The following is a 70,874-nucleotide window of genomic DNA, read 5'->3' as shown; positions in this document are numbered from 1 at the left end:
AAATGTTTAACTTCACCTATCTACAGTTCACAGGCATGCCACTTAACGGAAATAAACAAATATATCAACTAAACATTATAAGCTTAAGAATCCCAACTGGTGGGAGACAGACCAGTTGACTCTTTTCAAGCATGACTGAGGAGTTGAACTCGGGTCTACCAAGAAACAACTCTAGCTAAGTGGTCAGAGCGGGAATTGAACCCACAACCTCCAGATTTCAAGTCCGGCACTCTAACCACTTGGTCATGCTGCCTCCCAAATAAGCAATGTTGTTAATTTATATTTCAATCTTTAGATTTAGAGTCTGGACACAAGGACAAAAAGCTATTTACACCTGGACCTCTGGGAGTGAGCTTTGAAACAAAGAAAGCCATGCTTCGGGACCTTGGCTCACGTGACACTGAGTTTATTAATGTTGTGAAAACAATTCGTTCAAGGCTCTTGGGAATTGCTGGTGTCTCTCCAGAAGAATACACTGCTGTTCTTCTTCAAGGCAGTGGAACATATGCTGTAGAGGCTGTACTTACTACAACAACACCGAAAGAAGGTGGAAAAGTTTTCATTATTGAAAATGGCTCTTATGGCAAGAGAATGATGAAGATCTGTGAAGTTGCTGGAATAGAAACAGTATGTCTTTTTACTTAACAATTTATTAACTTAAGACAAGATTAAATGCATAGTGAACTCTTTAAAAAAGTGGGTGATATTTTGCAACCCATACAGTCAACCAAATAATTTTCTGCATACATATTTCAAAAGTTATTAACTGATACTAGACTGAACAGCCAAGGTTCCAGGGCTGGCTGGTTGATGGATTCTCTCCTTGAACAAGAACTTTTAATACACAAGTTTACTCTCCCAGTGTCACTCTCCACCCAGGAGATCAAATGGGCACTGGTAAACTAACTGGAAGTGTAGCAGATTACCAGGGGTAACCATGCAGTGGATTGGCATCCCATCCGGGGGGAGCAGCAATTCTATTGGTTGCCTCATGTTATGGAAACTCTCAGGATGGGACTGAACTTGTGATCCATTAGACCCCTGATGACTATACCTTCTGGGAATTTGATGAAAACAAAGCCTAACAACAAAACATGCACGCTGCTTAAAAGCTTTGAGGGCTATGAATTCTTATTGGCACCTTTTCCTGTTCAGGTTGTATTGAGTGGAGAAGAGAATTCAAAAGCAGATGTGAAGAAAATTGAAGAAATCCTGAAAAGTGACAAATCCATCACCAATGTTGCCATGGTGCACTGCGAGACCTCGACAGGTGTCATTCACCCAGTTGCTGAAGTAGGCAAGCTTGTGAAAGAACATGCCCAAGGAGTGTCATTTTTCGTTGATGCCATGAGTAGCTTCGGTGCAGTTCCGCTCAATCTAGATCTTGCCAACGTTGATTTCATGGTCAGCTCTGCAAACAAGTGTATAGAAGGCGTCCCTGGATTCTCATTTGTGATTGGTCACATTGATTCCTTGAAGAAGTGTAAAGGATGGGCACGCAGTCTTTCGCTTGACATCGTAGACCAGTATGAAGGATTGGAGAAGAGTGGACAGTTTAGGTTTACCCCAGCAACTCATGCGATGCTTGCCTTTCGATATGCTTTGTCAGAGTTCAAGGCTGAAGGGGGAGTTGATGGAAGAGCAAACAGGTAAGGGATAAGCAAATAAATAGCACAAGAAGATGTGTATTTGTTACAATGTAATGTAACCCCAGTATGACAAACTCGTGATAAAAAAATTGTTATTAGTACAGTTTCTCAATGTGCTTGCAAAATATGAATAAAGGTAACAAATTAAATGATGGCTCACTCACTCTTTTTCTTGCTTTCTCACTCTTGCCAACTCATTAACTCACTGATGTTTTCATTTTCCAAGTGAGCAAGCAAAACGGAACAAAGTGCCATCTTCATGTTTTATTCACCTGTCAACCATAGCTCTCTACCAGTGAACAACAGAGAGTTGTCCTAATTGTTACAATTGTAAAACAAAAACATGCACAGTGCACTGAAGTACATCATTTCTTCATAGATACATGGAGAACTGCCACATCCTACAGGATGGAATGAGAAAACTTGGCTTCAAGAAGTTCCTAGATGACACCCATGAAGGGTACATTATCACCTCATACTACAACCCCAAACACCCTAACTACAATTTTGAAGAGTTTTACAGTCGGCTTAACAGTAAAGACCAAGTTATCTACCCTGGGAAAGTAAGCACTGCTGATTGCTTTAGGATTGGTAACATTGGAAAGTTGTATCCGGCTGATATGGAGCACTTGCTTATGTGTATCAAAGAGGTGTTAGGTGATATGGGAGTACCTGTCCCATTACATGACAGTTAGAGCTAATTAGAACACAGTATAGTGGTGATAATGAAATAAGTGTAGAAGTTTGCTGTTGGTAAGTTTAGCATGTTGCAAAAAACAGTTTACTGCAGCCATATGGGATCATTGTAAAGAATCATAATTATGCTTGTTTCTAATTTTGTGATGTTGAAAGTAATTTTTGAATAAGTGGCGCAATACCAAAACCAGAGATATCACATCTCTTCAAGCACAAGAAATGTAGGTACATGTAGAAGACAATGAACCAAGCTAAATTTTGCCGATCTTAGTAAATTATCATTAATATAATTTATAATTTACAATATTAGGCTTCAGGAAAGTATGAAGCTAAAGCTATAGTACTAATAAATTATAAGGTGGAATTCTGAGATCAGTTGGGGTGGTTGGGGGGGGGGGCCTTCAAACTAAGAGAATCTTCCATTGGAGGATTATGGATATGTTTTTTATTTTGGTTCCCTCTTTATTGGTTCAAACACAGCATGACTGTGTTCAAAGTGATTTATAAAATTCATGAACACACATTACACAAGATTTGTTAACCAATTTGATAGTTCAGCAGCTACTAATTTTGAAAGAGTAATTGATAACCAGTCTTTTTAATAGTAGCACTTTGCGGTCATTTTATGTTATCACTTGCATGTCTGCAGTAATAAACCACAACAAATTTGTACTTAAAAGAATTGAGGCTGGTCAACATAGTGTTTAACTCTCATGATTGAACTGGTGAACTCAACAGTTCCTCTTTGCTGACTATTATTCACTCAGCAGAAATGTAGGTTTTGTTAAGATAGTTAAGTTGATGAAGACTGAAAATGAATGAAAGTGAAACAATAAATATTGTCTCAGTTCAAGATGTAGTGCTAGATGTATGAAGCCTGGAATGTGAGGATAAATTTGAAGCTAAAATAACAGGTGAATTTAATCGACTAAATTTGAGAAGACTTGGGGATGTGATTTTGCTTAACTGGTCAATCCTGGGTTAAAATATGCAATCATAAAAAACTGCATTCATTTGCAGACATAGAACATGAAACTCTGTACAGCTCTTTTCCCTAAAATTGTGTGATCTTGATCAAAAATTACTGGGATTGCAACAGTGAATTGCACGTAATCCAATAGACGAGTGTTTGTGTCTGCCCTCCTGCAATTTGTAGAAATCAGTCATTAGATGCTGTCCAGTATAAAGTGTCTCTCACAGTCTGCTTTTTTGGTTTTGTTCTTTTTTTGCAGTCTAACTTGGCTGCTTTAGATTCTCAGCCATCTTATCAGGTTGATCCAATTTTTGATCCTCGTGTTGGTGTCAAAATAACTGTGAATTATTCAATGCTTCCAGACAAAGGCTTAAAAATTATTTTTGATTATCCAAAATTCACACACAAACTGTAGCAGTTTCTTTGCACCTCCCACTTCTTGTATGCTCTTCTGATCATTTGGGAATTAGTGAGTTGGCACGTTAGACACATGTTTCTCATAAGCTGATTGATCTTTTGCAAAAATTGAATTATTTTAATGGAATACATTCGTGTATGCATTATAAGGAATGTAGCATGATTTGTCCAAAAGTGCAGTGTAGGTTAGTGAGATTGATAACATGTAATGCATTTGTATGTGTAATAAAATACTTGGAAAATTTGTAAATGTATGTTCAAATATCTCTGTCAAATTGCCTTATTTGGGTGAAGTTTGTAATTCTTTTCAACAATTATTTGCTTTGCTTTAATTGAACTGTTTTGATCAAAGACAGCTTGATCTTGAATGAGGTTCAAACTCATACCCTCAGTGAAGCAAACTGCACGAAGTTATCCGCTCCCCCCAACCCCTGCCTCTCTGATAGGTTGTAGTCCCACTACATCATAGAATTGTCACTTAAGCCCTCGCTTCCACCCTCATCCACCCTCAACTTGGCTCTCCCTTTGCAACTTTGATTCCTTTCCGTAATCCCCTAACGACCAAGAATTCTTTTTAAATTTCTAATGCTGAAACATTTGGGTATAAAACGTGCCTACTGCTACTCGGTCACATTTCAAGAATGCCATTCCTTTCCTGTTACCCCTCCAGGTCATTCCGACCCATAAGCCGCACCCAACACCAGGGCGAATCCACAACCTCAGGGATAGACTTTCAGGCACCTTAGCATTTTCACCACTACAGTAGTAGTAGCCCATAGTCGTGTGAAGGTCTTAGCGAGGTACTAAGCGTCAACAACCTCCCCTCCCCTCCCCTAACCTGGACTTCCTAATAATCCTCTTGTCGCGTCGACATCATGTCAGCTCTGAGACACCCTACCATTCTGTTGAGTTTTGTTCTCATTCTGTTAAATCTTCATCCGGTATGGGGAATATGTCCAAAGGTCAGTGGAATATGTGGAACACATTCTTGATTATAATGAAACCGTTTATGTGGGTAATCTGAAATTAACTGGTCATCGACACTCCATGAAATGTTTGCGACAATCAACATTGCATGCTCAGCAGCTGACATGTGTGTTTATTTTAGCACGAAGTTTTGCTCCACAACCTCAAGTCAAGGTACTTCCTAGACAAGGGAGAAAAACTGGAGGTAGGGAATCTCATTTACGTCGATTGAATTTCTGCAAACATTTCACTTGGAGCACTGAATATCGGGAAGCAAGTTGCGCTCGTGTACAGGCATAATGCTGAAACCTTGATGGCCTGCGAAGCTTGTGGACATTATCTGATCCTTTGCCGTTTTCTTTCCATTGCAGGCATGGGCTAAACTCATTCCTGAACCTTGGGGAGATAATCGAATGATTGTGAGTAATATTTTACTTACAGAGAATCCAAAGATGCAGAAATACGATTATAATATTCTTGCTTAATGGCAAACTGGAAAGAACTAGCAAAGCAGCAAAGCGCGTTTTCCAATCTGAACTTGCAAGGATCTGAAAATAGGCTTGTTGGTTTGTCTTACTAAAGAGCGACTCTGAGAGATGTACTCAATTGTTGGCAAGATTAACTTAAAGACAGATATTTTTTCTTTGTGTGACTGATGAAGCAAAAGAAAAAGAGAAAGGGAATCTCACTGTTATAATCGAGTGTAAATGTCGCTCAAAAATCAGTCTTTCAGTCTGTTGCTAAATGGTTCATGTGGAATCAGAGTTTTGACATATTTTAGCATTTATTCCAGGGAAGTCTCTCAAATACAGAGCACTTGACATTTAATTTAACAAGCTCAGAAATATCTGCAGAACGGCAAGCTATTGGAGTTATATCCAGAAATGTTGTAAGTATTGCTAGACAATGGCCAATTTGTTTTGGTATTTGTAATTCAGGTATCTGGTTTAATAGCTCAGGAGAAGTTTATTTATATAGAATAGGGACTCCACAGGTCAAATGTGTGAAGTCTTACCTCACTGCCATTGTTTAAACTTTCTGTTGTATTTTGCTTTAATAAGACAGTTTCCATTGGAGAAAAGGATAAACAAAGAAGAAACCAGGGTTACAACTACTCTAGGTAACATTCTTTTTAAAACAACAAATTTAGTTATTGATGACTGTGGATGAAGTGTTTTCGCTTTATTGTTGTAAGAGTGATTTCTGAAAGCAATAGGCCATTTCCAAGTTACTTTGTGCCTGTGTTTGAAAATAAGTCTTCATGCAAAACCTTTCATGTGAAAATGAGTTTGATTTGCATGAAAATTAACATGTAGGTGGAATACATTTTCATATGATTGGTTTCATAGGAAGACTCGTTTTGGCACAGAGGCAAATGGTAACTTGGAAATGGCCTATTATATCTCAATCACAATGAACTGATAAACAAAACAATAAAGCAATAAAAGCTCCTAAAACTTAGAGCAAACACAAATTAACCACCACCAAGCCTGAGGTTGTGCCGTGGCAATGTCAGAACTGTTTTTTGTTCCATCTCTGATTGTTTGAGTTGGTTAAACCAATCATAGATTTTAGCAGTGTAAAATCAATTTTTGAGCCATTCCAGATCAGTTAACATAACAATGTTGTGGTTCTTTTAGGGATGTTGTGTTTAGGATTGAGGCGTTTTCTGAAGATCAGTCTTGTATCACATTAAAAGCTGTAAGTAGCACTGTAACAGGGAAGCCCGGTGGGGGGAGACCCCCATGTGAAAAGATTGGGGATGCTCATCGGAAAATTTGAATTAAGCCTCTAAACGAGACCAATTTGGGCGTGGCTCAGGTTTAATTTGACCAGCTGATGAGTGGCAAAAATCAAACCTTAAAACAGACATGAGAGCATTTTTTATTATTGTGCAGCACCAGAAAATATCTATACTCCCCCCCCCCCCCCCACAGAAGGGATTGGAATTTCCTGGGGGGTGGGGGTTTCTCTAAGACCAAAATATTTAAAGAAATGTATCAAGTTTAATTGAAATTTCCAGAGGGGAGGGGAGGGGAGGGGGGCTTGGAAAAAAATCCCTTTGATGGGGGAGGTATGGATATTCTCTGGAACTGCACATTATTTCTTTGAGTGCAACCTAAAAGATACTTCGACAGCTAAAACTAGTGGTGTTTGATCGTGAACACACTAAGTGTGATTTACACCCCCAAGCAAGATGATGAGCATTCCTGACCTTTTCATGTTTAAAAGATTGTAAATTCGGGAGAAACACTGAAAGCTTAACTTCTCTGTCTCTCTCCAACAGGGTGAATAGCTTACTGGGTAGTGTGTTCAGAGAATTTATTACAAGCTAAATGTTAAAACTTTTCTTGAGCTTTGTATGTCAATTTATGATTTTTTTTAAATATACTTATAGGAAACAAATGTAGCTATCGGATGTCGACTTAGCCGACATATTATTCCCCGGGGGTGAGTAGGGCTGCATTTGCCACATTATAGGATATGTTATTTCTCACAATTCTGCTCTTCATAGACATCACTGAGGCTGTACTATATGATTGGTGTAATTTTTCACCAGGAAACCTACCAGTTGTGCTGGCTTTCGAAACTACTCCTATCTAGTGCAAAGGTAAGAGAGTTGAACAAGTTTAATACAAATTAGTTCGAAATACATAACTGATAAAGCATTTTTGCTTTGAGTGAAGGATGGAACAGAGTACAGGGTTTTTTATCATTATTATTATTATTATTATTATTATTATTATTATTATTGTAAGTCCTTAAAGTCTTGCCGCTTTTAACTTATGGTGCCGAGTTCAATCCATGAGCCTAGGGCAGTCATAAGTCTGCAGGATTACTTGATGGATAGAGTCCTCCTAAGTATGTGAGCAGTTCCAAGGAGGACGGTCTTCTGTAGCTCTGTTATTCTAATATTGAGTGGGATCTTGCCGATGTAGTTTTCTGTTCCCTTCTTGACAAACCCGAAAGCTCCAATGATCACTGGGACAGTTGTTGTTTTCATTCCCCACGTTTTCTCGATTTCAATCTCAAGATCTTTGTACTTTGTGATTATTATTATTATTATTATTATTATTATTATTATTATTATTATTATTATTATTACAACATGAAGCACAATAGGACAATAAAAGGAGATACAAAAGATTATACAGAAGGTAATGATGTGTGTTACAAAAATACAAACAGAAAAAGAATTGCAAACTATTACAAAGTACAACATTTTGAGTAGGTACGTTACAAAAGTACAGGGTGCTTTACTGAAGCAATTTTGTACACATATCATCAGCATACTGAACAATTGTTGAATTAAGTCGTGAAAGATATTCTAACTTAGGCTGTATTCACACTTGGTACCCGAGCACTGGTGTCTGGGCACTGGCACAAGATAGTGTTGCATTCAGACACTGGGTACTCCAAGTACTCGGGTACCATTTAGGAAGCAAACTGCCCGAATGCTGGTGTGTGTACTTGGTGTGTGTACTTGGAGAAAAGGTGTGTTCACATTAGTACTCAGCGAGATTCGAACTCAGGCACCCTTCTCGGGCTGACCAAGTGTGAACATAGTGTATTTGTAACTTTGGATCAGTTGAAGTTTAGTCGTTATTAATCGCTTTCTAACTATCTTATAAAGGCGCATTCATGTTAGGCATCGCCTCTCTTTTGCAGTTATCAACAGAAACGTTATTCATTTGCAAATCGTCAAGTTTCAGATAAGGTAAAACTTTTCCCTCGTTTCTGCACAATTTAAGTGTATCAAAGGTGTAAACCGTGTAGTAATAAAAACGTATTCAGGCTGAAAACTTCAAACATGTTTAAAGGTACATTTTTGTGTAGCTGGCCAAGACGAACGGCACGCGAGCATGTCTGATGACATCACTCAATAATACTTGATTACTGTCTTAACCAGTTACCTTTTCGTTGTTCTAGTCTCTGTGATCATTTAGTTTTGATAATTGCCTGTGTTGGACGCAATTTTATATTAACCGACCTTTTGTTTTTGTCTAGACTGTTGAATATAACCTTGTCAAGCTGGGATGTCCATTTACAGTACAGAATAATGAGCCGTTCAAACCAGTCATTCACTTGTAAGCTATATAAGCAATAGCCTTCATTTGGCGCCAAAACATGCTCGGATATTTGTCCTGGACATTATCTGTTCTGAGAAGTGAACAGTTTTCAACGAGCATAGCTCGGGCAGTTTTGTATTTTGGGGAATATCACTCAAATATTCTCCAGTTTTAGCCGGGGCACATTCATTCAAGTGATGAGTTTAGACCAATCGCGTGCGAGCGAAAATATTTGATGGATTAAAAAGTGCATTACCGTCGTAGAATCCGTCGTTACCGAGAGTGTTTAAAGGATCAGTACAAGCAATCTTCAGTCCCTTCAAAAACGTCCCAATATAACCAAAGTATCTTTCAAAATACCCAAGATGTGGAGAACGTGGTAACCGCGTCGCACAAAATTATAAGCAAACAACAACATAAAGTCACATGTTAGCGTAAAAATACCGCATAAACCCAGTTTTAACTTTAAGGCATACCCTTTAACGAAATCATCCAGTAAAATACATAGATGATTTTTTCAGATATGACGGAGAAACTTTTGTAAAAGAAGTAGATGTGAACTATGTCATGTGGGAACAGCACGGACGAGCAGGCTACAAGTACAGTGCAACAATGGAAGAGGTGTGTCACTGGGGCAAGCGAGTAGCTGTAGGCAACTTAAGTGTCTACTTTTAGATCTGTTAACGTTGGTAGAAATAATGTAGGTGAGATATTTATATATATATTACAATAAGATGGTTTTACAGCTTTGGAATCCTGGAAAGAAAGAGCAAAGCGAATTTACTACGCCGACGTGATCTCACCTTAAATTTATTTGCTTTTTTTTTTACCTTGGTTTCAGTGCTCTAACACTACCTTGTTCTAATATTGTTCCTTATAAAAAGCCACTTATACTTCGGCCAGACTTTGAAAAACGTACAACCAGGGAAAAGTGTGGGAAGACGCGTAACCGGACGAAAGAGCGGCAAAACATGTAACCGATGGCAAGCGCGGGAAATCATGAGGCAGAGAGCACGGGAAACCGTGTAACGGACGAAAAACGCGAGAATAGTCGGGTAGGGCAATTCTTTTTTACATTCGATTGGCCAAACACAACACATCTCCCTGATTGATTTGTTTTGGGAGTTTTTTTAATGATCACGGAGCCGAAGTGCTGTTTTTGTTTAAGTTTACATCAGTATAATGAAAATAAAAGTGCTTTGTTGTTGAAAGACTTGAAAGTCAGTGAAGGCTTACGAAAGCGCTATTTTCATTTCTACGCATCAGGCTGGGTGTATTAGCGAGGCGCAGAGTTGGGAAAAGATGATACGCGGGTCTACTCAGGAAGAAACCATGGAATCAGCGTGGTCTAAAGAGGTATGACTACTATGCAAGTTTCGACTGGTGCCAAGCCGAGAAGTGTTATTTAAAGAAAATAACGCAATGAGCGAAAAAACCTCAACTCAGTTATTCTGGTTCTTACTTGATTAATGTGCACCGTTCAAAAGAAAGGTATGTACAGGAGCATAACATTCATACATGGTGCAGCTGGTTGCCCTTAATAACATGGCCCTTGAAACCTTAGAGTGTGACCAGCATTCAAATAAAAAGCTGCAAATGAGATTGTAACGTTGGGCCACGTGGCACTTGTAAAAGTAGTAAGTAAGCAAAGATTTAAGGTAGTAACACTGGAATTGTACGGAATCCTTAGAAAAGAAACGTGAAATTCTTTGTCCCCGGTGGGATTTTCACCGATTGAGTTACAAACCAGACGGGAGTTGGTCATGGGTAATTTAATACGGCTTGTAAACGTTCCAATTATAATAGAACCAATCTTCTTCTCCACTTAATTCAACAGAATTACCAGAGCTGTTTTCAACAGAATTCTCCCTTGTCTCTAGCTAATCTTGATCAGCCATATGAAATCCTTAACAGCTCTGAAGCCTCCTCGCATATTGTGTGGAGTGATGTCGGCACGTTTGTCTTCACGCTGAAAGTTATCGATCCTGACTTCAGGTATTAACAAGAAATAAGTAAACATGATCAAAGATGATTGTGGCACCCAAAATCGTTCCATGGCCCATATCGTATTTGTACCACAGTTGTATTGTATTCGCGTCTCTATGAACAGCTTCAGGCTCTTCAAACTCAAGATATAGCTTCTGCTGACTTAATAAATGTAGATGTAGATATAACAAAACAAGAGCGTGATTCCAGCCTACCAGCGGTATTTCTTTTCCAAAACTTCAAGAATCGTTTTGAGCTTTGAACCGGCGGTGCTCGCAAGAAATTCTACAAAGAACCTCTAATAAGTACCAAGGAGCCAAGATCCTGTATTGTGGGCGTGGCTTGACATTTTTTTCACCCCTAAGAGGTACCATTTCTAAAACAACACCTTATCTCTAGTTCAAACCGGGCCCAGAATCAACCGTTAAATCTAGCCTGTGATTGACGTCTACAGCCAGGTGTCTTAATCTTTGTGTGTCTGTCATTTTTTCCATCACAGCTTCTGTAACCTGACGATGGAGTTTGGTGTTCAAGTGTACGGCGCAGGGAGCGCCATGGAAGAGATTCCTACTTTTGTTGTCCTTGGTTCTTCTTGTCTGGCCACCGTAATCCTGCTTTTTTCCAGTTACTACACGGCTGTGCTTTGTTCAAACTAACCATGTCCTTCAGTTGATAACTTGTTTTGAAATAAGCCTTATTTCAAAAACTCTTTAAGAGTCAGAAGACTTTATTGTTGAAAGACGTTTTAAACGCCGCATTAACCACGCACCCCCGGAGGACAACTCTTGACGGAGTTGAACTCAATACTCTTGAGAGCAGATTTAAAAGAATCGTTGCCTTGCGGTTATCTTTGTTGCTATTAAAATTTTAGCATTTGATAACATGTTTGTTGTTGTTATTTTATTATCCTGAAGCCGTAGTTGTTCAAAGGGTTAATAACGCTATCAGCCGGGAGAATAACAACCCAGAACAGGGGTGGATACAGGACAGGGTTCCAAATTCATTTAAACTGTCTTCGGTAATATCTTCAACTTCTCGTCACGGTTTCGTATTATGATAGAAACCGTTAATTGGAGTACATTTGCGCATTGCAATGTATATCATAACGGAAGGCTTCTCCTATGTTCCGTGATAGCCATTGTGCAGATGACAACAGTGTCGACATGCAAGTTCACACGGTACTCAAACTCAGATGCCTTGTCTACTCTCTTAATGTCTGTAATGCATATGCTTCGGTTCCCGCCGTCAATAATTATGTGCGCCTCGTTTTAGCGCGTGTTTACGGTACCGCCAATTTTTTAATGTTGTAGTTTTGAGATATGCTACAGAATAGTAAAGAATAAATCATATTAAATTGAAAGAATACTTTATTTAAGAAATAGAAAACATGTACCGTGTTTCTATCGAGTTATAGAAACACGAGTGGAAGTTTGGGAGAACGAGAAATGCTGTGGGAACACGAGACGCGGGCGATTGTTTCCACAGCTTTTTCGAGTTCTCCCAAACTTTCATGAGTGTTTCTATAACTCGATAGAAACACGGAGAACAAGGTTTCTATTTCTTTTAGAAAACTCCGCGACGAAAAAAAGGAAAACAGCTTGTTAACTTTGATTATCAAAATGTAAATTCTCTTTCCTCGCGCCATCATCACGTCAACAGCTCGTGCAAGTTCTATGTTTCTATCGAGTTATAGAAACATGGTTTTTAACCAATCAGCGGGCGTATTTTCCTGGGACTGTTTTCTAAATATCCAGTGATATCAAGTCACTGTAGGTAGGTGCTGTTGGTTAAGCTATTGCTTAGTTCCCGTACGGCTTTATCCCTGGCCTTCACGGTCAATTGATTTTCAGCGCGATTGACCGCGGCGAAATATTGAGGCCTACGAACTAGGCAAGGTAAGCTTATAACAGTTGCACATTCAGAGCGGAAAAAAAAAACATAATAAGCGTGCGCCAGTGTTAGACGCCAGGTTCCAAGTTTGACAAAGTGGCGGAAATTTCGTCGATCGTGCAAACCAAAAACAATTACGAAATTTATATACTTTCCCATTTCCTCGGTAAACTGCAACATTTTCACGTCACTAATGGGAAGCTGGTGTATTATTTTCGTGGGAATCAATTTTTTTTCAGACAAAATTAACCTAAAGAAGTTTTCCGAACCCTTTATTTCCCCGCGGTATACAAGAATGACATTTTTTTTTCCCACAAACTCTCTTTGCATATTACATTCACATAAGCACACCACTGAATAGATAAGCAAGAGAACCTCTGAGCAGGCAGGGGACCTTGTTTTCTTAACAGTGAAATGCCGGAAAAAAATTCATGCTTGGCAGATATACAAAAATCAACCGAGCGACATCCTCGCGTACCGCGCAGAAAGCTGCGCAGTACTTTTTCCGCTCTGAATACTGAAACCGTTTCAAGTACTGAATTTAGCCGAGTACCACAAAACAAAGTGTTCAACGCTCAGAAGTTTTGCATCTATTAAATTATGTTACGGTAATATTCATTCGTTTGCTTTCCCTGAAAAAAAATTAAATAAGAATCCACCTAATGGAAGAATTCTAAATATACCTCGATGGTAAAAGCTTGAAAACAAAAGTCAGCGACGCGCTTATTGAAACAAAAGCAACATTCCGCATTGATGATATAATCGAAGTGCGTGCTTTTCTCAAGGCATCATTGTTGAAGTGATTTAAGGACCAAAAATCTTGACGAAAAAATTCTGAAGACGCCTTATAATGCATTCTGTTTAATTCAAGCATTTTTTCGTGTAGTTGCGTGGTATGAATTTTAATCACATATATAAAGAGGTGTTCAAATGACACACTCTTAGTTTAGACGTTGTTCATCGTTGTGCTGTGAAGCGAAGCAGCGGACATCTTTTTTCATGTGATTCCTTCAGGTAAGTTCATCTTTTCTACCTTTTTTGTATCATTTCTATTCATTTAATTGTTATATAGCTTTAGTTTTATTTCTAAATTTCGTTAGCCTTCCAATTTTGGCCAGTAAACGGACTTGTGATCACGCCGTGATGTTCAGTGCGAGTTGTCCTTCGGTCGCTCCGCGGGAATCGTCGTGTTGCAGGTTGTTTGAGTGAACAGGGTTCGCAAATAAATTTTGCTCGAAGTTAATCATTGCATGACTCAGCTTGTTTTTCGGCCAAATGCAGACCAGTCGGTTCAAATGACCCTTTAATTCATGTGCATTTTCATTCTTGTACAAATCAAACGAAACTTTGACTGTCAGACCGCAAATTTTCAAACTCTTTCCAGTTTCGGCTTGTTTGCAGTCTTTAAAAATTACACTTTTATTGAGTACGTATTGCAGTTTTAAGCTTATGTATGTTTTTTTCGTGCTTCTTTAGTTCAGCTCTTCGTGTCACTCTTGCACTGGCAGTTTCTGAATTTACCGCGCTGTCACTTCAGCCGTTCGTCCTGACAAGAACGATTGGAAAATGTGTTTCAAACCATGCAGACTTTAAGGAGGAGCGTATTTCAGGTAGTTTTCAGGTATTTGCTAAGCCAACCGAGATTTCACAGTCAGACACTGTTATCACACTCCAGGCTTTGCCAGGCTTTTGCTTGTTCCCGCTTTAATCTGAAATTTTTATTCAGGTGAAAACATGGCACCAAATATAGTGTTTGTGTCCTTATGATGGCAAATAATTTCTTCTATGCTGTTTTAAACTAAGTTATGCAAGATCCATTCAAAAACTAAAAATAACACACAAGCGCAAGCTCGACCATGACCACTGGCAGCATGGTGTGTTCAGAGCCTGCACAGATGATCAATAATAACAGTGAAAAAAAAGTCAAATTAACGGCCAACAACAGTGTTTTGCGATTTTTTAAATATAGATAGCCTAAAGTATTGTTTTTTATTGTTGTTTTCACAATCCGACGGAACAGCATAGCAGAGACGTGTCCCAAGAAATTGCGTTGGAGCAGTCTCCTTCAGCCAGTTGCCGCAAATCAAACTGACAAGCTAGTCCTGCAGGTCAGCTTCTTAGTGATACAAGCCACTACTTCAATTTCTGAATTCAGATAAGTTAATTGCGTTTTTTTTATATTTTTAAACTCCTGTAGTGTTGATAAGCCCAATTTCATGATAATGTATAACAGCCTGAACCGGTCCTGGAGGCAGTATTAGGATATTTTCATTACTTTGCTATAATTCCAGATTTGGTAAATTTGTAATAATTTGACCTGATGTGAAAATTGCTTCCCCGTTGAAAGAAACAATGGTAACAGGTTATCTTTCGCTGTTTTTCTTACAGTTTTTATCCTTTGAGATGCTGTCCAGCCACTCGGGAGCTCAACTGAAGCAGTGGTTCTGTTTGGTGAATGGCATCTCCATTCCATAAAGGTGAGTTTTTATTTGTAAGCAGGGTCGAAGCACTTTAAAGACTTTGAAAAAGCAGGCTTTTGTTCGCGCGATCCAAAGTCACAGCTGTGTTTTCTAAGGAGTTCTCGGAAGTACTTCTGTTGTGAAAAGTACAGCAAGGATGATTAAGGATTTGGATTGTTTACTGGTGTTTTCCTATTTTCCAGGTTGAGCCGTGGTGTATTGTTTTACTCAGTGTATCAAAGTTTAAGGACTCTTCCTGAGTGCGGAGTGCAACCATCAGTTTTTGGATCTAAGTGTGCAGCATGACGTCTCGGAAAGCCATTTTAAACATCTTATTATTTCAGATAGGTGAATAGTAGTTATCTTACTTCTGTTGTCATGTACCGTGAAACTGTTTCAACCTGATGTCTCTTTACCATCACAATGCACTGTTAAGATATTAGATAATCTTCAGTTATTTATCCACGGTAAAATAAAAATTCGTCAGCTACTTGTGAAGAAAACCATTAACCAGGGGATGAAAGATGGTCTCAATGTACTACCAAATTGCCTAATTGCCTAATTGCCTTAGGGCTGGTGTGGACCTGCCATAAAATTTAACTAACCTAAAATTTTACAAAGAACGAAAATCTGGGTTTTTAGAATTAATAATCTTGACAGACTACACGATGAACTGAAGGCGGAGCTGTTTTATGCTGACGTAATAAGAAAAATTGAAGCTAAGAGTATGACCCTACCTCAAAATTTTAGGAATTTGAAATTATTTCTGATTTACATTCCCGCAAAATAGGCTTAGGTTATATTGAAGTTTCCTTTGTTTTTCTCTAGGTCGAAAAGAGATTTACTAAATAAAAGGGCAAAGGCTACTAGGTGTAACCCTTTGGATGGACGTGATGGCATGTGCAGCTCTTGGATTCAGATGCAAGCTGAATATTGGAAACATATTAAGATAAGTCCATCTTATGAGCTCGAGGTTTCTATGAGGTGATAGGTTTTCATTCTTTAACAAAATCAGGAAGATTGAATTGTTGCTAGGAACTGAGTTCACACACTTGTCCGCTTTTGACCGCAATTTACAGTTTCTAAGGTCGAATAACAACGAATGTTCTTCTTTTCGTTTTTACCTAAAGCGAGGAAAGCAAGAAAAACGTCGCCATTTTGTAGACGACCTCCAATGGCTAATTGTTACGATAGTTAAACCTAACAGATTGCAGTATTTGTATTAGTGCCCAAGTGGAATCTTCTAATTGTTTTTGTTCCTTCTGTCATTTATAATTACCACTTCATGGTTTGTCGCAAAAAAGTAATAAAAATGAAATGTTCCGGTTCAAATGTATTCATTATCGAGAGTCAGATACACAAAGAATTTCATGAACTATACGACGTTGATTTATTGCCAAATTATCAGAATCAACCTAAAAGAAGACCCAAGGAATCAAGATATTCTCTTCATTTTGTTATGTTCGTGGTCAGCAAGAAACCGCGAAACTTTGTTTTATTGAATTAACGGAATAGCGTTTAAGCCTCAAATGATTCGACAACTGCATACTGCACTTACCAAAAACTCTTTTCAAGGAGATCCTGAAACAAACTAAACGTTAAATACTGATATGTAATAAATAGATTATTTAGGGCATTGATAAAAATGGCTAGAAAAATGCTGCAAATGCAAACTGAAGGTAAAAGATCTGCACGTAACAAAAACTTGTGCCGAAACGAAATATATTCTATGACGAAATTGTAGTTTAGACCCCGGATAATCACAACTGGTGTCATGTCAAGAAGAATTTCATGAAGACTCTTCACTAAGTCATTTGTTTCTTACACGTTGTACACTTGAAAACTCACTTCATATACACGAAGTATCTGAAGTTTTGATCTAACTATATGGTCACTTATCTTGAAGAAATAATACCCTAAGGAATTTTGACTTCATAGGCCAATTTTCAAGTAAATTGTAAAAGAATTTCCAAGGAATTTTCACAGAATTATCAAACAATAGTCAAACAGCTGTCAAAGAATTGTTAAAAACTGGCAAAGAATTGTCAAAAACTGTCAAAGAATTGTCAAGGAATTCTAACTAAATGTCAATGTTTCGTCAAAGAATTTTCTTAGAATTTTCAAAGAAGTGTCAAAGAAGTGTCGAAGAATTGTCAAAGAAATGTCAAAGAATTGTCTAAGAATTTTCAAGGACTTGTTTCACAGATTTCCAAAAAATGTCTAAGAATTGTCAAAGAACTGCCAAAGAAAGGTGAAAGAAATGTCAAGGAATTTTCAAGGAACTGTCAAAGAATTTTCCAAAAAATTTTGTAAGAATTGTTTAGGAACTGTTTAAGAATTGTTTAAGAATTGTCTAAGAAATTCTAAGAATTGCCTAAAAGTTGACTAAGAATTGCCCAAAAATTGACTAAGGATTCACTAAGAATTGTCTAAGAATTGCCTAACAACTGCCTACGAATTGTCCAAGAATTGACCAAGAATTGCGTTAGAAAAATGTAAAAATGGTCTAAGAATTGCCTGGCAATTGCTTAAGAATTGACTAAGAATAGCCCTTTTCACGGTTAATTTTTCTCATTTGCATTACAATGTAGTCCAACGTGGATGCGAGGCAATTTCGGACTAAAACTACAAAATAGCCCGAAATTGCCTCACCTACATGCTAGATTTTATTGTAATGCAACTGGCAAAAGGTAACCGTGAAAAGGGCTATTGACTTGCCCTCCCCGCTCCCCCGAGAAAAAAATCTAACTTATTTGAACTGGACAAAGTTATGATCGCGAATTGTTCGTCACGCAATTTCACGCATTCCTTCTTTTATCACGCGATGTCACCATGGAATTTTGAAATAGTGCACAGCGAAAATTCGTGCCCTCCCCGCTCCCTAGCAAGAAAGAAAAAAAGACAAACTTATTTTGACTGGACAAATTTTGACCGTGGTTTCTATGTCACGCAATGTCAGTTATTCATTTATTAAATTCTGACAACAAAGTATAAATGTGTCACACAATAGGTTTCTTTTGTCCCGCAATCGATTGCTTTTTCACATGAATTATTCCAGACTGCACGCAGAAATGACGCAGGAGAATCGTAGCCCATACGGCAAGCACGTGATATGTTTTTGCATGAGTTATCGTGGGGTGGGGTGGGGGGGGGGGGGGGTAAATAAGCAGCCTCACCTTAGTTTTTAAGCTGTTTTGGTGAACCTTTCCACAAGCGGTCTGCCAGGATTACCGGTGCTTGCCATTACCAGTTTTCCCTTCCTTTCCTTACGTGTTTCAATTTCATTTTCGTCAGCTCTGAAAGTTTTTATTGCAAAATACCAGCGCTTACACTTGCCAAAAGGCCAGAAGATTTTTTTCGAAGCATGAACTTTTACACCAAGCGAACCCGAAAATGGGAATCGTGATAATTTGTCCATTCCCTTAAAGTTAGATTTTTGCTGGGGGAGGGGGAGGGCACGAATTTTTGCTGTTCAATATTTCAAAACTCCATGGTGACATCGCGTGACAAAAGCAAAAGGTTGTGTGCAAAATTTATACATGTATATGTACTTTGGCTGAGAGAAATAAATGAATGCGTGACATTGCGTGACGAAATATCCGCGATCAGAACTTCGTGATAATTTGTCCAGTCCAAATAAGTTATATTTTTGCTCGGGGGAGGGGAGGGTGGAGGGCACGAATTTTCGCTGTTCAATACTTTAACATCGCGTGACAAGATTGTGTGACAATTTAAATGACATATAAATGAATGCGACAATTAAATGAGTGTCAGAGACATCGTCCATCGTCAATCGTCCATCGTCTATCGTCTATCGTCTATCGTCCAGAATCCACCGTCTGGGTTTTAGTACATGCCTCTAGGAATTGACTAAGAATTGACAAGCAATGTCTAAGAATTGACTAAGACTTGACGAAGGATTTACCAAGAATTGTCTAAGAATTGACTAAGAATTGACGAAGGATTTATCAAGAATTGCCTAAAAATTGCCTGAGAATATTCTAAAAGTTGGAATGGTCTAAGAATTGTCTGTTTTAAAAGCAGTCTAAGAATTGTCTAAGAATTGTCTAAAAATTGTCTAAGAATTGTCTAGGAATAGCCTTTAAATTGCCTAAGAATTGACTACGAATTGACGAAGGATTCACCAAGAATTGCCTTACTGGAATTGTCAAATAATTGCCTAAGAATTGTTTAAGAATTGTTTAAGTATTGACTGAGACTTAACGAAGGATTTACCAAGAATTGTGTAAGAATGGTCCAAGAATTGCAAAAGAATTGTCTAAGAATAGCTGGTCTTCACATGACGTCTCTAAAATTCAAGCTACAAAACTATTGATCTTCCTGAGATTTTACTTTAATGATGTATAAGAGCAGTTGAAAAACTAAAATTGAAACAAATTTTCGCTCCGAATGGGTTCTTGGTTTTGTGGTACACTGCGCTTGAATTTCTAAGCTCTTACGTGACGCGGCATTACATGACGGCCTAGAGAGCTGTCATGATAGTTAAAAAAGTGACTTATTTCTGGGAATTTGGCTATCTGAACAGTTCATGTCTTAGAAAAAGTATTGTTTTAATGTTTTAGAGTTCCTAGAGGGATAAATTCACGCTTTTGTAGCAAAACTCAGTGACAGATGTTTCTGTTGGTTTCCGGCCGCCATGTTGGTGCCCATACCGATGGGCACCAGCATGGCGTCTCCATACATATCTCTATAAATTTGGGTAAAACATTTTTCCGCATACCTTGCATAAGAAAAATTGTTGTGACCAGAATCTTGGCGAGAGTCTTTGCATATTCACCTTCTTTCATTTCCCAGATTCTGGGCTTAATCTATTGGGCGGTACTGATTTTTATTTTGATCTATTTTGAATGGCGTGACACTGAAAACCAGCAAGTGTCTAGGAATTGACTAAGTATTGTCTAAGAATTGTCTGAGAACAGTCTAAGAATTGCTTAATAATTGACTAGGAATGGTCTAAGAATAGTCTAAGACTTTTCTAAGAACAGTCTAAGAATTGTAATGGTCTAAGAATTGTTTAAAAATTGCCTAAGAATGGTCTAAGAATTGTCAAGAATTGTCCAAGAATTGTCTCGGAATAGTCCAAGAATTGACTAACAAACCAAGAATTGTCTAAGAATTGACTACGAATTGACGAAGGATTTACCAAGAATTGTCAAAGAATTGCTTAAGAATTGTCTAAGAATTGACTAAGACCTGACGAGGGATTTACCAAGAATTGTGCAAGATTGGTCTAAGAATTGTCTAAGATTTGTCTAAGAATTATCTAAGAATTTAACAAGAATTGACGAAGGATTCACTAAGAATTGTCTAAGAACTTTGAAAGAATTGTCTAAGAATTGCCTAAGAACTGACTAAGACTTAACGAAGGATTTACCAAGAATTGTGTAAGAATTGTGTAAGAATTGTGTAAGAATTGTCTAAGAAATGTCAAAGAATTGACGAAGAGTTAGCGAAGGATTTACCAAGAATTGTCTCAGAACAGTCTAAGATTTGTGTAAGAATTGTTTAAGAACAGTCTAAGAATTTTGTAAGAAATGTGTAAGAATGGTCTAAGAATTGGCTAAGAATTGTCTAAGAATTGACAAGAATTGTCCGAGAATTGTCTAAGAATTGACAAAAATTGTCTAAGACTTGACTGAGACTTCACGAAGGATTTTCCAAGAATTGTCTAAGAATTGTCTAAGAATTGTCTAAGAATTGTCTAAGAATTGTCTAAGAATTGACTAAGAATTGACTAAGAACTGACAAAGGATTTACCAAGAATTGTCTAAGAACAGTGTAAGAATTTTGTAAGAATTGTGTAAGAATGGTCTAAGAATGGTCTAAGAATTGTCTAAGAATTGACTAAGAATGGTCTAAGAATTGTCTAAGAATTGACTAAGAATGGTCTCAGAATTGACTAAGAATGGTCTAAGAATTGTCTAAGAATTGACTAAGAATGGTCTAAGAATTGCTTAAGAATTGACTAAAAATTGTCTAAGAATCGTCAAATATTGAAAAAGGCTTGTCAAGGAATTGTCAAAGAATTCTCAACGTTTTGTCAAAGAATTTTCCAGGAATTGTCAAAGAACTTGCTAGAGGTTATTTAAGAAATTTCTAAAAATGCCTAAAGAAATGTCTTAGAACTGATAGAAGACTGATAGAGAATTGTCAAAGAGTTATCAAGGAATTGACGACGAATTGACGACGAATTGACGACGAATTGACGACGAATTGACGAAGAATTGTCAAAGAATTGTTAAAGAATTGTCAGAGAATTGTTAAAGAATTGTCAAAAATCCTAAAATTTGAAAACATTATTAAACTTCATCGCCTTCCTAAAAGTTTCAATGAGATGTTTTCACTAATTTGTGACGTACATCAATAAATACTAGAACTACGAATTTTTCTGTTTGCCCTACTGTAGGACAATGTAAAGAAATTCTCTCCGCTTTCAAGGCCTCAAATTACTTAATTCTCTCAGCACTGAAATTCAAAATGCCTCTAGTATTGCTGTGTTCACCTCTAAAGTTATTTGTATCCTTAAGTGACGGCAAAATCCAGTTATCCTTCTTCAGTTTTCAAAATAATAAAAATATCTTTCTATATCCATAGAGCTCTTTCTACCTAAAGAAACATTAGTCATCAGTAAGGATCTTTAACAACAAAGAGGGCAGTTACAGCTATGATTCTTTGAAAGGATCCGAATCGTAGGCGGTTCTTACAAGATGGTTTCCATCAGCAAGTCCCATACTACATTTTGAGAATTTAGGAAATATTTGGACATTATCAATTTAAGATTTCACACGTCAGTGAAGGAGGGAGGGAGTTAATTATTAAAATGATTTTTGCATCTGAAAAGGGTGGGCGTGTTTTCAGAGGGTGTGATTAATTTTCGTCAGTTAAGGCACATGAGAGGAGTGGATGGAGGGTAGATACCATAAGGAATATTCACTTTTCTTCAAGATCTCTTAAGTAGATGTAAAACCACAGCAAACTATTACGGTTCTGTTTGAACATTTATGAAATTATCAAATGTATCTAACACGACTACAAATTTATCAGTTGACTGACTGAATTAAAACATTATTAATATTATATATATTCTCCAGGTTGGAAACAGATCAGTATTGAAAGAAAGTACAGCTATCTTGAATTGCAGTGTGCTCTTGGACACTGATGTGCACAGACTATTGGAAACAACAGATGAGTAAATTGTTTCTACTCTTGTTAACCATTTAACAGTTACAGACTGACTGAATTAAAACATTATGATAAAGAACGAGATTCTCTGAATCAACATTAAAAAAAACAAAACGAGAAAACCAGGTGTGGGTGTGGCAGGGTTCAACCTGAATAGTTACCAATCAGTTCTTATCTTGGGAGTCGGCCTGAAACTGTCTAATATTGTATCTTGTGAATTTCGTTTCAAAAAGTATTTCCTTCTCTTGTGAAGTATCTCAGCTCAAACGGTTGTGGCTTTACGAAAGTGCTCTAGTAATACAACGTATCACTATGGATGGGTCTCAATATAAAACTAAAAATACATTGGCTAGAAAAACTCGGGGAAAATTCTATTAACTTTTCTTTTCTTTTTCAATTGAGTGCGTAAAAGCAAACACTCTGTTGATAATTAAGCCATTATTTGGACATCAACAAACTTAAGATTTCGTATGTCACTGACGGAGGGAGGAAGCCTATCATCAAAAGAATGTTTGCATGTAAAAAGAGAGGGCCTGACTAATATTCGAATTTAAAATCAGATGACATTCAGTTAAGGTACAAGAGAGAGACGGGGTGGATGGAGGGTAGATACCATATGGAATATTCACTTCCTTTCAAGACCTCCTAAGCAAATGTGAAACCACAGCAAATCACTACCGTTTTCTGAAATTATTAAATGTTTCTAACACGACTTCAAATTTATCAGTCGAATGACTGAATTAAAACATTGTTCAACAACAACAACAGTTTATTTCTACTACTGTAAACAACTAAAAGAATTTACAAGATTGTAATTATAAATATATAAATAAACAGTACAGTACATACAGTAGTGGGACACCCAAAATAACTAAAAAGCTAAACTAGTTGGGTGACCGTAATTATAATAATTAAAAATGTAAGAGTCAGGAAAGAGGCACAACAAATACATTGGTACACATAAGTATCACAAACTTGGTACAAGATTAAATATACAAAACAAAACAAAATAAATAGATATAAACCATCAAAATATCAGTAAAGATTAATAGAGACTAATGAAATGCGCAGTTAGTTCTTTTTTAAATTGATTAGAAGTACAAAACTTGAATCTTTCATCGAGTTCATTCCATAATTTAGGTCCATTAAATCGAATATTAAATGTGCCATAATTTGTTCGAATTTTTGGAAGATAGAAAGTAGATCTTGATGCAAAGCGAGTATTTACATTATTACATTTGTTCATTATTACAGTTGCTCCTTTCCTTCTCCAGGTTGGAAAGAGATCAGTATTGAAAGAAAGTACCGCCCTCTTGGATTGCATTGAACCCTTGGACTCTGGTGCACATGGACAATTGGAAACACCTAATTTCAGATAAGTACATTTTTCATATTCCCCTTAAACTGAGTTAACAGTTTTCAATCTAAGAAAGTCAGTAACTGAAGGTATTGTCTTGATGAGGAACTAAATCTCAGAATCAACATTAAAAAGAATATGAGGAAACCAGTAATGAGAATTAACATTTTGGACATGCCAGAATGAACCGTAATAGTTACCACTCAGTCCCTTATCTTGGAGATCAACCCGAAACTGTCGAATACTTTTCCTTTTGAATTTCGTTTCAGACCTTAATTCCTTTTCCGTAAGGCGTATGACAAATTGATCAACAGCCAGAACCAAACGTTTTTGGAAAAATTTGCCGACAATAAACAATATTTTTCTTAAAGAGTTCAAAGCAATGGTCCTTTCTTGCAAGAAAAACCTAAATGATAGACAACAGATAGATCAGATTAAAGCAAACCGACGGTTTGTCAATGAAACCGAAATCAGCTCGTGAATGTTGGTATTCGCGTCAAGTCCAAGAAGACTTATTGCAGTTGTTTTGTTATACATCCTGTACAATTTGAGGAGTATGTTTAGCATATATTGTAAGGAATCTCAGTTGAACGTTTTTAACTTCATGCACATGTTATAGCTTTAGGAACGAGTTCAATTTGTTCGACGTAACACTATGGATGGATCTCAACGTAAAACTAAAAGCTAATTTGCTAGAAAAACTCAGGGAAAATTCTGTTCTTTCCTTTTTTCAAGTAAACAATGAACAAGGGCTGTTTGAATCTTAAAGCGACAGTTTTCGTTTAGTCATTTCGAGAAAAATTCAGTTTGAAAGCACCAGCTGGCTAGATAATCAGGCTTGTTGTTCAGTTTTTATTATTAACTGACGAGAACATATTATATCAATTGCAACACTGGATATTAAGCATGGTAGCTTTCTACGAAACAAAACCAAACCTAAGTAATCAGTCTGGCAAATCACAAAGAACACATTCAAACAATTCAGTGAAACAATCAAAACTCGGATCAAATAGATGTAGCTGACCAACTTGACGTTCAGTTTATAGAGGAGGCCGCGAAACAAATTTCATGATTCACTCCAGGGGATTCACTGGACTTTAAACACAAAGTTGAGTTCCTTTAGAATTATTTTTGACCATTGTTTGTCAGTATTGTCAAAATTATTGGTTATCTAAGAAATTTTTCATGTTAAATGTTTTGAGTCTTGCAACTGATGTGGAAATTCGGATTTATGGCATCAACAGGTTTTGGATTTCAGAAGACATTTAGACATTGGCACTTCAAAACCTGTACAATTAGAAAGTTAAATGTTTCACATATTTTAAGATATGGCTCAGAAAAAGCGAGGACAGTTTTTGCAAATAGAAATGTTTTTCCGACTTAATGAAGGTTAAAAAATTATGTTTCTTCATCCTTCAATTGCAAAGATTTAAAGCGATTTTAGTTGTACGAAATAAATGACTTGATCTTGGGTCGAAAACTTATTTCGTGGGCATTTTATTAAATAGTAATTGAGCCAATGTAAACACTTCGTCTTACAAATAATAAGGTTATAAGTTCGATAGCCGATGCAAGAATGAGGCACGTGTTGTCACTAGCGAAGTAGGGGCTAATCAGAAATGAACCCTAAATCGTCAAGACCTTGGAATCAACTTGATGACTTCTCCTTTCTGTAGCAAGGCAGCGCAAAATAGTAATTGAGCGTCTTACAGAAAATGACAGTTGATGATAAAATGAACAATGTTTTCTTCACTTACATAATAAGGGCTTATTAGTAATAAATTATTCAATGCTCAAAAACTTCTGATCGACATACGATTTTTCCTCACCTTATCACTACTTTATCAAACAGTCAGTTAATGAGAACAAAAAAATTACGCAGCTAAGGAATAATGTCCAAATTTGCCAATATTGTCAAATGTGAAGTTTAGCACATAGAAATGGTGACAAGCAATTTAGGAAATTAATGTTGAAAATTTGATACTTATAAGTTTTAAAAAGAGACATCAAAGGAAGGTTTTTTTCGCGCAGTTGTTTGGATTGTTGGCCAAAATGGCGCCACAAAACACCAGCACTATATAGATTGTTATTTTCACTGAGTTGCTTGTTATATGAAAAAAGCTGACTGCATTCATTGTTACAGTCCCTAAAGGGAGTTCTCTAGCGTTCTCTGTCAGACGTTTTTCTTAAGAAAAGAATATGATGTTGGAAACTTTGTAATACTTCACGTTTGACACCAAAAGTTATGCCGAGTGCAAAGGCAAGGTGTGTTATCAATGCTCCCAACTTGGAATTGTACCCATTACTTTTAACTTAGGAACTCAAGCTTTGTTAATAAATAACCTACAGGTTCTTTTGGCATATTCTGTAGATCTCGTGTCAATACGGTGTTTTGTTAAGGTAAAACCCCAAGTGTTCTCAGATTTGGGACAGCTCGATTAAGATGTTCAATGACAAGATCTGAAACAAATTCCAGAGCAATGCCAAAGCAAAATTTCTTCTAGGCTAAGGTCACGTAAACAACGATTCATGGAAACTCGATTGTTGGTTTAAACATCACGCACAAAGAAGAGTCAATTTTTATACGGCGGAAAAAGTTGCTGAAGTTCTTAAAGGATGATTTGCTTAAGAAAAGTCTGAAATTGAACAAGTGTGATTCAGGAATTGATTACTTATGAATTCAAGTGAAAGATATCTGCGATTAAGGTGTAAACTTGGATGTGAACTTCTTGCGTTAGTTCCACTGCAATTCACATTTATGTCAATTTTACTTTGGAGTATTCACAATTCCTTGGGCCATATAATACCTTACATAGAGTGACTTAGAGTTGCAAACTAAAATGTATGTTGTCACTTACTATTATAATTAAATGACCAACTTATGAAAAATAAACTTGCAATAACTTTTTAGTTTTCGAGTCATTTAACCAATTGTACCTTACTAAACCAAATTTGGTAGACTCTAACAACTTTAATTAATTTGGTTGAGTGGATAGAAAATGAAACGAAATTTAAGTATACAAGTCGTTTGTTTCTAACATAGTGTGTGAATAATGGAAATGAACTTTTTAACTTCGAAGAACTAGGGATCAACAGCTAATTTCTTCTTCGAACTTAATCGATCAGATGATGAGAAGAAAAGAAATTCATTTATGTCTTGATGTTCTCATTCCTTGCGATAGAAAGTAATATCTAAAAAAATTTTGATTTCAAGCGACGGCTACAAATTGATCACACTCGATTGAAAAATATCACAACTTTTATGATTATGCAGTATATGTAGACAGGAGAGTTAAGTCGCAATAATCCGTGTTCAGATTTTCACTTAGGTACAAAAGTGAGCATAATCATTATGTTTAGTTTTCATTTCATATAAAGATTTGATTTTTCTTTGTTTGTCATAAAAAGAATTAAGTTTCCAGGGGAAAGAATATGGGTTGGCAACCTGGAGAAGACCTCACAGGGAATATTACACGACTTATACAAGAAAAGTTGGGGAGAGTTTCAGAGGGTGAGAACCAGAGTAAACCAATACACTTTGTTCATAAGAATTGTAAACGAGAATTTACAAAGCATGAATTACATTTTGTTTGTTTATTTTGCAGACCTAAGGAGTCCTGAAGCATCACGAGGGCTTGCTGCTGAGGCACTCACGATGAGCTCATAGCGTGAAAGACTCATCTGCTGTGTTCCATCCGGACATTAACAACACCTTCTCATGGCCACTTCTAGGATTTAACAGTCATCTTCCCCCCTGCGTAATCAGCTTCTAAAAATTTAATGTGAGTAGTACAGCTAGCCAGTTTTTCCCAACGTTTTTTCCAGTTTCTTGTTTAGCAAGGAAAGATTTTAAATAGGCTTCAATGAATTTTATTCTTTGTTCGGTTTTAAGAAATAGGTGTTACATTTGCATTTTTTCCTAACATCGATGGGTGAACGCTGTTTGAGCCGAAACATTTTTACGCAAGGAGTTTGGTCACTGTCTTCATGGCCATGCATCAAACTTGAAAAACAAAACTAGCGTGAGTATGTGAAGGCCGTCAGGAAAAGAATATTTGACAAAGTTTTGAAAATATTACACTCGTTTTTTGTTAAACCAGTACGGCGGTTAAATTAGCAGAAAACTGCGAAGTACTCGAACTTTCACTACTTACCAACATTTTCGTATAGCTAAAATTATTGCCTTTTAAATAATAGATTTATCTTGTCAACAGGCAAGCAAAAAGAAAATAGGCTACAGAACTTAATCATAACAGTTTTAACTTGATTGAAATGAAGTTACGATATAAACTTACCGACATGTGTTGAACACATTAATAAATATAATGCCATCTTATCAGGAAGCCAATGTTCACTCTGTTATTAAAATGGTAAGGTTTCCGCTAAGACCATGCCTACAAGTAAAATACTTAGAAAAAATTTGCAAAAACTTCCTATTGTGAAGAAGGTGAAAGAGCTAATTAAAGAAGTAATGAAAACGAGCTCTTGCAACCTTCTGTAATATTAAATAGATAAACTAATCAAAAATAAGATATCAAAAAAGCTGCAAAGCCAGACTGCGCAGCCAAAAACCTGTGTCCTGGTCCATTACTTTAAATTTAGATAGAGCAAGTTTTGGGAGGGAGATTTATCTTCCTCCCTCCAATATCATTCCTCTCATTTGTATATTGTGCTCTAAAACTTTAAAAGGTCCTCCAAAAACACTTTAAAATGATTGAAAACAGTATACAAATTTAAGGAAGGAGGTTGGAGGGAGTAAGATTACTCTTCCACCCACCCTCCTCCTCTCCGCAGGAAGGAGGTTGGAGGGAGTAAGATTACTCTTCCACCCACCCTCCTCCTCTCCGCAGGAAGGAGGTTGGAGGGAGTAAGATTACTCTTCCACCCACCCTCCTCCTCTCCGCAGGAAGGAGGTTGGAGGGAGTAAGATTACTCTTCCACCCACCCTCCTCCTCTCCGCAGGAAGGAGGTTGGAGGGAGTAAGATTACTCTTCCACCCACCCTCCTCCTCTCCGCAGGAAGGAGGTTGGAGGGAGTAAGATTACTCTTCCACCCACCCTCCTCCTCTCCGCAGGAAGGAGGTTGGAGGGAGTAAGATTACTCTTCCACCCACCCTCCTCCTCTCCGCAGGAAGGAGGTTGGAGGGAGTAAGATTACTCTTCCACCCACCCTCCTCCTCTCCGCAGGAAGGAGGTTGGAGGGAGTAAGATTACTCTTCCACCCACCCTCCTCCTCTCCGCAGGAAGGAGGTTGGAGGGAGTAAGATTACTCTTCCACCCACCCTCCTCCTCTCCGCAGGAAGGAGGTTGGAGGGAGTAAGATTACTCTTCCACCCACCCTCCTCCTCTCCGCAGGAAGGAGGTTGGAGGGAGTAAGATTACTCTTCCACCCACCCTCCTCCTCTCCGCAGGAAGGAGGTTGGAGGGAGTAAGATTACTCTTCCACCCACCCTCCTCCTCTCCGCAGGAAGGAGGTTGGAGGGAGTAAGATTACTCTTCCACCCACCCTCCTCCTCTCCGCAGGAAGGAGGTTGGAGGGAGTAAGATTACTCTTCCACCCACCCTCCTCCTCTCCGCAGGAAGGAGGTTGGAGGGAGTAAGATTACTCTTCCACCCACCCTCCTCCTCTCCGCAGGAAGGAGGTTGGAGGGAGTAAGATTACTCTTCCACCCACCCTCCTCCTCTCCGCAGGAAGGAGGTTGGAGGGAGTAAGATTACTCTTCCACCCACCCTCCTCCTCTCCGCAGGAAGGAGGTTGGAGGGAGTAAGATTACTCTTCCACCCACCCTCCTCCTCTCCGCAGGAAGGAGGTTGGAGGGAGTAAGATTACTCTTCCACCCACCCTCCTCCTCTCCGCAGGAAGGAGGTTGGAGGGAGTAAGATTACTCTTCCACCCACCCTCCTCCTCTCCGCAGGAAGGAGGTTGGAGGGAGTAAGATTACTCTTCCACCCACCCTCCTCCTCTCCGCAGGAAGGAGGTTGGAGGGAGTAAGATTACTCTTCCACCCACCCTCCTCCTCTCCGCAGGAAGGAGGTTGGAGGGAGTAAGATTACTCTTCCACCCACCCTCCTCCTCTCCGCAGGAAGGAGGTTGGAGGGAGTAAGATTACTCTTCCACCCACCCTCCTCCTCTCCGCAGGAAGGAGGTTGGAGGGAGTAAGATTACTCTTCCACCCACCCTCCTCCTCTCCGCAGGAAGGAGGTTGGAGGGAGTAAGATTACTCTTCCACCCACCCTCCTCCTCTCCGCAGGAAGGAGGTTGGAGGGAGTAAGATTACTCTTCCACCCACCCTCCTCCTCTCCGCAGGAAGGAGGTTGGAGGGAGTAAGATTACTCTTCCACCCACCCTCCTCCTCTCCGCAGGAAGGAGGTTGGAGGGAGTAAGATTACTCTTCCACCCACCCTCCTCCTCTCCGCAGGAAGGAGGTTGGAGGGAGTAAGATTACTCTTCCACCCACCCTCCTCCTCTCCGCAGGAAGGAGGTTGGAGGGAGTAAGATTACTCTTCCACCCACCCTCCTCCTCTCCGCAGGAAGGAGGTTGGAGGGAGTAAGATTACTCTTCCACCCACCCTCCTCCTCTCCGCAGGAAGGAGGTTGGAGGGAGTAAGATTACTCTTCCACCCACCCTCCTCCTCTCCGCAGGAAGGAGGTTGGAGGGAGTAAGATTACTCTTCCACCCACCCTCCTCCTCTCCGCAGGAAGGAGGTTGGAGGGAGTAAGATTACTCTTCCACCCACCCTCCTCCTCTCCGCAGGAAGGAGGTTGGAGGGAGTAAGATTACTCTTCCACCCACCCTCCTCCTCTCCGCAGGAAGGAGGTTGGAGGGAGTAAGATTACTCTTCCACCCACCCTCCTCCTCTCCGCAGGAAGGAGGTTGGAGGGAGTAAGATTACTCTTCCACCCACCCTCCTCCTCTCCGCAGGAAGGAGGTTGGAGGGAGTAAGATTACTCTTCCACCCACCCTCCTCCTCTCCGCAGGAAGGAGGTTGGAGGGAGTAAGATTACTCTTCCACCCACCCTCCTCCTCTCCGCAGGAAGGAGGTTGGAGGGAGTAAGATTACTCTTCCACCCACCCTCCTCCTCTCCGCAGGAAGGAGGTTGGAGGGAGTAAGATTACTCTTCCACCCACCCTCCTCCTCTCCGCAGGAAGGAGGTTGGAGGGAGTAAGATTACTCTTCCACCCACCCTCCTCCTCTCCGCAGGAAGGAGGTTGGAGGGAGTAAGATTACTCTTCCACCCACCCTCCTCCTCTCCGCAGGAAGGAGGTTGGAGGGAGTAAGATTACTCTTCCACCCACCCTCCTCCTCTCCGCAGGAAGGAGGTTGGAGGGAGTAAGATTACTCTTCCACCCACCCTCCTCCTCTCCGCAGGAAGGAGGTTGGAGGGAGTAAGATTACTCTTCCACCCACCCTCCTCCTCTCCGCAGGAAGGAGGTTGGAGGGAGTAAGATTACTCTTCCACCCACCCTCCCTAGGATAATTTATTCATATATTCGTTTAACTTAAGGAGGAAAAAGTAAAAAGTTTTGTCGAGGAAAGGAAAACGTGGCAGTTTTAATTGAAGTCTGTTTATTGTTTTCTTAAATTTAGCGTTTTTCTTGCGCATTTTAATTTAGTGTACTCCTGTGTAAAAATTTTTCACGTGTATAGCAGAGCATGTTACCTGGGAGATTTCTGTTTGCTTAGAGTATTTGGAGAACCTTTAACTCCTGTCCTAAACTCTGGACTCTCGTGAATGAAAGAGTGGTTGTGGAGGATTTAATCTCATACATAATGCTCTACCTGTTTAGTGATATCATTTGGAGAGGAAGCTAACCCCTTAATGATAATCGTTCATGCGCCTTTTAACGCTCAAAAAGGGTTATAATATGAGTAAAACCTCCTCCCAAAATAATTTTCTTTGAGAGGGTCAGTGCTTAAGAACAGGCGTTAAGACTTGACTACAGAAAAGAAATGTGTTGTCTAGTCTTACTGCGAGTTCCTAATCCTTAACCCTGTAAGGAAAACATTTTTATAGGAGATTTTAGTAATATTACCAACGTAAGGCCGAATGAAATGTTGTGGATACGAGTGAAACCTTTCTCCAAATCTACTTTTTCGGCCTTAGGTTGGTAATATTACTAAAATCTCCTCCCATAAGAATTTTTTCTTACAGGGTTAAGGGTTAAGAGCTGGCGGTAAGACTAGACAACACATTTATTCCTTTAGTTAAGTCTTGTCTTAAAGCCAGTTCTTAAACCTTTACCCTCGAAAAGAAAATTATTTTGGGAGGAAGTTTTACTCATATTATAACCCTTTTGAGCATAGAAGGACACGTGAAAGATTATGGGTAAGAGTTAAACTTACTCTCCAAATCTTCTCCCTACCAAGGTAAAGTATTACGGATGCGATTTAATCCTCCCCCACGGTTTTCTCATTCAGGGGAGTGGAGGGTTGAGGGATAGAAATTAGAAGTGTTCGAGCAATCTTCGCGTGCGGGAATGTGTAAGATTTTAAACGAGAGTTGATCGTTGTGTACAATGGATCTTGCAGTGGTGTTCCTCTGGCGCTTTTGTTCTGGCGTTACCCTCTGCTTTGGGAATGAGTAATGTTCACAGGAGTAAATTAAATTTAAATGTCAAGAAAAGGACAACGACACAGGTTTAACCGCTTTTACCTTATAGGGTCTGCGGCATATTTGTTTTTCATTAGTTAGTTGCTTAGTTATCTTTAATTATAGGAAGGTTTAAGAGCTTATTGGAGTCTACTCTTTAATTTGCTCTTAGCACCTTCTTTACATTAATGAAGTTTATTTTCGTTGATTGCATTAATCTTTTCTCTTCTCTACAGGGATTTTGATATCATTTAGACATAACACGTTCCTCGCTTCATTTGTTAATTAACTATTTTATCGTGTCCCACTCCACGTAGGAGGATCAAAAGATCTACATAAAAATGAGTTTATTTTCAAAGTTTTTTCTGCATTTGTCTTGTAGCCAATTCTTCTCTGTGGTGCTGTGGCCATTGTTCATTTTCTTTACCATTCCTCAACCTACCTGTTGATAGAATCGAATATTAACAGTACATTAAAATCTCTCATCAAGAATCAATTCAACATATATGGGGCGAGCTCTGCTGTGTTGCTATACTGTCCTTGTTTTTACATTTTGTTTTCAAGTTAACTTGCTCGTTTGTATGATTATAAATTAGCAAGCTACAGCAGCTATCTTTTGGCTTCAGATTTTCGGGATAAGGACACAAAAACATTAATGGTTGATGGTGTATTATAGTATTTCAGCCTATAAAAATTCGCCATTTGTATTAGTATACCAACAGAATTCCGCCAATAATAAGCACATAACTGTATGGTTGTGAAGTATGATAACTTTTTCTTATTAATCTTTACATACCCGAGGGGGATTCAAAATCTAAGATTTTCAAAAAGCTAAAAGCAACAACTCTGAAATCATTAAGTAAACTACCGATTTTCTGTAGAAAACATTACCTTCAAAAAAATTGAACCCTACTTCATCTCGCTGAATTTTAGACTGATCTTTTTCTTTGTTAACGATCAGCAACACGCTCTGCCCCGATCTGAACAAGTGGCAAGAGTTTACATTTAAAGTTTCTGTTTATATTTTGTGGACTTAAAAACAAACCTAAGCAAAGTTAACTAGCATTTTCTTTTACCCTGTTTACACTAGTCGTATTGGCAGCCATGGGCTGGGTCGTGAAAAATCGCAAAATCCCTCTTCAAAGAAATCGTCTGATACAAAAGTTATGCCCTACTCGGCTTTGTTAGTACTCAATTGGGTGACCGCCAATATATGCAACACGCATTTCGTGTTATAGCCGGTTTTCACGTTTTTCCTGTTCTTGATTTCTCACATGGTGCCACTGATTTATGCCCGTAATCGAAAAACGCAAAACAGAAAAATAAAAAAGAAAGCTTCAATAAGGTTACTGAGCATTGCGCGTCAGTCTCCTTCAGCTTTTCTAAATACTGAAATTGATAATGTTCGCCATCCGTTTAATTAGCCTTGCGTTTCTTCTTAGATCAATATCAGTCATAGCTTATTAGATCACCTACAGTGAGCTGGTATTTCACGATTCGAAAATTTACGTGTGTTTTCATTGATTACTAAAAAGTCCTTTATTAAACTAGCAAAAACTTAGCGCACTTCAGTTTGAAGGTCGACAGCCCTGGTTTGGTTACAATGCTAAACATTCTTGTTTTTACATACCAAAAGGTACAAAAGAGCTCCGAAATAGTCTTTAAAATGTGGATTAGAACACAGCCTTCAACGGAAGTGATTTGAAATAACTTATTTGAAATAACTTTACGATGTAATTACACAAGAAGTTGTTAAGAATTACAACCGAAACTGCCATATACGTTTCTCTCTGACACTTGATTGATTCTCGGTTTCTTAGAGGTTCTGGTCACAATACCTGTATAGAATAGCAGAGATATCAGAAGTTAAGCTTTCAATTGATCAAATCAAGCATATCCTTGCGAAAAAATTGTATTCGTGCAAATACATTGTGCTTCAGTACTTTCTTATTCAGTGCGTCTCAAAAGAAAATTTGAAGTCAATGTGCTTTCCAGTGTCTTGGTATCAAGAAAAATACAAAATATCCTAAGGCCATTACATATTTTATCACTAAAGCAAAACCAAAATTCTTTCAGTCAAAATTCTTACTATCGTAATTCATTTCGGTGTCTCAAATACTTACTGAGTGAATTGACGTTTCTATGACAACCACGTTGCCAGAGGGTGTTTTACGAAATTTATTTTAATTTTCTAAGCTTAATTTTCTGTTTTGTTGATATTTTGGTTTCCACGAAGACTTCAAATCAAATCGTTTTGCATCCTCATAATTTTCAGTGTTTTCAAATCAATTGTGCAGATTTTCCGATAGTTTTGGAAAATGTCGGAGGCCATTTTGAAAAGCATAACGTCATTTTGACCACTGAAAAGTCCACAGTAATATTTTTGGATGCTAAACACTATATACACGACAATTAATTTAGTTTACTATGGCGTAAATACGTTTGAAAATATTTGGTCAGAGGCACTCCTAATTAACTGCTTTTCCATGTTCTAAGTATCTTTACGTTCCAGCCTGTATGCTTCATTTTCAAGTGCTACATAGTCTATAAAGAAGACCACTGAGAAAAGAATTACTTGATTATAATTCGAGAGGTTTCTCAAAAGTTCCAACGTGAAAACCTGAATAATGATCATGTAGCCTGAAAAAGCTGACCAAGTTGATAATTTGCAAGTAATTAGCAACACGTGTAGAGAAAAAACATTTGGTCAAATTGAGTCCTCCTACTTGCTTTATGGGAACCTGCCAGCAAACCGATTTTACAAGGCTATCATTTTTTTGCAATGCTTAAATTAGCAATTTTCCTTTGAAACGAGCAACTTAATTTACCGTTTTATAAAGTATTAAGCCTGTTTCACATAAGCACAAAAACAACAGACTTCCGTGCTCAAGAAATAAGGTCGAAAATCTCAGCTTAACAAAAACATCGAGCTCAAAAGGTCGATGCACAATTTTCTGAGCCAAATATAACATTGTCAATAAACGTTTGGGTAATTATCCCTTAATAAAATCGATATGAACATTTAAGAATGGTTCTCTTCAATCTTTTCAGTCTTTCAAATGTTTATATAAAAATCATTCTCTAACAATTACTAGTAACACTGCCACGTTTTTATTCTATTAACTTTGACTTCAAATTGTCATGGTTAAAGACTTAATTTCAAGTTGTTCCCCCAAATATTAACAAACTGCGATATGAAACCTCTCAAAATATTTATTCCCCTTCTGATCGCCAAACATTTCGATGATATGTATAATTATGTATTTTTCATTTCTATCGTCTAATATTTAAGCTTATCATTGCATCGAGATAAATTTTAAGATGCCGGTTTAGATTGTGGTCAAGCCTTGGGAACACGTTACGTAAAATAAGCACGTGTTTACCACGGTGCCACCTGACATGTCGATAAAATCATGCAATCTGCTCTTTTTAACCCTGTCAATGCTGTTATAAGAGGCATCTTATTTTGAGTACTTCTCTCTATATACTGTTTTTTCTCCGCACCAAAAAATCGCCTCAATTGAAAGTACATTTGTGCTCACACCACTGATTATCCTTATATTCGTAAGCTGGAAAGGTTCTCGTAAATCTTTGCTTTTAACAGTGTTCATAAAAAATTCATTTTGCATACTAGTAAATATCCTATTAACTTTTGACTTCATAATGTCATGGAATAGGACTTCAAGTTTGCATTGCGGAGAATATTCGACAGTTTCAAGCTGTCTCCCGAAATATAAACAAACTGCAACGTTAAACCTTTCAGTCTCAAGCTCAAAATGTTAATTCTCCGTAATGATTGCCATACATTTCTTTTGTTGTTAGTCCTGAGAATTTGGTAGTACATCGAGACAATACGCGCATCCTGATCAACAGGGTCTTTGTAACACATGATAACGTGTATGTAGACATGGTAAGATGAGATTAGATTTTAATCACTCTTGCACTAAAACCGTTAAATGGCATACGACTAGAAAAACAAGAAAACGACTTATCTGTAAGAGGGTGTTTCCAATGACAGTAAACTAGCGCGAGAATTCAGGACTAACACACTGCGATTCAAATGGCCACAGGTTAATTATTTTGAAAGATGTCTGCATTCAACCTGGCGGTAAAAATAGCTAAAACCAATCGATTATTATCAACTTTCTAATCGTGTTTATTTCTGATATCCACCCCTAAATAATAAGGGGGAGGGAGGTTTGGGCAATTCCAAAAAAATACCTGCACATCAAAACGGCTCTCCTTGCACGATTTTTTTTCAGCCGTTTTGCTGTGCAGGTATTTCTTTTGGCGGGCAAAAGCTTCTGCAAGAAGTTTTTTAACAAGCTTTTGCCCACCAGAAAAAAAGAAGTCATGCACAACCTAAAGAAGAAAAAGAGAAAAAATTCAAGCCCCAGAAAATTGATCAACCACTCCTTCCCCGTCCAAAAAGTAATCGTCCGTCCCTAAAGACAATCTACTGATTTTCTGAGGTAATGCTTGAAGAACATCTTGTCCAATCTTGTTACTTTTGAGAATTTGGTAATACATCAGAACAATTCCTGATTGCCCGACCGGGAAGTCCTGTGTTCGAGTGAGTCGGGTATTCAGATGTTTCTCTGTCCCAGGCTCCCGTCATACTGGACATTTCATTTTTCACATTTCTTCATTATTGCCATTTTCTGAACAGGATACCTGAGAAACCGTTAAGTTGACAGCAACAGATTCAGGTAAAATGAGAAAATAATTAACTTATCTCAAATAAGATGTTTCCAATGTCAAGTTACAGCAGAATCCAAAAGCTACACGCTGCAATCAAATTAAAATGGCTGCCTTATCTTTCCGATACCTTCGTGTTTTCAACCTGGCAAATAAAGAGCAAGAGTCAATGAAATAATAAGGTTATGTCTCTTTAACTGGCAAATATTAAGTTACAACCATCAATTAATTCTGCAGTGTCACTCTCTTAAGTTGGCGGAATTTTGCTTTACTAAGAAATTATCATTAGCCGGCAAATTTCAAATACACGAATGTTTTTTTGTCATAACATTTTCAGCCACACTTGATACCACTCGTGCGAAATATTTTGTGAACAAAGTTCTTAATTGACAAAACCTCTCCTATAAACGTGTCAGTTCAGAGAGTTTAGTGGTACATCGAGACAATATCCCTTGATTAGTTAACTATCAGAAAACTGCGATGAATTCATGTCCTATGTTAACAAAGACGTTTGCAGTACTTAACTTGGGAAAGAGTACAAGAGCCACGCGCTGCAATCAAAAATGGCCGCACTTCTCTCTACATGAATTTTTAAAGACCTGAAAAAGAAAAGAGGAAATGTTAATATGTTGACTTAATTTCGCCTAAGGCTCGAAACACGCGCAAAAGCAATACAGAATCAGCCATTTTGTGGAGACAATTAAAGTATTTAAGACGAAATTTGATAGGAAATCGAGCAATTTCAGTTTTTAGTGGACAAAAACCTTGTACCAGAAGAATTTATTATTGCTTTCGCTATTTTCTGCACGGGACCTCACAAAGCTGTAAAATAGATTTCTTCCTTCATGACTGGGATAATTCATTTCCTGATTTTCTTCACCACGTACTCCACACAGCAAAGAAACATTGTATTCTGATCTCTCCTGGACTGACACTCTAAACGGTATACAACAGAAGAAATAAGATTACGGTGAACTTATCTGACTAAAAGATGTTTCCAATCTCGTCCGCCTGCATAGAGACCACGGACAAAAATAAACAATACAGTTCAAAATGTCTGCCCTCTCTTTCAATACTTCCGTCTGTGTTCAACCTTTGAGAAAAAAAGAAACAAAATCTCAATAAATAAAGTTATTAATCTTTCATTCAACTAAACGATCTTCCAGCTTTTTAATTTTTTAGTCACATTTTATGTCATATACAGGCAAAAACTAACGATAGACAAATCCGACGTTTCGGCGACATCTTGGCGCCATTGTCAAGGGAAACTAATTAAATATGCGATTTCAAGAGTAACTAAGAGTTCAGAGTTACTAATTTGCATAAGTTAGACAAAGACCTTAGCGCGAACTGAGTCTGATTGTACATTTAAACACGGTCGTAATTGTTTAATGAGTAACATCTCATTAATTAGTTTCCCTTGACAATGGCGCCAAGATGTCGCCGAAACGTCGGATTTGTCTATCATTAGTTTTTGCTGTATATGTTTATCTAAATCATTGTTGATTACATTTTATGTCTTTCTGCAATTTTCGTGCATAGTATATTCACCAACCGTAAAGGTAACTTGGACGAGCCTATTTTTAACATAACAATGCTGTGTTAAAAATCGGTGAAGTGTAACATGGCGCGCAGGGCGACCTCAAACGTAATATCTCGTTGCGGCAACATGTTGCAAGTTTTTGAAAGCGATTCAAAAACCTGCAACATTGTTCCCCGAATTTTTCATGTTGCGTTAAAAATCGTCTCGTGTAACATACCGTTGCCGCAACAAAGTTGCGTCAAAAGTTGGCTCGTGTAACTTAGATTAAAAATGTGCGTTAAAAATCAGCTCGTATAATGCCACCTTAAATAAATAGAGTCATGCATTTTTGTTAGGGTGATTTTTTTTTCCGTTAACAAAATTTGTTGCCAAACAAACCTCTTTCATGCATGTTATTTCTTGGATTTTGATGGCACATTTTTTCGATGTGGAGAGATCAGATTATGATCAAACAGGGTTGAAACTGAAACCGTTTACCAAGTAAACGCCAGAAGAAGTAAACACTCCAAACAGAATGGAATTGAAAATGTCCTAAGTAAGCTATGGTTTGAGAATTTTGATCTTCTATGTACTTCAAAGAGGAAAAGTGAAACATTTATTGTCAGATGGCCATTAGAAACAACAACTTAGCCAGTGTAGTAAGAAGTTGTAAAAATGTATACATGTATATCGAGATTGTTAATGTTCTTTTATTTACCTTCAGATTTCCACTCACGTTGCTTTGTTGTAATAAAGTGTTCCTAATGAAGGAAAGTTTCTCAAGGGTTCTTTTTTTTTTTTCGAATAAAATAAAATAAAATAGGGAAAATGTACTATCCTTCTGAAGGTTTCTTATGTCCAAAATAAAATTTATTGAAACAAGCTACTGGTTGGGCAATTTTGGAAAGCTGTTTTCGTTATATGAAAAAAGTTACAGTTTGGTTGAACTGTGTTCATCACGCATTGTCATAAAACAGAATAAAACTAACCACGCTGGATTATCTTTCAGTATCAACCGTCAATACTAACTGACTCCAGACTATTTCATTGTTAAAATTTACAAACTGCCAGGTCAGGAAATTTAACGGCAAATATCCCCTAATTGATGGTTTTCTGTATTCTTGTGGCTTGTTTTTGAATAATATTTTACATCTAACTTATGAATTGAAAACAAATTAATCATTTTTCATCTCAATTTGCTTCTAGATCAGCGGAAAACGAACCGTTATAGGTACAGTTATTATTATGTCAGTGAAATCTCTCAAATTTTTCTTTTGTTTCACAGCTTGTGTTACTTAAAGCTGCGTTATCGATCCATATTAGGGAATTTACGAAACCACGACGGCGACGCCGAGGACAACGTCGATTAAAAAATGAATTTATATTATACGAATCTCGCGATACTCTAAAGTCATTTGCTTTGTTTATCACTGTCAAAACTACCGCAAAACTAAATCCGGAACACAGCGATAAATTTGAAATAAAAATTTAAAACATTAGCCGTAGTGGTTCACGTTCTCTAGACAACCCCAAATTTTGTCATTTCACGTTGTTGTCTTGCAGAGAACGGCAAAGAAAAGTACCAAGAATTATAAAGCACGTGCACGGCCATTGTTCTTCTCATTAATTCTTTTGTTCAGTGACGTTCCCGTTGCCGTTGCTGTCGTGGTTTCGTAAACTCCCTATTGTTTACCTGCACTTCACTGCAATTCCTGTTTTTTTTACAGTTCTCTCATGCAAATTGGTTTGAAACGGCGTGTTCTCTTTTGTTAGCATTGACTTCTCGTCAGTGCAAGCAGTGACAAGTTGGTTTCTCCATTGAATCGTTTGCATGTCTTGTTTTCTTGTTTGTAAAATTCTTCTCGCAAAAAATTCTATTCTATAGAGTTTTACGATCAAGTAAGCATCTGGTTTACCGATGGAAAGGATGAGATTTTAATAAAAAATCTAACTCATACCCGAGGATTGGTTGAAATAACTGTCAGCCCAAAATGACGAGTTTGTGAAAGTGATAATTGAGGTCTGCGATCTGAAAATTCATTGATTGATAGCTGAGAGATTGGCTGTAAAAAAATTATTTCATTTATTTTAAATCATAAAATTTCGCTGGTTGACAGTGTATATGGTAAGGAGATTTAATATTTTCATCACTTGGACTGAAACCTGTTTGTGTAAACGACGAAAAAACAAGGAACTAAAATATGATAGACTTATCTGAAATGATGTGCTTCCAAAAATGCCAATCGCCAGGGTCCAAAGGCTGCACACTGCAATCCATAATGGCTGCACGTTCTTTCAAAATATCTGTGTTCAATTTGCAGGAAGAAAAAGAGACCTCACCGAGCTTAGTTTAACTATTTATCGATCTCTCAAATCAAGCTTTTACGAACAATTTTAGCTCTGGTTTCAATACTGTATCAATACGTGATAGAAACAGCGCAATAATATATATTTTTGATAAAAATAAGAAAAACATTTGCCAGTTTGGCTTTGACTTCATACCCAAACACCATATTATAGAAACTGATGGTGACCTTATCTGAAATGAGGTGTTTCTAGTGTCAACTTGTGCTTGCGTCCAAAAGCAACACAGTGTAATCCAAAAGCGTCCCTCAAATATAAGCATTCTTTTCAACATGCATTTCTTTCTTTTGTCGACTTTTTACGAAAAGGTTTGGTTCTGATCCGCTTTCAAGGTCCCATTTAACTTAGAGTAAGCTAGGCATTTGTCAACAGTTCAGCAGTAATGAGCAGTTCCAGATTCATTCACTTGTCAGCAAGTGCTCGTGCACCAAAATCGACAAATTTAAAAGATCTGCAAATACTGTGATTAACTTATCTGAAAATGAAGCTGTACCCTTCACAGCTCCTCGCGAAGAGGCCGGCTAGGATGGAATAACAACGTCGGAAAACACTTGCTAACTGGTGACTGGCTTCAAAGCTGAACATAATCAGCTCTTTGAAAGACTGCAATTTTGTTGAACTTGTTATCTTGTGAATAAAAACAAGAAAAATGTTGATAACTTAGGTGTCAGAAGGTAATAAATTAGTTGTCTTATGCGTACAATGAACCTAATTCATGATTACTATATGAGCCCAAAACTAATTGTTTGAGTACAGTCTTAGAGCTTCGAACATAAATCTTGGCATCTTTGTTCGTTTCTTCGCAACTTAAGTTTGCCGGGCCTCCTAACCATTCTCTTCTATTACTCGGTGTTATGTAAATAGACCTGATATTACGATGTTGCAAGAAGACATAACAATTTGATCACTCGCTGCCAGAAATAGTGGAATTGTAAATGGAATGAGAAGTACTTATCTGAAAAGAGATGTTTCCAATAGTCGACTAACATACGCCAGATTCCAAGAGCTACGCACTGCAATCCAAGATGGCGGTACCTTCTTTTTAAAGGATGTCTAACCTGGGAAAAAAAGAAGAAACATCAATAAACTATCAAATTATTTTTTATCATGAAACTCAGCCGCATTTTCAGTCATGATGTGCCGATGTTCAGAAACTAATAGAAACAAGTTGCAGTGACTTTCTCTTATTTCTAAAGCAATAGCTCAAGTGAAAGCTGAGGGATTTCGTCTTTCGACTTAAATTGAGCAAAACTTTGGAAGAAGAATGTACCCATTAGAATTAACTGTACAATTTTACAGCTTGTAATATAAACCATAGATGTTTTTGAATTTTGTCCTGTAAATCAACTTTCAAAGTGTCATTGAATTCACTGAATTTAGTGTAAGCTGTCCATTCATTCAAGGTTAGCAGTAATGCAATCAACGATTTTGTAAATTGGAAGTTTATCAACAAGCTAGACTCGAGCACTAATATCGACAAAAACGACAAATCTGTGAAATTCTGTGATAAACTTATCTGAAAAATGAAGTTGTTTCCATTACGAAGGCCGGCTAGGATGGCCTAACAACGTTAACCACACTTGCACTGAACACCTCTCGAAAATAATGCAATTTCTTTGGACATATCTCTTGATTTCTTGCCATAGGAACTGAGAACAAGAAAAACGTCAATAATTATGATAGCCTTGAAGTATGTTTGTCGGTGGGTAAGAAGTCAGGTAGTCATACCGAAACTGATTTATCATAGGCACCTTTTGTTTCTTAACAAAGCGCAAACTTGAGGTGAGGCAATTTCGCTTCCCTGGCTAAATTTCAAAGGTCATTCATCGCAGACACTATTCAGTCTTTGCTTTTTATAAAGTTTGGTCCGCAAAATAAATGAATTTGTTGCAACAGTTTCTAAACAACAACTTTCTTTAAGCCTGAAGAATAACCATCGTAATAGCTATGGAAGTTTATGGCGTTATTTTAAAACTTTAAAAATATATTGGACATAAATTAGGGAACTGGCAAGGGAGAATATATACACCGTAGCGCTCCGAACCGGGAACGGAAGGGTTACAAAATTACGAGCGAAAAGGCATAACTTGCAGTTGAAACAAGCTCAACATTGAATATTCGTAAGAAACGCTTTAACTGGACAGAATCTTTTTGGATTACTTACGAACGAGAAAGGTTATTTATTATTAAATCAGTATTTCATCAACTTACCTATTGAACAGCGCTTTCATTACGGCGTCTCTTGGGCGTCACTGATGAACACCGCGGCTGAAACCTTCACAACCGCAGTGATTATCAGCTAAACCATTAAACGGGCAAAAATTAAAACGACGGCTAAACTGCAGTAAATCAGTGACGAATAAACAGTTAAGAGAAGAGAGATATAACTAGAAACCATGGATTTACCTGAAGTGACTCGATCGATGAAAGATACAGGTTCGCCTTGTTACCCCACATGTATTGTCCCTTGAGACGTCTTTAAATAGGCAATTAAAATTCACATCAACTGTGAGAAAGTCTTCGCTCACACCGAATTGTTTTACGATTGTTGGCAATTGGGAGAAGAGATTGCGATAACAAATTCTTGGTTACCATAGCTTCCTGACTTGTGATGAATGTTGACGGGTTTTTAAATGGAACATTTCTTTGGATTTCGACTGACGGGTAATTTTAAGTCAGAAAATAGATGTAGAAAATGTATGAATGGCTAATTCCTGTAAAACAATTTCCGCGGACGTCGATACATTCTCTTTAATTTGTTATCCAGGAATTATTTACGCGCATTAATTCACGCCGCATATGAAAGTATGCGGTGTTTTGGCGAGTACTGTGCGAGTCAAAATTCAAATCAACCTCGATCCCTGGCTCTCTCTTCTTTACTTCCCCTGTCGTTGAGGCGAGAGCGAGAGGCAAAGGAGAGAGAGCATTGGATCGAGGTTGAATACAACTAACGAGTAAAAGTACGCAGCAGGCCGATAAATTTGTGAAATCATGCCTTTTAACTGTTTGTCATTCTCACTCTGCGGGCCATTTCAACAAAGCAAATTTGTAAAGAGAAGACAGCTTACTGGTGCCCAGGCTACCCTCTACAGCTTTTTAAACATTGAAAAGGGCATAAATAGCGCGAACACTTCTTGGAAAAGTAAAACAATTCCAGGGCGCAATCAGTTGCCTAAAAACTTCAGGTTAAGTCCACTTAAGGAGACCCAGCTTTAACCGACACTTGTTCCCCGACTGAAAGTTGGATTATAAAAGGAAAAACTGCAATTTGGACCTTGAGAAGTTTTTGTTACAGCAATTTAACTGCTTTTTTAACCTATTTCAGCCTTGATTAACTTTCGGTTATTGACGATAGGCACGTAAAGCGTGCACGAGCTTTTATCATGGAGAGTGTGGAGAGTGGAACGGTCTGACTTAGAACCATCCGACCCTGTACAGTCAGATTTTTCCAAAAAAAAAAAAGTCAGATCGTTTCACTTAAAAATTCACGGATGAAGAAAATCGATAGCCTAAGGGTATATGCTGATTTCACTGAAAACATGACCGACTAGTGCTCACATAAGCGATGATCTTTTACTGTGATGGTAATAAATTAATAGAAAATTACATTAATATGGCGTATTTTCTAACACAGCCACAAGAAACAAATGACGACATTTTATAAAGAACTTAGTTTGTTTTTATTATTATTTTTAAAACCAAGAAATTGCCACTGCTATAGACCTTTTTCATAAATGGCTGCCAATTTAAAATTCTGTTGTATGCATTTAAATTAGTCTCACTAAACTCGTTTGGGAGTAAAAATTCTTTTGAATTATCAACACAAGAACGAGGTTAGTCAGGCTAATTTTAATACTTACAAAAGAATTTGTAATTGGTAGCCATTTATGAAAAGGGTCTATACTGGATAAGATTGCTGTACAAAATCTACAAAAAAAGATCTATTGTCTCCTCCGAAGCAATAGAAGAATTCCCAGCAAGAGAGCGAGTCCAGTCATTACATAAATATCCCAATCGTCACCAACAAAATTAGTGAATTTGGACAAGTTTAGTGATCCATAATTCTGCAAAACAATAAAAACAACTATTATTAGAAAATAGCCCGGGGAAAGCGTGGGATGTGATTGGCTGAAAGCCAACACCAATTAAAAAACAAAGCGTTATTGGGTAAATTTTTTAAGAGTGGTATTACGCTACAAAAAAACGTGTTTCTACCTTTTAGGGGTGGACCATTTCACTTTTGAGGGGGGCTGGGGTGGGTAATTTGATAGAAGTATGAATTTTTTTTTAACCCTTTCATGCAGAAGAAATTTGTTTTTTCTCGGGATATGTGTATTTATGATATTCTTTCTGTGTGTAACATGCTTTTTTCTGGCCAACTAAATGTGTGAGAATTTTTTCTTAGCAGTGGTTGTGTGCATAAATGTTTTTTTTTTCGGTATAAGTATCCTTGCAGGATGTTTTTTTTCCAAAATCACCCCCTCCCCCCTCCCCATCCCCCGCAACCTCAAAAGTCAAATGGTCCACCCTTCCAGGTTAGAAAAATTCAAACAAGTTTAATCAGCCTCAGGTTTCGTGACATCAATGAATGCAGAATGTTTAAGTACCTCTTGAATCCACTCCCACGTGAAAAAGATACCAAGTTTGAACAGAGCCAGGGAGACAGGGGCCTGGGCATCAGCATTTGTTTGGGCTGCCATATCGTAGAACCGTTTAGCAAGATGAATGTCCTGACAAAACAAAAACAAAGAAAGCGTGAGTACAATGTAGCAGACAATTGGAAGTTTTTTTGTGTGGAAAACATGAGATCTTTACAAGCTGTACTTTAGCCATTTTTTTTGTTAAGTGAAACTCCAGTGCCGAGTTGTTCAAAGCCCAATTAAGCTAACCCAGGATTAGCAAAGAATTTTAATTTCAGTTTTGTAACTTTTCGGTGAGGTTTTCTGTTCAGATTGTTTGTCACTCAGTTTTGAGTTTAAATAATCTCAAACTACACAAAACATAAGCAGTGAAAAACATTTTCATACAAGAAAAATTAATACTACATTAACTTTTAATCCTGTGTTAGCATTAACCGGCTTTCAAACAAATCAGCCTTGGGGTCAAATAAGTCAGCTATAGCCTTATAAGGCAAACAAGAGACTGTTACCTGTCTCATGCCCAGTCCTCTCTCATGCATGTAGCCCAGATTGAACATAGCTTGTGCACTGTGCTGTTCTTCAGAAGCTCGCCTGTAGTGGAATGCTGCTGTTTCATAATCAACCTCTGTTCCATACCCATAGTAATGGTAATCACCAACTTTAACTCTTGCTGCTGTGTTTCCTTGGAATGAAAGAAATAAAATATTTTTTTTGGATAAAAACCAACTTGTTAGCTTCAAGACCAGACTAGCAAAAACTTCATTTTGTATGCAGTGTTGGTGGCACCGTGTGTTGGAGGTATCTTCAAATATGACGCACTTCTCTATGAATATTTGTGGTCTGCACACACAAATACCAACAGAACTTGAGTCTGACTGTATTCATGCCAATTCTTACACCCTGTCAAACCTTTTTACTCCACTTTGGACTTAAATAAGGAGAGTTTTGTTGAACTAAAATATAATTATGTACGCTTTCATTACATGTACCCACATTGAGACCAAATGAACCTGATATGAAACTGAAGCGTGTCAAACAGGTAGAATTACTATACCCACATTTGGCCATAAAGCTGGCCATATCAGGTGATGCGATATAGCTAGATATAAGGCTTCTGATTGGCTACCAGCAAGTCTGGACATTCCATAATCTATCATATTGCTTGATAACAAGAGAATGTGACAAACCTTGTGATGCAGCTCTTGTCCAGTACAGCAGGGCACGGGGAAATGTCTCATTCTCCAATATCACAGAGGTCAGACCTGGAACAGTGGTCAACACAGACATTAAAGTTTATTCAAAACATTGGACTTACATTGTTTTCCAAAACATAATTTCCAGTTCTTTTTGAACTACTCCACTTATCTCTCCTGACTGTGATAAAATTGCCAGCGTTAAAATCAAAATACTAAAAGTACAACTAGAATACTGGTTTATGATGCCAGTAGAGAGTGGTTCAATGTAGATGTAAGTGTCTACATCTACAGCTATACAATGTACATCTACATAGGGGCGCCCAACAAAGGAAGACACCCACCACTGCAAGACATTGAAAGTAAAAAGAGGGGGGGGGGGGGGGGGAGAGAAGATAAAAGACCTAAAAATAATTAATGCAAGTGACAAGCCTAAGCTTTTCAAGTGACTCTGGGAGGCACAATGGCCTCAAGGTTAGATCGCTCAACTTTGGATCAAGCCTTTTATGTTCAAGCCCTGGCCAGGGACATTAAGTTGTGTTCTTAGGCAAGCCATTTCCTCTCTCCACCCAGGTGTATAAATGGGTACTGGCAAATTTAGTGCTGGAAGGTACATGTAACACTGTGATGCACTAGTGTCCCATTCGGGGAAGGGGGGAGGGTGAGGAAGAGAACTACTCCTAATGACTTCATGCTACATGGAAACCAAAGATAAGCACCGGCCTGATGGGCCACTTGGCTTGTATGCAGCCTTCAACTTTTTACTTCTCGAAAGACAGGCCACTGCTAATATGTCTAATATGTTGTTATGGGTAGAGAGAAACAAACTTACCATGATCAAGAATAAAAGCTACATTGCTTTGTGCAACTTCATAGCCCAGTTCAGCCAGCATTGCATATTTCAGCAGAGCAGTGTCTATGTTTCCAGCACGGTATGCTTCATGGGCCTCCATCAACATCTGAGCTATCCGTCCACGTTCAGCAACATTCTTGAAAAGCTGGTTTGAAAAAAAGAAATTTGTGGTCAAAAAAACTGGTACTCAATAAAAAAAATTACTTTAAATAAAAAAATATCTTATTTTACGATAACTGCAGAAATTTTTGTACACTCATTGGCTAATTTTTACCATCAATAAGCGGACAGACATGTGAATTTATAATTTATGCGATGTGTCAAATAGCCAGAGCAGGCAATTTGACAATTTGTTATCATAAAAAACAAATTGATGTCAGTTTTTAATGCGTCTGTCCTGTTATTGACAACGAATTTCGTCATAACATTGTCAAAGTAGTCTGTGGATCCACAGCTACTTTGACAATGTTATGACGAAATTCATGATCAATAACAGGAGAGATGCATGAAAAACTGATGTCAATTTGTTAAATTGACCACTCCCTCAATGGGGTTTCTCAGGGCCAATGGAAGGACATAACATGATTTAAAAAAAAAAACCAAGCTGGCAGGAGGCAGACCAGTTGGCTAGGACTACCAAAGGGAAAGAACAACATCAGCTGTGGTCAGAGTAAGCCATGGGTCTTGTAGTTCAGTTAAAACAGTCTTTGTACACTTGTTCATCTCAACAACATGCCCTGATATTGCACTTTCTTAAATTTTCAACAGCTTCACTAACATAAATAAAATAAATTTTAAGAATTGTAGATTTGAAATGAAAGCTTCAAATAACTATAATACCTAAGAGGAGTATTTGGGCGCAATGACAACTGCAATAAATGCATTGAACTCAATCTCAAGATGGCATTACAATGGAGATGACTTGTCCAAATGTTTACATGTGCTTTGATCTCCAATTCTTGCCATACTTTCTGCTATTACATGAACATACATTATAATTCAAAACAAAGTCTAACAAGAAAATTATCCAACATACATCTGTAGCCATGTTACAAGATCTCAAGACTCCAGTCCCTGATGCATGCATGACGGCCAGATTGTAAAATGCCAGCACATGACCTAAAACAATAATGACACAATAAAGCTACACTGAATTTATACAAAATTAATTGAAATATACATTCTCCTTATTGATTGTTTAGTATTTCTTTCACGTTAGTTTCCAGAATGTTGCAGTACATCAAAACACTAGTCCTTAGTCACTATTTTTTCCTGTTGTCATTCATCTGTTTTGCAATTTAATTTTTCTCAAGCATCTTGCAGTCTGGAATCCTGAATCCTGAAATTTTTCGGACATTTGCAAACAACTGTTGTTGTTGTTGTTGTTGTTGTTGTTTTTTTTTTTTAAACTTGAATTAATTTATGTGTTGTACAATCTATGATGCCATTTATTATGTACCAGTCTGTGATGCTAAATTGAAGAACTTGATGGCCATCTTGTAGTCACGTCTAACACCAAGACCATCTGTAACAACAAGAAAATAAAAATTCAAATCTGAAATGTACATTCATCGCTTCACCATACACAAATCACAATTACATGTAGCCAATAAGAAGCCATGTCTACTTTCCTGATATGCTGCGATATCAAGTCTATCAAGTCACTGACTTGATGGGGCAACAAAATCATGATCACTTGGTTGAACTTGGGTGCGGTAAATACCTATCACACCTTTGTGGTACACTTCAGAGGCATAAATATCAGGCTCATTTGGTTGGCCATGGGTATTTTGGCTTGACTGCTTCTCACCAAAATACAAGCCATGGCTTGACTAAACTCCCCTGATATGATGCCAAAGCATAGGGAAAAGGTACAATCAGGGCTGGTATAAGTAGCACACGAGAACCTCTCACAAGGGGTTCGCATTGGAAGCCCATTAACATCTTTTCAACATTCAGTTTGCAAAGTACTATAGTTGGGAAAAGGCAATGTTGACAAATACAAGTTCCCCCAAAATTTTCATTTTCACAGCAATTTACTTTTTGAAATCTGACCTTTACCCTGTAAATTTCTAACAAAAACTCAAGAAATTTTTTTTAAATATCTAAGTGAGATTCTCCAGCGAACAAAGCAACAATGAAACAGAAGAATTAACTACCTGAAATAAAATATGCCTACACAATGAAATGCACCAGATATTATAAGGATTTTAATGCTGTAAATAGTTCCTTAATCTTAACTTTTAGGTGTCTAGAGTTAGTAGAGGGTTTCACCCTCAGCTGTTTTACCTTAGACACATAAACAAATTGATTGATTGATTGATTGATTGATTGACCGATTGATTGATTGATTGATTGATTGATAACACACTCACAATCATAGTAATCTGCATCACAATGATCTAAGCTATATTTACACAAGATTAGACATGAACTCACGGTAATACAAGGTTCCCATCTGAAGGTGTCCATCTACCCAACCTTGTTCAGCAGCCATCTTGAAGTACTGGAAGGCTTTCTCATAATTCTAAGGGTTTCAAAAGCAAGACACTGTCAGAAAAATAAATTTGGATCAAATCTCAGAAGAAAGACATGTGTTAACTCAGATCACAACTACGTGTAAATGCAAAACAAAAGAATGCTAATATTTAAGGTTTCTTGCCTTCTCAACTCCTTTGCCAAACATGTACATCAAGCCAAGGCCACTTTGACCAATCGCATTTCCCTGTAGGCACAAGTAAAACAAGAATCAAATATCTGCTTCACTGATGTTAAAGAATATCACTCTTAACTTACAGCATCTGCAGCTTTCTTGAACCACTCGAATGCTGTCTTGTTGTCCTGTTTTACTGCAGTACTCCCCTCTGAATACATCTGTTGAAGAAGCAGAAGTGATTTGTCAGAATTAGTGATTTGTCAAGCCCAGTGACTCATACAACCAGTACATAATATTGCTACATCTAGTTAATCTGATGGGGTGTCCTTGTACAACACTAGCAGTACACAGTCCTCTCACATGTAGACAACTTCTTGCTACGACATTATTTTCGTACTTCATCTCCTGTTAGTGTCAACACAATGATAGGAACACAAGAATTCAGCTGGTCAAAATGATTACCCGCTTTGAGCAATAGGGATTGTACAAATACATGAAATGTTACAGAGCACTTTAACATACCTTTCCTAGGTAAGCCATGGCATTTGAATTTCCTGCATCAGCAGCTTGCTGGAGGTATCTGAATGCTCGCTGAAAATGAATAGCATGTATCATAATCACATCAACATAAAAATAATATTTAGCACTGTCAATTCAGCATAATTGACAAAATTACAAACATACCAAAACAGAAATAAAAATACATAGATAGCTTACTGCATGGTCCATGTCAACTCCACGTCCTCCTTGGTAATGTAACTGACCAAGACCAACCTACAAAGAATTTATTTCTGTTGCATGAGTGATTTCACATAACATAACACAGGTACTTCAATCAGTTATTAATTACTCATTAATATGGGTACTAAAAAAAGATAATTTAATCCATGAATTTTGGTAAATGAAATTTGTACAAGCAACATACATGTACAATTATTAATTAATTAAAGTACTCGTAGTTGGTTCAGCTTACAAAAATATGCACCTATAAATGTACAACCCTAAGTCAACCAAAAGGATCAAGTCTCCCTAGCTAAGTACTTGTCTAATTTCTCTTCCAGCATTACCTCCACAATGTCTGGATTGAACCTCACATAGAGCAGGCCACAACAAATTCTTTTGGTTCACGGAAAAATGGATTTAACATTACTTGTTACTTATGGCATACACACCTGAGCTTGGACATCTCCCTTATCAGCAAGGAACTGATAATACTGAATAAGATCTTCATCTAATACAGCACTACTGCCTCCCTAAGGACATTGAGTGAGATATATTTACACATGAAAGATTTCACAACAGGTGAATACACACTGGTGTGATGAATTTATCTAGGACAAAAACTACACCCCCGAATGATTTGAGTTAATCAGTGCTACATGTAAGATAACATGACAACAGTGTTTCAATGCCACAGTCTCGTTCTTCACTGTCATTGTTTTTAATAGTTGTTTGTGAAATCAGGCTGCTTTAAGGTAATGAAAGTAAGTGCAGAGTTCTTCATGCATGTATGTGCAAAGCTGTAGCAGCTAAAAACAATTCAGTCAGTTGTGACATGACACTTCTGACAGTCTGTAGAACTGAGGGGTAATTGTAGTATACAAATTATTAGCTCACCGGGCAAAAAAGGGAGAAAGAATTCTTCTCTGTGAACAAGCAGCACAATGTCAATGAAAGCATACTTCAAATTTTCCATTTGCTGTGCATATCAATAAAAATGAGAAGCTTAAAGCTTTTACACACATGTAAGCAGCCAAACAGTGCAGACAAACCTGTTCTTCCTCATCTATCAATCGTATTCTTTGAGAAGCAGCTCCACCAGTCAGGGACACATCTTCTGCAACTACAAAGACCAAAAGAAAAAAAAAGCAACAACAACAGTGTCCACCTTGCAATCTTAGTACTACATGTTGTTCATCTTTATGTAGTACATGCATGTCACACTATTCTCACATTTTGATTGGTTCTTGCTTATGATCTATTGGAGGACAGACAAACTGATGACATCAGTAGCATGCGTTTTTGTTTCTTTAATGCAAAACAAGTAGATTCCATGTTGCCGTGCTTCTGTTCAGTAATAGATCACAGAGGACATCAAAATGTGATAAAAACATCAGTGACAGACTCACCTTATCACATTTTTTGACGTCATCTGTGATCTATTACTGAGCAGACGCACCACAACATGGATATCTATTTGTTAAACTGTGATCATCCTGGTATAGGTACAGTAGTCCCAAACATGACTGTTGTTGGCTTTGACAACTTGAGTAGAAGTAACCTTCAGAGTCAAGCAAAAAGGTATCTGACAGCCAATGGTGTTAAAGGTCTCCAGTCCAGACTAATTATTGGTCAGTTTTGCTGTGAAGTTATCAGTGGTTAGGACTTGAATGATACCTGTTATAATGGTGAATTTGGTGGCAATGCAATTTGGTTAATATCAGGACAGTAGAGTGTACCTTCTAGTTGTTGGCAAATGGAGGTTGATTTCTCCATGAGCTCCATAGCATTACTTTCCTGTCTATAACATACCTTTGTTGGACACTCTGCGGTAATAGGTCAGTGCTGACTCACAGTTAGAAGCTACTCCTATTCCTGCATAGTAGCGATAACCCTGGTCAAGCAATGCAAAGAGAAAAAGAGTTGGTTTTTTGGTACCACTTATGGACCTGACAAGGGGACCATGCTGCCAAAGTTCATCCTGGTTTCTATTCATAGCATTTGGTGACTAGAAGTAATTTTACTCCCCCCTGGATGGGATGATAGTCCATCACAAGGTTACCCCTTAAGTTAAATTTGTCAGTACTCATTTATACTCCCAGGTGGAGAGAGGCAGAGTGAGAGTTAAGAGCCCTTCCAAAAAACAGACCACAGTGACCCTGGCTAGGGCTTGAACCTGGACTGCTTGATCCATATTACAGCATGCTGACCATGAGGCCACCATTCCTCCCACCAATGAAACCAGAAAGAAAAATATATAGACTGCTCAATACTTGTAACATAGACAAATATATAATTCATATTGTTTTTAAAACATTTTAGGGGCACTTCTTACCAAAGCCATTTGTGCCTTAATGTCGCCTCCTAAGGCAGCAAACATGTAATAAACCAGAGCTTTAGCCTGACTGGAATTCACACCAATACCAGTTGCATACAGGAATCCCAGAGTCTAAAATAAATAATAGAAGTTATTAAATATGTCATCATTCTGTATAAACTATAAAGCAAAATTCAATTATTACTGTAGTTATACAATGTGCAAATGTAACATATTTGACTTATAATAATCATGGAAAGAAAACCTTCAAACATACTGTAAGCAATAAAATAATTATAACAAATTTAAGGATGGGATGTTGTAAATAGTTATTACCTGCTGACCCACTGAGGAACCTTTGCTAGCAAGTTCATTCAAAATTTCCACAGCTTTGGAAATGTTACGAGGAAGATGATCACCAAACTGTCCAGGAAAATAAAACAGAAAAAAAAGGTCTGTTTATTTCCAAAATGTGCAGAATTTGGCAATTAAATTCAGAGCTGTAAGATGAATTCATAATGGGGTAAAGACACAGAATATGTATGTTCAATGCTGACTGCTATCAAATTTAAACAGTCTATCTTCAATGGCCAATAACCAACAAAAACAACCAACAAAGTACAAAATGTACTCCTAAATGTCCAATGCCCTGCACTAAGAAACGAGCAAGGCACTGTTAGAAACTTACCAAATATGATAAAGCTACAAGTTCTTGAGCTTTAGTGTAGTTATGTGTAAAGGCAGCTTCTTCCAATAAACTGTATGCTCTGGAAACAATAATTTCTTGTGTGAGCAAAGAATAGTAAAAGCCACACACATGAATGTACAAGTAGTAGCCAAGAGCTTGATAGTTTGGATTTTGGGGTAGTGGGGTAATAAACTCTTCTTCCCATATTTTCTCTATTCTAAATGAACCTGTAATTTACTGAAACCTCTATTAAGTTGACACTTACAAGGTCCCATGAATGTCCACTTAATACATTAGGTTTCACTGTACAAACTGTACATGAAGTCAACATGATAAATTTACATCATAATTTCTACATAGTGTTTACAAACAAAGAAACAAGAACATTTATTACATACTTCTTATAATTAGGCTTTGTTTGGTTCAGCAGAACTGTGGCATCTTGATAAAGCAATTGACCAACTTCTTCTAAACAAGCACACCAGAAAAGATTAAAATCGTTTAAACACCACTACCAAGGTTGTCATCGAGTTTTGAGTCACCTGTTACCTTGATCTTAACACCCATAACCAAGTTGTTACTGCACTTTGTGGGTGAATTGCATCAACGACAGGCAAGTCCACCATCCCATGAAATCAAGAGCCCATTTAGCTACTCCACCATAACAGATGTTAAGTGGACTTAAGGTTTATGGCACTTAATGACAGCAGTGAAACCAGTGGAATCCTGTCTTACGATCACCTTGTTAACGACAACCCCTCTTGATAGTGATCACCTTTTCTATCTGAACCATGGCTCATTATTATATAAATACAACCACCAATAACACAAATGTAGCCTCATTTCAGTCACTGGCTCAACGATGGCTGGATTAACTGAGTTGTACCTACTAATGATGTGAAATTACTCCAGAAGTCACTTTGTTTTTTGGTTGCAAATGAACGTTACTCTGCCACTTTATATACCAGTTTGATTTCTTTTAGGTCAAATTACAATAATGTTTATGTTGTCTGCCAATTTGCTCTTTAGCTCATGACGATTTCAACCTTAGTTAATTAGTGTCAAAGGGAAGAGTAACTTATTACACCAACAAGTATGAGCAAATTTGCAAAAATTTAAAGTAAAATATAAAGATCTGATTATCAAGGGGGTTGGAGTTAAGGTTAGGATCAGTAGGCCTTACATGGGATCTGGGCAGGGTAGGGTAGGGTCAACAACTGAGGGGGCGGGTGTAATAGACAATGCACATTATTTTAAATGTGAGAAAACCCCTCTACATTGTACAGTACATTATATGTGTAAAAATTATACAGTAACTTGGTACGAATTAGGTGTACAAAAACTAACCTTTCAGATCTTCATTTTCTTTCTTAATTTCTTCATTTTCTTCTGATAAATGAAACATTAAAATTTAGAAAATAGCCCGAAGAAAATACGTGCACTGATTAATTAAAAATCATTTTTCTATAACTTGATAGGAACACAGAACTAGTACGAGCTGATGACTCAATGATGGCACGAATAAAGAAAATTTACATTTTTATGATCAATGAAAGTAAACAAGTTTTATTTTTTTGCATGGCAGAATTTTTTAAAAGAAATAAAGAACATGTTCAATGTGCTTCTGTCGAGCTTTAGTATAAATCTACTAGTGTTCTACCACAAATGCAGTTCTCTGATTGGCTATGTCACACACTATCTATCACAGAATAGATAGTGAGTAGCGTAGCAGTGTACCCTTGTTATCAAAATGATTGCCACTTCTTGGCATTTTCAAAGTGTGTGTGAGGAGGATTTAGATAAAGTTTTGAACAACCAGTAGATTTATACTAAAACAATTAGATTATTCACTCTCAATTTCTATGTGCGATAGTTGACTCGGGCTGAGGCATAGAATTTGTTTGTACACAGGCTAGTTGTTATGTGACATACACCATTCACCTTTAAGTTGCTTGATCTCTTCTTGTAACTCCTCTTGTTCTTTGATTTTACGATCATCTTCTTCATCGATGAAATCTTCTGATTCATCCAAAGGCTTTTCTGTCATTTGCCATGAGTCAATGCTATCTGTCTCTTCTTCGCTATAATCTTTTCCAGTAGCAAAGTCGTCAGAAACCTCTGACCCTTCTAAAGGTTCATCATCATCCAGGTCTTCATCCATGTCCTCGTCATATGGTTCATCATCATCATCATCACCATAATAATCGTCATCAGCCCATTCATCCATTTCCTCATGCTCAGTTGTTTTTTTCTTAACCCGCCCTTTCTTTAATTTTGTTTTCTTTTTCTTATTTTGCTGTGATTTCATTTTCATTTCCACTTCATTGTCTTCTAAATGCTGAGAAGCTTCAGAACCAGACCCATTATCTTTAGTTTCTTGATTAGTTGAGTCCTCAGACTGATAGTTCTTGCCCTCTGTTTCTGTTTTCTGCTCACTAGTCTCACTCAAACCCAATTGTTCATCAGATTTAATATTTTCTTCTTTTAAGTGTTCATCACTTGAGTGCACATGTAAATTTTCCAGACTATTTTCATCCTTAGTTTTCTCAGGAGAATCACTTTGAGTAACACCATTTACATTTTCTCTACTAGTTGTCTCCTGTCCATTTTTGGTATGAACCTTGTTTTGATTAGCTTCGTGACTGTCTTGTTTAGCAGCATGTTTCTCAGACTGTGTTTCAAGATTTTGAACCTCTTTTTTTAGTTCTTCGGTCCATAAGTTTGAATTATCAGTTTGTTCACTTAAAGTTTCTTGATCGGTTGGTTTATTAACTTGAACTGACTCTTTAACCTTAGTCTCCTAAACAACAAGAACCAATTCATCAATACCAGTTGGTTAGCAACATAAATTCAATCAAACCTAAAACTTCCTACATGTATTAGTCCACTAGCATTACTTTCTTCACCTGACAATCATCAAGAAAAAAGACATTTCTAACTCAGTGGCAAAAAGTTGGCCTAAACTCCAATTTTAGCACACCATGGTTTTATTTGCTTCTTTGTGTTTTTTGTACTGTGCTAAATGTTTCTAGCAGATCAGAACATGCACAGAATGCAAACTGTATCATATAAAGTCATTATCATCATCATCATCATCATCGTCATTGTTGTTGTCATCATGATCATTATCATCATCATCATCATCATCAACATTAACACAACTGTCAAAGTGCATACACGTAGATATAGAGCAGAGACATCTAGACTGCTCATGGCAACATTCTTTTAACAACTTTCACATTTTTCTTCCATCATGGTCTTCAGATAAGCATGTTTCACAATGTAACACAAGCTAAAACTAAGCGCATACTATTCTAATAGATTTCGAAAGCGCAGAACATAATTTTGTTTACCTCATTTGGTGGGATGGGTATACTGTTCTCTGGATTATTATCGATGCCTTTTTCAGGAAATTCGTCACCTACAAGAATCAGATGAATTTTCTTTTGTAATTAAAGGAGAGAGCTTAATCTATTTAACATCACCAAACATTGAAATGTGGATGTTTTGACGTACGCTTAAGCTTTATACTCACCAAAGCCTTTCTCTGTCAAAATTACAACGCTATAAAATGCCAGGGTAGTCCAAAATGCACTTCGTGAATGTATAACACGCATAATGGCTTTTTCTGCCAGTTAAAAGCAATAAATACAATCCAAAGTACAGTAAAAATTAGCCAGGCATATTTCAACCTGCAGACGCCGCAAAATTCTAGCTAACTACGTGTGTTTTAGTCATTTCGTTGCTGCATACAAGAACAGTGAACCAGACGATGCCACGTAAGGACGCCACTGCGCATGTCCTTGAAACAGCGGTGGAAATCACGTGCTGTTCAGTGGTCATTCCCCTGGTAATCATATGACAGGCGAACATGGCGGATAGCCGGTGCATCCCGAATCGGAGAATTATTATTGCACAAACTTCCACAAAGCTCTCGAAATGAAAAGAGCATTATGTCAGACGCTTTGGAAGCTTCTCCAGAGGCAGACGTACACTTGCTTGTCGTCTCGGTATGGGATATGGTTGTGTATCGGGGGCCTGTTGCTGACTTTAATCTCAGCTTTTCAGTTTGGAGAAGTCGTTGTTGAATGGAGTATGCAAAAGTATGCCGTAAGGTTCAATGCCTTTCACGATAACCTTCTTGGAAATTCATATCAGAACAGACTTTGCCTTCCATTACCGATTGATGTCGTCTACACCTGGGTCAATGGAAGCGATCCAAAGTTACTCGCTGATTTGGAGAAACTTAAGCTAGAAATGGAGTTGGAACAAAATAGAACCACATTGAAAGAAATAGCGAAGTTGAGGAGCGAAACAAATGCTACAGACGAAGAAATTGCTAAGCTGATTTCGGAGAAAGCGTTGAATTCTAAGAAGGAAAAGAAAGGAAAAGGAGCAGCGGAGAAAAATGGCGATAAAATAGGCGATTCGCGCTGCCCTTTTGAAAATTGTGTTCCAGCTTTCAGTGTCATTGTGGAAAATGGTCTCCTGGGTGATTTGCAACTGTCGCAACTACGCGGGATCGATTTCTCGTTCGCGAAAGCTACCAGGTGTTTTAACGTCACCACGCCAGATGCAAGTAAGGAACATGTGAGTGTAATTCAATTCCCCGGAAAAAGTGAGACTGATGACGCGTTGAAAGTTAAGATCAGATGGCAAGATAAGAGTTATCGCAGCAAAGAAGGTTATTACACAAGTGATGCTACTAGACCCACTGCAGTGAGGAGTGACACTGAAGTGATGATTATGAACTTGAAAGGAGCAAATGAAGTGGAAAAAGTCAAGAAAGATTTAAAAGACCGTTTTGGAAGTAAACTAAAGAATGTGATTTTTCATGCTGATAAACTTGTTATTGTTGCATACTTCTCAGACAAGGTGTCAGCCTCTTCTGCATTAAAATTAAGTTTGACTTTTAATGGAAAATCTCTGAATTTAGCCCCAGCCTTTTTGATTTGGGCCTCATTTTTTTTGAAGCAGGGCACAAATGATGACAAAAAAGAGGATGCTGATATCTCTGCAAGTCGTTTTGCAGACAATGAGGAGTTAAAATATTCTCTCCGTTCAGTTGAAAAGCATGCGCCATGGGTTAGAAACATTTTTATTGTTACAAATGGCCAAATACCATCTTGGCTCAACTTAGACAATCCACGACTTAAACTAGTCACTCATGAAGAGCTTTTCCTCAATAAAAGTCATCTTCCAACCTTTAGTTCTCCAGCTATAGAAGCTCATCTTCATCGAATCCCAGGGTTGTCACCAAAGTTCATATATCTCAATGATGATGTCATGTTTGCTGACAATGTATGGCCAGATGACTTTTATACCCATGCTAATGGACAAAAGATTTATTTAACATGGCCTGTCCCAAACTGTAACGAGGGCTGTCCTTCCTCATGGGTGAATGACAAGTATTGTGACAAAGCTTGCAATGTTTCAGAGTGCGACTGGGATGGTGGTGACTGTCTTGGTGTCAAGCGTAAGACTCAGTGGAATTATCAGGGGTGGCAGAGCCAGCACTCAAGTTTTCGCATACAGTATTGCTCTCCAGGATGTGCAGATACCTGGGTAGGAGATCGTTACTGCGATGTAACTTGCAATGTTGCGCAGTGTGGGTTTGATGCCGGTGACTGTGGAGTTGCACAGTTCAGTGAATTGCATCACGTAGATGTCGATCAAAACACACACACAGTTGACATACCTCAAGGCATAACAGTTTTGTATTTCAACATTTCAAAAGTTTTTAATGAAGGGAAAGTAACTTCTGGAGAGTATTCTGAAACCCAGTGTGTACGATCAGCTACAGTGGCTCAAAAATATAAAGTGTTTACTCTGACTCTCCGAGTAAACTGTACTTCAGCATCTGTCAGCTTCAAGATTGAAGGATATAGGGATAAGAATGAAACAAAAAAGGCAGTCATTCACTTTAATGCAACAATAGATACAACAGCAGCACAAGAGATCAAGGCAGTTCCAATTACAACTCCTAAACCAAGCAAATTAACAACGACAAGGGCACTCAAAACTCCATCATCAAACGTACCAAAACCTCCAAGGACTATTTATCCAATCAGAATTCAGAATGCTAACCAACCTTTCAATTACTGGGTGCTTGCTAATGAGTCTGTTCACAGACCAACGTGGCCACCCTTAACAAACCAAGACTATGAGATACCTCAGCTTTCAAATGACACAGTTTTACCACAACATGTTCAAAATGCATTGGCAGATGTTGAGAAAAGTTACAAGGATGGGGACTTGACAGAGAAAGGCTATGCAAGAAAGAAGAGCAAGATTTTACATGACTTTTTAACCATAGTTCCAACTGAACCAGCTCATGTACCGGTTGCCATGTTAACATCACCTTTACCTGAGACAGAAGTAAAGGTAACAGTTCCTACCAAGTTGGAACAACAGGTTAGTAGATAAGTGCAGTCTAAGACTCTAATCAATGTGTAAAGTGAGAGAGATTGTCTTGAGTGCTAATTATTATTACGGGAGAGCTGGGATGGCACAGTGGTTAGAGCTCTCCACTCCCACCAGTGTGGTCCAGGTTCGATTCCAGCCAGGTGCCATACGTGGGTTGAGTTTGTTGTTGGTTCTTGCCTTGCTCCGAGGGTTTTCCTACTTCCTCAAAAACCATCATCTCCATTTTGAGGACCCACATGAAAACCAACGAAGATGGCTGAAATCTTACCCCTGATTTCTCAAACTACTCAATTTTTCAAACCAATTTCTGTTCCCCTTGGAGGGAACAAAAATCTGGATTGAAACAGTGGTTGAATAGACGTTAATTTCTGTCTCACCCCATCTACACAACCACAAAAAATGCTATCATGTTTGTGCATTACATGGTTGTGTACAATTTTGTGTCTTTTCATGAATTACAGTGCACTTTTTTTAACCCTTAGGAAAGAAAGAGTGGCAAAGAAGCTGAGTACATGAAGACTTCTGAGCCTGTGGGAAATCACAAAGTGGAATCACGATCTCATCAAAGGAAGCTGTTATCATTTGAGATGTCAGAAATAGCAGCTGTTTATGATAACATTGGCAAGCAGGACCATCAAGATCACCATGAGAATTTAGAACAGCAACCGTCAGAGGATGACTTCTTTTTAGTAGACTGGATTGCAAATACTAAACAAAAACACTTGTCATTTGAAAATGACCAGGAGGAGAGTAACAGGAAATGGGCAAATCGCTATGGTCACTCTTCGCCTCAAATACTGCAAAGTGTGGCAAGTTCTCTCCCTTGGGAAAGACGTGGAACATTTAGTCAGCTTCAAAAATACAGTGAAAGATGGAAACATTCACAGGAATTCACAAATTATCATGCTCCTGGCCGAAAGTTAATGGACACATTTGCAGATTCACTGCTTCATGTACACAGAATCTATAATCGCAAGTTTGGGTACATGGGACGAAAAGTTCCTGCCCATATGCCTCACATGATTGATTTGAAGATCATGGAAGAGCTACAAGCTCTTTTACCTGAAGAGTTTGACAAAACATCTTCACATAAGCTTCGAAGTTCAGATGACATGCAGTTTGCATTCTCCTATTACTACTTTGTGATTGGACAGAAGAGATGTGCAAATGTCACAGAGTTCTTTGCAGAGGTGGATGCCGATCATTCAGGTTTGGATGAGTTTTTGAATACAGTATGTACATTGGAATCCCTGACCACCCAGTTAATTTGATCATCTTTTCAGTACAGCTACCTTTTTTTGATGCGAAGAAAACATGCTTAGTCAGCCATTTTCTTTTTTTTAACTACCCATTAAATGTGATTACCACTTTTAATTAATACAACCAACATAATACAACTGCAACTACTTGTCCCAAAGATGGCTGTATTAATATTTCATTTTAGCTCTTGTTAGTTTCTGCGTGTACATTTAGAGTACATCTGTTTCTTGGGATCCTTTCTACATCTCTCTTTTTCATAGGTTTTGCTCTTGCTCTATGGGTCACTTGGCCTGATGCAGACGTAATCTTCACCTACATGTCAGGGCTGTCATTAAGTTTTAATTCACCTGTAGCCTTGATCTTCACACCCGTAGCAAACTTGTTACTTTATGGGTGAATTGTATCAACTACAGGCCAGTTCACCTGTAACATCAAGGGTCCATCAAACATATTCAGCCATAACAGGTGTTACGGGTTACGGCCCTTATTGACCTCCCTGCATGTACCTTAATTTCTACGGATTTCTGTTGGCCAGAATTTAATTTTGCCCTGAGGTAAATTAAAAGTGAGGCATTGATTCTGATAGTGCAATTTGCAATATTATTTATTTTCCATTCAGGAATACTGTCAGATCGAGAATTGCGTACTCTGGCAACACGGCTGTACACCTTGCCTTTAGACCTAAATGACCTGAATTCTCTTGAGCAAGCCCTGTTGAAGTGTGACAACAGGACCATACCTGAAGCTAATGAATCTAACCCAAATCATCACCCGATACTGCCACAGGTGTCGTTGGAATTTCTCCAGAGATGTGATCCCTTGTTAAAAATGCTGAATGATTCTTTCAAGGGTGTTACAAAGAACAAGTTTGAAACTCTTGGAGATGAAGATGTCGCATTTCACATGATTCGCGACAACGCATCTGCTGTTCTACAACAGTTAGATGCTATAAGAGGAAAGAAGAAAAAGTTTGTCTGCTTGAATGATAACATAGACCATAGCAAGAAGGATGCAGAACTTATCAAAGCCCTCCTGGTGGATTTTTACCAGTCTCTATTTCCTATTCCATCTCAGTTTGAACTGCCTCAAGAATACAGAAACAAATTTCTTTATGTCAGTGAGCTGAATGAATTTATGAAGGAAAGAGAGGTCATAAAATTTTGGACTAACATTTTATTAGCGATTTTAATTTTAGTTGCAGTTTTTTCAATTTTCCCAGGTTTTCTATTCTATCTGATCCAACTGTTATGTCCTTTAAGGAGACTTTTCTCTTTAGTTCAAAAAAATAGTTCATCTACCTCACGTCTCATGACTGTCTAGGATGTACAAATTGTTTACAGAAATAAAACTCAGAGCTCTTTCATTGAGTTAGGGACTATAGCTAGTAATTGTGTTTGGCTTGTGTGAAGTGTCAGTTACAGACTTTGGACCCGGTGACAGCTAGTATGCATCAAATATGTGCACTGTACTTCAATTTTTTCCATCACACTAACAAATAAAATGCTTGCCACCCCCACCCCACCCCCACCCCCTTACCGCTCAAAATAGTTAATTATTATATAAAGATCCTCTCAACCTCTTTGCTTTGCATAACTTTGCTGTCGTTATATTTTGGGGATATCTATGTGTTACTAGACAACATGAGAGTTGCTAGTGCAAAGTTTTGGGAGATCAATCGAACATTCAAGTTATGATTTCGAAGTGACAATAGATGACCTTTAAAGAATAGTAAGAGGAGAAAACTGAAAAATTTGGCGTGGTAGATGTGATGAATTCATCTTCACAAGAGTCTAGTTTCAAGCTAGTGCACTGAAATGACCACCAAATTATGCAAAGTGATACTCGGTTGAGCAAGGATCCTACATTGAAGTAATGTTTAAAATGACACAAAATGATACCATAGAGTGGATGAATGTTCCAGTCAAAAGTCTAAGTTTCTCTGACCATTTTTGCTGATATTATTCTATTTATAGTTATTTTAATTTACTGAAACAAACTACAACTGAGCTCATGGAGTGAATGATTTGCAGTCTGAAATCAGACTTTAATTATTTCCAGGATAAAAAGACTGTAATTAAATGAATTCTTTAGTTAGGCCAGATACTGAGCAGTTGTAATTATTTATCCTGAATGTATTCAGACAAGAAAACTTTTATTGTGCACCTAATAAGATGATATTTTTGTTAGATTTTGCCAAATTTTAGCTCAAGAAAAAATTAGCGCAATAAACAATTAAAATTAAACATTATGTTAGTTTGCTTTTCATGCAATCATTCCTGGGTCAGAAATCCTCACTGAAGACATACAAGTTGTCTGTTGGCTTATTACCCGGACTTGAATCTCTGTGTGCAAGTAACAACCAGTTACTCAGTACTACTCATCTCTTGCTAGCTCCATGCGCAGATTGCAGACCCACGATAGTACAGTGGAAACCCACCTTTCAGCCACCCTGTTAGTGCAGCCACCTTATTACTACGGCCACTTTATTCTGGCCTGGACAACCCCTGCCTTACGGCCACTCTGTTAATATTGCCAGAAGTTTTCGGCCTGTTACATATTTTATATTTTACATATTTTATATACAGCTACAGCTTTGTACCAATCTATAAAGATGGCAAACCCTTTGATGTTCTATAAATACTTGAGTGTGCACAGGGATGCAAGATGATAATATGTACCCATAATGGCCCAGGTTTTCAAAGAGTGGATAATGCAATCCACCAAATAAATTATCATCCAGTGGCCAGTGAAGTGTTAACAAAAAAATGCTATGCCATCTACTGGAAAGTGACTTATCCAGTGCAGATCATTACTGAACAACTAAGGCCAGGCTAACGCACACTGTTTACCGGACACTGCAAACAGCTGTCAAGAAACAAGCAAATAAACTAACAAAATAACAGATTAAAAATGTTATTAAAAACTTTTATTTCTAAATAACACCAAGACAAAGTAAAACCTCTCCCACATTATATTACAGTTTTCCTTGAAGAAACGTTCACACTGTACAGCTAAATTAGAACACTAAATTCCCTTAACAAACAAGAACGAACTGTGCATTAAAATATTGCACATAAGTACAGTGTAGATAATCAAAAAAACATATTGAATTTTGTGTTGCAGATAAAAATACATGTATTAACAATCTTTGTTTACATCAGCATTTCTCTAATCTCTTCATAAGCACAAAAAGTCTTACAACAAGGAATGATACTATCTGGCAGCAAAGTGCTGCCGTAACTAGTAAATCTTTGTTGACATTTGTAACGTATCCAGTTTTCATTATGAAAATTATCAAAGAACACCACAAGAAATCAAGATTACTCTAGAAGTCACACCATCATGGCATGGTCCGTAGCTTAGTAACTCTGAGACTAAACCTATTGATTTAATCCAGAGAAGAGCAATAAATTTTGCAAGTTAGACAGATTCTTGAACTTTCTCAATGCATCCTAATAACCAGCTATTAATAGCATAAAATAATAGACTTCACTTAAATAGACTGCCTGCTTTTTACAACAGTAAATAATTTTTGAGAATGTTGTAGGAGAAAACAAGTCTTCACCATCAAACAAGAAACAGGCAAATAAAAAACCTTAAATATGAACTAATAAAACTAACATTGAAACACATATTCCAGGTTCTTACATTTTTGCCACTCAGAAGTTATCTATTCATGTTTATTAAAGCTTATTTCATAATTTCACTGGCTAAGCAGTTGAAGGGTTTTTGCATATATCTAAACATATAAACATTTACATGAAAAGAAATGATGGAAATTGTCAGTATATAAACTGGGCTGACCACAAAATTTGGCTTTTCATTTCCTGAGAAAACAAAAGAAACCAAACCCAATGTTGACTCATTTTCTGAGGAAAATGGAATGCAAATTTAACTTAACATTTTTCTTGAAAACAAAACAATGAAAAAATCTCAACTTCTCAGAAAACAGATTAAGTTTTCGTTTTTAAGGTTTGATTAAAGAATCACCACCACACACTTCTTCTGAGTCTGTTGGTGACTTAATAATCCTCATCTGGGGTTATATTAGCATCTTCTCCCATTTCTGAATACTGTCTGATGAGACCACCTTCATTGTATGTTCTTTGTTGTACTCCAGTGCCCTTGGTATCCTCAGCAGTATCTTCCCTGACCTTGATAACACTGCTGCTTGTAACATGCTGCATATCTAGTGAGATATCTGGTGCACCCTGTATACCAGTGACAGAGAGGAAAACTTGTAGAAAGAACATGGTAAAATTTACAACGTACAGCTGCGCTAGTATTTATTGCTGATCAGAAATCAGATCTGGACGTTCTTCCGTGAATCAGATATGAACGTCCCGTGATAAGGGATTGGAGCTGATCTCCCCTCATCCTGCAATCAATAAACATTGCTTAGAATTAAACATTATGTTGGACAAACAACATTATAAATCACAACTTAAAGATGATTTCCAGTCCGTACCGCGTACTTTCAAGAGTTTGTTTACGTTTCTTGTTTTGTTTCATGTAAGACACCACAAAATGTAACATTTTGTAACTATTTATATGAAGTAAATTCAAAGTTTCATGTCAACCGCCATTATGGATGTGAAGCTTTATGCTTCGTTCTTTCTCTTATCACTTCATGAAACAACTTTGTGGCTGTAAAAATCAATGAAGCTGTTGGAAAAAGAATTTGAAAGGCCTCCAAGATAAGGTATGTGGTTTATAACGAATGACATCAGTAGCATTCCATCAAGTGAGACAAAATTAATAAACATTAGGGTGCTGAAACTGCACAGTATGGACTGGAAATCATCTTTAACTGTTACAACCCTTACAAGTGTAAATAAAGCCCCTATAGAGTGATCAGCAAAAAATTTCTCCTCGCATGATCAATACATAATCAAGAGAAACAGTCCAGAGAATTTAGAAAGAGATCACTGCAAAGAAATTGCCTTGATCTCAATATTATAATTCCTTCCCAGATCTAGGCTCTGTCCAAACATAACTTAGGCAAACAAGGAACATACACATGATTGTACACGTATTTCTTTTGTTTAGGAATCATTGTTTAGCTATTAGAGGTGTAATTTTTAATAGCACATGATTCTTACGAACATGGAACAGAACCCAAGATCAAAACCCTCAAGAAGTGGAGAGTATGGAGAGTTTCATCAATTAAATTTAGGCAAGGTGCAACAATTGGGGGACTGAAAGATAATTTGTTTGACAAGTACAAACAGTCTACAGTACTAACAAGTCTTCGTACTTGATCTAAGTCATTTCCTAGGAATAAGTTTTAAAATAAAATTAGGATCATATCTGTCACTCCATAAAAAAATACAGACAGTGTTAGGTCCCATTCCTTTGATGTCCCTATTAGGATGGTTTGACTGCAGTACAGTTTATATGATTTATTAAAGACTTACATTATTACTGTCTGAAGAAAGAGCTTTATCAAATTCCATTTTCAACTTATTTATCTCTGCTTGCATTTCTTCATTCGCTTTGTTAATCTCCTCTACTTTCTGAAGAAACAAAGAGAAAATAATGTTTCAAGCCAAAGGTTACCAGGTTACCCCCATTATTAAGTTTGCCACCACCAATTTATACTCTGGATCAAGACAGGCACTACAGTAGTAAAGTGTCTTGCCAAAGAACACAACACAGTGTTCCCAGCCAGGACTTAAACCCGAACCACTAGATCCAGATTCCAGTTTTAAAACTAACCATCAAGCCTCCACACCTTTCAAAACATCATGAAAATCTAAGTAATTAAGGTCAGATATGCAAAGGTGAAGGCAGGGTGGAGCTCATGGGAGGAAACCAAGACAATCGCAGCAGACTAAGAAGGCCCTTTGTGCCACAAGGCATGAGGAGGTTAACAGGTAACATGCAAACACCATCATGGTAAAGTATTAATGTATTGAGAAGTGATTTCATTTTCAAAGCATTTTGCTAGATTAAAATTTCCACACCGTACATGTTCCTGTGGCTGATTGACCACAACTTATAGCTGATGTTGTAAAATTTGACCATGTCAAATATGATTTATATTTTACATCTCTATACAAAAAAACAATTGCTTCTTTTCCTGAGTTACATCAACTTACTCTTTTGAAGCCCTCAAATCCTGTTTGATCAGGCACATCCTGCTCTGTTTGACTAGCAAGCGACATTCCGCCTTCATCTCGATCCATCATTCTATCGTCTTGCAAATTATCAACCTCTTCTTCTTCTTCATCAAATTCATCTCTGGGGTTGTCCTCATCATCATCATCAGCCTCCTCTTGTGATGGATCCTCTGATGATTGTTCAGGAATGTGGGCTACTTCTTCTCTTGCATCTCTTTCTTCTTGCTCATCTTCTTCTCTGTCTTCATCTCTATTATATTCCTCTTCTTCTTCTTCTCGTTCATCTCTATCATATTCATCTTCTTCTTTCTCTTCTCCTTCATCTTCCATTTCTCTTCTATCATCAGTCACCTCAGCTTCATCCCTGTTCGCTTCCTTCTCACTAGTTTCTATCAATTAACATCATAATGGATGGAAACATTAACTTTGTAGGGAACATTGTAATAGGCCAGTACTTCATTCATCATACATGCGATATGCAGGTGAGGGAAAGGAAAGCTTGTAGTTTTAATTTCTGACATTTGAATTAATTGGACTTTAGGAAATGAAGATCAGCTTCAAGCCCTGGCCAGTGTCATTATGTTGTGTTCTTGTCAGGACACTTCATTCTCACAGTTCTATCTCCAACCAGGACCATGATATGGGAAACACCATTCTAGGGAATACCCTGACAAGATTGTGTTTAACACACGCAATGACAAAATGGCACCTGTATCTCACAAGCATTGCATTCAATGAGAGAAGCAAATGAAAGCAGCAACCCTGCTTATATTTAGTACCATTTGTCATTTTGGTATATTTCTGTGGGCCAGTATATTTTATATCAACACCCCTTCTCCTTTCCAGGTTCCTCTTTTGACTAGGTAAGTTAAACTTTACCCTTCACGAACAAGAATACAAATGCCGATGCAATACTACTATTTTTTGTTACATGATTAAAATATGGTAGGTATTGAGGTAATAGTAATAGCGGTATTTTGGGGAGCTTGCTTGTTTGCACCTCTGGTTTTCAAAAATATGGAAAATCTTTAAACAGATTCTGTAAAGTTACAACCTCGACTCATCTAAAATTGGTGGGAGACTATTGCCAACAACAAATGAGGAAGAAGTGATTCTTTCTCCCAACTTTCTCGTCAGTTTTCATCCCTAAGGCCCAGTTCAGACGTCGTGCTTCTGCCGTGCCGAACTTAATTGCAATTTGGTTCGACCGTAGCACGGCAAAGAAACAACTCTGATTCAGACGTCGTGCCAGAGTCGAACCAAATTCAGCATTCACTGATGCCTTGTAACAATTCTCCTCCTAACTCCCCGTGGGAACGCAATCTCGCCAAAATACATAAAATATATGTAATAAAATATATGAATTTTGTTTAGCGCGGCAAAAGCACGACGTCTGGATCACTGCCGTGCCAGAGTTCGACAGAGTCGTGCAGCACGGCAGAGCTTGTCGAACTTAATTGCTTGCCGAACTTAATGTAAAAGTTTGATACAGACGCCGTGCTTTTGCCGTACTTTTGTCGAACTTAATTCCTAAATTTAGTTCGGCACGGCAAAAGCACGACGTCTGAACTGGGCCTAAGTTGGTTACGTCGAAATCTAGACTGCAGTTTACAAATATCTGTTCACAGCTGCTGGAAAACTAGCGGACACCCAACAACAGAGCTCGTGAGTAACCCCGTGTCGTCAGTTGCGTTTCACTTACCTTCTATATATTTTCCTAAGGATATGAAGGGCCCAAAGAGTAAGACCAGAAGCAAAATGAATGTCTTTATTCCACGCATTCTTCAGAATCCACTTTTAGCATTGTCCCCCTGAACGACAGTGAACGACAAACAAGGGCGTTGAACATTGCAAAGAACGACGGGATGGAAGTTCTGAAAATGGTAACCTCGCCTCCCAAGATACTGAGCTCAAAGCAACAAAAACTTCCGAAATTGCATTGAAAACTGTGGATACTCTATTCTGAAATAATTCTGAAACTACCTCTGTCAGTTTGTCTCAGTTTTCTGTTTTGCAGCTTTAATTCCTTCTGTAGCATGCATTCCCTCTTTGAAGGAAAGTGTAGTCTCCGTTTTCAGAGTTGGATGGTAGTAAGGTCTTGTAAACTCATTACTACATCCCACACAAGTGAATAGTACGTTTTGTTAAGTTAACTCAGCGGTGATTACCCGGTGATTAAAGTACTATTAACCTCCTAGGAAGATTTTGAAATTCTGACCATTTGTCTGTTTATTGTCAGAAATACAGTAAATGCTTGGTCCGATCCTCTAGTTATTCAGCTTATGTGGTAAATACTAAAGCAATTATTCACGGTGAAAGTGATGGATCACTTCAGTAATTATTCAGCGACCACCCCAAACCTGACGCAGACACTTTGCTTGCGCGCTTTACATCACAAGTGCATAGATCATATCTGCCGAGATTACCCCCACAGTACCCAAGAACGACTGCTATACTAAGGGGAAAGAGGAAATACTTACAATTAATCTAAGAGGTGACTGAAAAAGTTGACGATGAGAGATGAAATGATCGAGCTGAAGTAACAGGATATGCGCCGCTTTGGTAAATACTTATATATGTTTTTGCGGAGCAGAGGGGAGGTTTCCATACAAACAATAAACAAATATTGGACGAGGTTGTCAATGGCGGGCAGATCAATTACTTGCCGATATTTTGCGATCACCGAGTTCGTTAATTGTTTTATCATTCAATCACCAAGTTTGTTTTCATATTTGAATCACTCTCTGACAACTCAAGGAAGTCATCTGCAATAGACCTCTTTAGTTTGGGCGGTTTTTTTTTCCCATTGCAGACCACATGATGATGTTCTTGAGAATTCTTGCTTTCAAATTTTTAAATAGTCGCATGTATTTTAATGAATAATTTTAAGATGCATAAAAGAAAAATTCTCTAGAAAATATCACGTGGTCTACAATGGGAAAACAAACCGCCCAAGCTAAAGAGGTCTATTTTTCACACAAGAGCGCGGTTACAATTGCGCATGAGCAGAATATTATTTGCAGCAAAACACATTTAGACGGTACTACGCATGAGAAGGCCATTATTTGTAGGCGGTCATTCGCAGGTCACGTGGTGGGCTTTCGGCCAATGAAAATGTATAAACATTAATTGATGATGTGATGTTTATGTCTAAGTC

The 70,874-nt window shown here is 37.8% G+C and overlaps 5 protein-coding genes and 1 long non-coding RNA gene across 8 annotated transcripts in view; 4 read left to right on the top strand and 2 right to left on the bottom strand.

Moving 5' to 3' along the window:
* LOC145485835 (2-aminoethylphosphonate--pyruvate transaminase-like) overlaps positions 1-3,985 on the top strand; it is a 6,543-nt gene extending 2,558 nt beyond the window's left edge. The window contains exons 2-4 of the mRNA XM_081464480.1: positions 296-627; positions 1,156-1,649; positions 2,029-3,985. Of these exons, the coding sequence (XP_081320606.1) occupies positions 296-627; positions 1,156-1,649; positions 2,029-2,344 (1,142 nt within the window). The 3' untranslated portion in view covers positions 2,345-3,985. The remainder of the gene's footprint in view (positions 1-295; positions 628-1,155; positions 1,650-2,028) is intronic.
* Positions 3,986-4,610: 625 nt separating this feature from the next.
* Positions 4,611-11,820, top strand: LOC145484563 (cation channel sperm-associated auxiliary subunit epsilon-like). The gene is made up of 14 exons (XM_081463146.1): positions 4,611-4,697; positions 4,844-4,906; positions 5,073-5,120; positions 5,495-5,590; positions 5,763-5,821; positions 6,342-6,402; positions 7,100-7,152; positions 7,262-7,312; positions 8,371-8,419; positions 8,710-8,789; positions 9,293-9,392; positions 10,038-10,127; positions 10,609-10,766; positions 11,257-11,820. Exons 1-14 carry the CDS (start codon positions 4,611-4,613, stop codon positions 11,411-11,413), a joined length of 1,152 nt encoding a protein of 383 aa, XP_081319272.1. The 3' UTR covers positions 11,414-11,820.
* A 2,349-nt stretch (positions 11,821-14,169) lies between these two features.
* On the top strand, positions 14,170-16,456 carry LOC145483405 (uncharacterized). Its single transcript, XR_014048917.1, has 4 exons — positions 14,170-14,257; positions 14,668-14,755; positions 15,036-15,454; positions 15,935-16,456. It is a non-coding gene; the product is annotated as an uncharacterized LOC145483405 (long non-coding RNA).
* Positions 16,457-44,439: 27,983 nt separating this feature from the next.
* On the bottom strand, positions 44,440-57,580 carry LOC145485832 (protein sel-1 homolog 1-like). Of its 2 annotated transcripts, none has more exons than XM_081464476.1 (23): positions 57,445-57,580; positions 57,263-57,330; positions 55,851-56,709; positions 55,257-55,298; positions 54,308-54,374; positions 53,910-53,988; positions 53,558-53,644; positions 53,240-53,353; positions 52,717-52,798; positions 51,957-52,027; positions 51,357-51,437; positions 50,902-50,958; positions 50,707-50,775; positions 50,325-50,402; positions 50,191-50,253; positions 49,968-50,055; positions 48,988-49,053; positions 48,565-48,647; positions 47,508-47,673; positions 46,670-46,744; positions 45,992-46,164; positions 45,450-45,572; positions 44,440-44,906 (listed from the first exon to the last, which is right to left on the bottom strand). In XM_081464476.1, the coding sequence occupies exons 1-23, from the start codon at positions 57,524-57,526 to the stop codon at positions 44,784-44,786; spliced, it is 2,796 nt and encodes a 931-aa protein (XP_081320602.1). In that variant the 5' UTR covers positions 57,527-57,580; the 3' UTR covers positions 44,440-44,783. The 2 variants fall into 2 exon arrangements, with proteins under 2 accessions (XP_081320602.1, XP_081320601.1); XM_081464475.1 differs by having other exon boundaries at positions 44,452-44,906; positions 54,308-54,377.
* Positions 57,581-57,769: 189 nt separating this feature from the next.
* On the top strand, positions 57,770-63,824 carry LOC145485831 (N-acetylglucosamine-1-phosphotransferase subunits alpha/beta-like). The gene is made up of 3 exons (XM_081464474.1): positions 57,770-60,323; positions 60,818-61,544; positions 62,215-63,824. The coding sequence occupies exons 1-3, from the start codon at positions 57,849-57,851 to the stop codon at positions 62,913-62,915; spliced, it is 3,903 nt and encodes a 1,300-aa protein (XP_081320600.1). The 5' UTR covers positions 57,770-57,848; the 3' UTR covers positions 62,916-63,824.
* A 679-nt stretch (positions 63,825-64,503) lies between these two features.
* Positions 64,504-69,579, bottom strand: LOC145485833 (uncharacterized). Of its 2 annotated transcripts, none has more exons than XM_081464477.1 (4): positions 69,420-69,579; positions 67,697-68,106; positions 67,013-67,111; positions 64,504-65,806 (listed from the first exon to the last, which is right to left on the bottom strand). In XM_081464477.1, the coding sequence occupies exons 1-4, from the start codon at positions 69,496-69,498 to the stop codon at positions 65,618-65,620; spliced, it is 777 nt and encodes a 258-aa protein (XP_081320603.1). In that variant the 5' UTR covers positions 69,499-69,579; the 3' UTR covers positions 64,504-65,617. The 2 variants fall into 2 exon arrangements, with proteins under 2 accessions (XP_081320603.1, XP_081320604.1); XM_081464478.1 differs by having other exon boundaries at positions 65,681-65,973.
* Between the last annotated feature and the right edge of the window lie 1,295 nt (positions 69,580-70,874).

The sequence above is a fragment of the Orbicella franksi genome, chromosome 4 (genome assembly GCF_964199315.1).
Source record: "Orbicella franksi chromosome 4, jaOrbFran1.1, whole genome shotgun sequence".
Classification (NCBI taxonomy): Eukaryota; Metazoa; Cnidaria; class Anthozoa; order Scleractinia; family Merulinidae; genus Orbicella; species Orbicella franksi.
This window is presented reverse-complemented; position numbering and strand designations above follow the sequence as displayed.

Bases quoted from the DNA above. Each gene is read 5' to 3' on its own strand.
- LOC145484563 (XM_081463146.1), top strand. From the start codon at position 4,611: ATGTCAGCTCTGAGACACCCTACCATTCTGTTGAGTTTTGTTCTCATT. The intron at 8,790-9,292 runs GTAAGCTATATA...TGATTTTTTCAG, and splicing joins TTCAAACCAGTCATTCACTT to ATATGACGGAGAAACTTTTG. The intron at 9,393-10,037 runs GTGTGTCACTGG...TCTACGCATCAG, and splicing joins ACAGTGCAACAATGGAAGAG to GCTGGGTGTATTAGCGAGGC.
- LOC145485832 (XM_081464475.1), bottom strand. From the start codon at position 57,526: ATGCGTGTTATACATTCACGAAGTGCATTTTGGACTACCCTGGCATTT. The intron at 52,799-53,239 runs GTAAGAAGTGCC...TTGCTTGACCAG, and splicing joins TTAAGGCACAAATGGCTTTG to GGTTATCGCTACTATGCAGG. The intron at 50,403-50,706 runs GTATGTTAAAGT...CTTCTTCAACAG, and splicing joins CCATGGCTTACCTAGGAAAG to ATGTATTCAGAGGGGAGTAC.
- LOC145485831 (XM_081464474.1), top strand. From the start codon at position 57,849: ATGAAAAGAGCATTATGTCAGACGCTTTGGAAGCTTCTCCAGAGGCAG. The intron at 60,324-60,817 runs GTTAGTAGATAA...TTTAACCCTTAG, and splicing joins CTACCAAGTTGGAACAACAG to GAAAGAAAGAGTGGCAAAGA. The intron at 61,545-62,214 runs GTTTGGATGAGT...TTTTCCATTCAG, and splicing joins GGTGGATGCCGATCATTCAG to GAATACTGTCAGATCGAGAA.
- LOC145485833 (XM_081464477.1), bottom strand. From the start codon at position 69,498: ATGCGTGGAATAAAGACATTCATTTTGCTTCTGGTCTTACTCTTTGGG. The intron at 68,107-69,419 runs GTAAGTGAAACG...GTTAATTGATAG, and splicing joins CTTAGGAAAATATATAGAAG to AAACTAGTGAGAAGGAAGCG. The intron at 67,112-67,696 runs GTAAGTTGATGT...TTGTTTCTTCAG, and splicing joins GATTTGAGGGCTTCAAAAGA to AAAGTAGAGGAGATTAACAA.